This window comes from Heptranchias perlo, chromosome 2 (genome assembly GCF_035084215.1).
Source record: "Heptranchias perlo isolate sHepPer1 chromosome 2, sHepPer1.hap1, whole genome shotgun sequence".
Lineage (NCBI taxonomy): Eukaryota > Metazoa > Chordata > Chondrichthyes > Hexanchiformes > Hexanchidae > Heptranchias > Heptranchias perlo.
The window spans coordinates 8,503,059-8,575,147 of NC_090326.1; the positions used below are offsets into that span (position 1 = coordinate 8,503,059).

The following is a 72,089-nucleotide window of genomic DNA, read 5'->3' on the forward strand; positions in this document are numbered from 1 at the left end:
GTCCTCGAGGGTTTAATTTCAGTGGGAGTGTTCATGTACTCGAGGGTTTAATTTCAGTGGGACTGTTCATGTACTCGAGGGTTTAATTTCAGTGGGAGTGTTCATGTCCTCGAGGGTTTAATTTCAGTGGGAGTGTTCATGTACTCGAGGGTTTAATTTCAGTGGGAGTGTTCATGTACTCGAGGGTTTAATTTCAGTGGGAGTGTTCATGTACAGACTACACACATTCCTGAGGGGGAAAGGAAGGGCACCCAAAGCTAGAGCTCCCTGGATGACTAAAGATATTGAGAATAAAATCATTAGGCGCTAAATTGGGCCGTGTAGTGCCCATTATTTCGGCGCTACGCGGCCTCTCCGATATACAAGATGGCGTCTTGGATGTGCACGCACGTTTCCAGTGTGATGAGCGCCGGACGCCATCTTGGTATAGGAGTTAGCGCAGGCGGATATAGCGCACGCTGGAATCATGTAAAGTAGGGAGAAAATGGCTTCAATCAGTGTGCAATGCTGATTTAAAGTGATAGACACCATTTTGGGACGCACACACTGGCAGCTATTCAACCATGACAGGCACATCACCCAGACACACGACCCACTTTCTTGCAGGATAAGGTGGCGCATATCAAGAGGCAGCAAGTGCAGTGGCATTTAGCCTCTTGAGCCTGTTCCACCATTCAATGAGATCATGGTGGACCTGTGACCTAACTCCATATACCCACCTTAGCCCCATATCCCTTAATACCCTTGGTTCACAGAAATCCATCAATCTCAGGTTTAACATTCACAAGTGAGCTAGCATCAACTGCCGTCTGTAGAAGAGTGTTCCAAACGTCTCCCACCCTTTGCGTGTAGAAGCATTTTCTAACTTCACTCCTGCACGTCCTGGCTCTAAATGTTAGACTATGTCCCCGCGTCCTAGTATTGAAGTCCAGGAGACCTCCAAAAACAGTTACAAATGTCTTGGCAGCCAGAAGCAATAATCCAGCCACTAACCTGTAAATCCTGCATGGTCCCTTTAAATAGCGCTGGTGGGGGGCCCTCCAGGCACTCTAAGACACGTTCAGATGGTCAGGGTTAAGACTGTGCATTGAGTTGAGCGTTAAGCCCCAAAATGGTGTCTTATCACTTTAAATCAGCGTTGCACACTGATTGAAGCCATTTTCTCCCTACTTTACATGATTCCAGCGTTCGTTATCTGCGCCTGCGCAAACTCCTATACCAAGATGGCGTCTGGCGCAGATCATGCAGGAAACGTGCAGGCGGATCCAAGACGCCATCTTGGATGTCGGAGAGGCCGTGTCGCGCTGAAACAACGGGCGCTACACGGCCCAATTTAGCGCCCATCCTCCCTTTAAGAGATTGAGTGCCCCCTGGTGGTGGAAAGTGCGAATTGCATTGATTCCACCTGCACGGCCTGGAATGGAACACTGATCGCAGGTCAGTGCTCCGGTGGGCTGAAACTTGTGACCTGCCTGCGCAGGGGTCATTAGGCGTGGGGTAATAGCACATCACGCCATTAAAAAGCTCAGGAGTCTTGAGTCACTGCAACACCACACCGTCATACCCATGTTTAAGCGGAAGGCAATATCATCAGTCAACAATGGAGCCAGTGCTAAGAAGAAATCCTGTCTCGCATTCAAAGAACAGCGGCTAGATCAAATTGTAGAGGTGGAATCTCATGAATCAAGAAGCAAGATCGGTGTACACCTGAGGGAGATATTCCAATATAGTGCAGACGTGGGCTTGATCTGCAAAATGTGTGCAAGAATATCAGGTGATTTCCCCACTGGCAAGAAATGGGAAGACGGATGGAAGTTAGCCTAAAGGAAGAGACATTTGCCAAGCAAACCACACGAGTCTGCTGTGGTTGTCTTGGAAACAGAAATTCCCGCCCACTGGGATTCAGCTTGCAGAAAATGTCAATTGCTGCTGCTGACAGAGAGAATAGAACAGACCTGACGGAGAGACAGCGATCGAAGACAGATGAAATAAAGATTCTCATAGACAATGTGCTGCTTGGAGTAAAATGAACAACTCCATATACGACTATATGACTAAATATCTCCAGGTACCAGCGAGCTAGGGTGGCAAAAATGATGCCTTTGAATTTTTGGTATCAGTCAACAGTGTCGTCCATGCAGAAATTATGTCGGAGAGTCACCAGTCTTTATTTCATACCCTTATTATTGATGAGAGCACGGATATTTCAGTCAGCAAGATGCTTATCATTTATTTTAAGTTCAGGGAAGTGGCTTCTGCAGTGCACAAGACAGTGTTTGGTGGAATTGTTAAGTTAACTTCTTGCAATGCACCGGCTATTACAAGGCTATCAAAGGCTTCTGCACCCTGAATCAGCTGGACATGATGAGGATGGTGATGTTCACTTCAGATGGGGCTTCTGCTGGGGACAAACAGTGGCGTTGCCCCACGGCTTAAGCAGGTCATTCCACATTTAACACTGTGTGGCCCATCGAGAAGATTTGGGAATAGTTGATGCCTGGAACAAAGTACCAATGATAAAGGTAATAGCGACATTGCTGAGAACCATTTATACAGTCTTCTGCAGATCTACAGTTCAAAAAGGGCAATTTGAGGAAATTGCAAATGTCACAGAATGTGAAGCTGCGACCTTTCAACCTCTAAATGAAGTGAGGTGACCATCGAGACATTTTGCTCTTCGTGCTCTGATGTACAATTCCAAAGCTCTTCTTCAATACTTTGAGCATGAAGAAACAGACAACAATGGCCCAGTTGCCCAGTATTGCCTGAAGAAGCTCTCAAACTCTACTTACCGTATCACCATAGTGGCATTGAATGATACTCTGTGTGAGCTAGCAGAATTGTGCAAATGCTTACAGAAGAGCTGTTTAACAACAATCGAAGCTCTACAGTTAACGAGGGCCAAGATCCGTAGGATCAGAGGACAGTATCTCGGTGAGACACAGTATCTGGTGCAACACAGTGAAACATCTAATTACATCATGCACAAAAGACGAACCCTTCAAGGGAGATTCCACTCTGACACTCATACCCCTACTGTGTGATCATCTGGAAAAAAGGTTCCCAGAAAATGAACTCGACGAATGGTCTGCTTTCAATTTTGCTTCACTTGCACCACAACAAATCAGCTATGAGTTCGGCACTGAGAATATTGAAAAGCTAGTTGACAAATCCAGACAAATCCTGATCCTTGGTCAAGTAAGATCTCCTGGGCAAAACATCATGGATGAGAAGGAGCTCATTGTGAGCCAACACAATGACTACAAGTATTCAATTGTAGAGAAGATTGAAACAAAGTTATTGAGAACATTTCAGGACAGGGTGACTTTCACTCTACAAAATGCAGAACGGTACAATGTGGTTTCACAAGTAGTGGATATATGGGCATCGTTTCAAGCTTCAGGTGCTGATTGTGAGCGTGGCTTCAGCCTTCTGAATAATATAAAAACAAAATCACAAAACGGTTTGAAAGAAAATCACCTGATACGTTTATGCAGATTAAATCTCATCTGTGAAGTTGTAGAGAAGTAAACCTGGACAAAATATATAAACACTGGAACAGAGGGAGAGATAGAAGAGAAAAATATCCAAACCAGAGACAGTCACCCTCTTCTCCACCATCTGGCCTGTCATCTACAGGATGTCCCCTGTCTGGTGACAGTGTTTACTTCTGAAATTTCTATAACCAGTTTTGTTTATTTAAAAATCCTTGACGGTTTGCCTTGTTATAATTATCCATTATTTTGTACATTTGTTCTGTTTGTTATTTACCTTGAATAATGATTTCTATAAAGATGTTCTATTTAAAGTTGTGATTTTTTTACGGTGGTGCACACAGCCTTTATATCAGTGCACAAACCCAAATTCATTCCGCACATGATCCTAACCTCAAATCTAAATTCATGTCCAATTTCCTGCCCGCTCCCCGTAACCCCTAATTCCCTTTACTTCTAGGAAACTGTCTGTTTCTGTTTTAAATTTATTTATTTATATAAAAATTTTAGAGACAATAACCCAGGATAAAATTAATTGGCACTTGGAAAAGTATGGGCTAATAAATGAAAGTCAACACGGATTTGTTAAAGGAAAATAATGCTTGACTAACTTGATTGAGGGTAGTGCGGTTGATGTGGTGTATATGGACTTTCAAAAGGCGTTTGATAAAGTGCCACATAATAGACTTGTCAGCAAAATTGAAGCCCATGGAATAAAAGGGGCAGTGGCAGCATGGATAGGACAGGAAATAGAGAGTTGTGGTGAACGGTTGTTTTTCAGACTGGATGGAGGTGTACAGTAGTGTTCCCCAGGGGTCAGTACAGCCTCCTTAGAGCAGAGAAGGTTGCAAGGAGATTTGATAGAGGTGTTCAAAATCATGAAGGGTCTAGACAGAGTAGATAGAGAGAAACTGTTCCCATTGGCGGAAGGGACGAGAACCAAAGGACACAGGTTTAAGGTGATTGGCAAAAGAACCAAAGGCGACATGAGGAAAAACTTTTTTACGCAGCGAGTGGTTATGATCTGGAATGCACTGCCCGAGGGGGTGGTGGAGGCAGATTCAATCATGGCTTTCAAAAGAGATTTGGATAAGTACTCGAAGGGAAAAAATTTGCAGGGCCATGGGAAAAAGTGGGGGATGGGACTAACTAGATTGCTCTTACAAAGAGCCGACACGGGCTTGATGGGCCGAATGGCCGCCTTCTGAGCTGTAACCATTCTATGATTCTATGATTTGTTAAGGCAAATTGCGTCTGACAAACTTGATTGAGTTATTTGATGAACTCAATTAGGCCACAGCTGGAGTACTGTGTGCAGTTCTGGTCGCCACACTACAGGAAGGATGTGATCGCTTTGGAGAGGGTGCAGAGGAGATTCACCAGGATGTTACCAGGGCTGGAGCGCTTCAGCTATGAAGAGAGACTGGGAAGATTGGGTTTGTTTTCCTTGGAGCAGAGGAGGCTGAGGGGGGACATGATTGAGGTGTACAAAATTATGAGGGGCACAGATAGGATGGATACTAAGGAGCTTTTTCCCTTCGTTGAGGGTTCTATAACAAGGGGACATAGATTCAAGGTAAAAGGCGGGAGGTTTAGAGGGGATTTGAGAAAGAACTTTTTCACCCAGAGGGTGGTTGGAGTCTGGAACTCACTGCCTGAAAGGGTTGTGGAGGCAGGAACCCTCACAACATTCAAGAAGCATTTGGATGAGCACTTGAAATGCCATAGCATACAAGGCTACGGACCAAATGCTGGAATATGGGATTAGAGTAGACAGGGCTTGATGGCCGGTGTGGACACGATGGGCCGAAGGGCCTCTATCCGTGCTGTATAACTCTATGACTCTATGACTCTATAACAGAGTGGGTTGATGAGGGCAGTGTAGTTGATGTGTTTATGGACTTTCAAAAGCCGTTTTGTAAAGTACCACATGATAGACATGTTAGCAAAATTGAAACCCCTGGGCTTAAAGGGGCAGTGGTAGTGTGGATACAAAATTGGCTAAGAGACAGAAAGCAGAGAGTAGTGGTGAACGGTCATTTTTGAGACTGGAGAGAAGTATACAGGGGTCAGTACTGGGACCGCTACTTTTCTTGATATATATTAATGACTTGGATTTGGGTGTACAGGGCACAATTTCAAGATTTGCAGATGACACAAAACTTGGAAGTGTAGTGAACAGTGAGGAGGATAGTGATAGACTTCAAGAGGACATGACAGGCTGGTGGAACGGGCGGACACGTGGCAGGTGAAATTTAATACAGAGAAGTGATATATTTTGGAAGCAAGAATGAGGAGAGGCAATATAAACTAAATGGTACAATTCTAAAGGGAATGCAGGAACTGAGAGACCTGGGGGTATGTACACCAATCTTTGAAGGTGGCAGGACAAGTTGATAAAGCTGTTTAAAAAGCATACGGGATCCTGAGCTTTATAAATAGAGGCATGGGGGCCGATTTCCGGATGGCGGAGCGGGCGGGGGGAGCTCCTAAAGCCGGAGAAATCCGGAGCGGGTTCGGAGCCCGGCTCCAACCCGCTGACTTCCGGTTTCCACGCACTTTTCCCCCGTAGTCCTGCAAATCTTTTCCCTTCAAGTACTTATCCAGTTCCCTTTTGAAGGCCATGATTGAATCTGCCTCCAGCACCCAAATGCAGGACTCCCACCGGCAATTAAAGCTGGTGAGATGATACTCTATATACCTTGACAAATAGTTAAGGTACTTGAGATACCTGACTGAGTAGACATTTTGGCAAGGGTGCAATTTTGAAGGATCCTCAACGTGTTTCCCGTGCTGTGGGAAACACTCCCTGTTGCAACAGACATGTTTCACCCAGCAGCCAGTGGGAGATGCAAACGATTATTTGACAGGTGGGGAGAAAACCTCATTGATTGCAGCAGGGCACTCTGTCACTTCAGGCAAAGTTTTGGCTGCAACACCTTTGTCTTTCCACTCAAAATTCTTAATTTCCACCTGAAACTCTGCTGTGCAAACATATTTACCTACTTTGCGGTCCCCCTCAAACTCATACCGTCAGGATGGGAGGGCGCCTTGGCTGCATTCACCATTACGTCCGAGGACGAGCAACATCACCAGCCTCTCCAGGCACGCCGTCCACCTCCGCCACGTGGAGTTCCACAACACGGTGCTGCGCCACAGGCACCTGCACAACAGCACGGAGGGCAACAAAAGAGAGCAGGAGGCACTACCCTCGCAACAGGGTCTACAGACCGAGGCTCAGCTTCCTGGACCAACCTGAGGTGCAGTGCATACGGAGGCTCAGATTCAGTCGCCAGGTAGTCGCAGAAATCTACAGCCTTCTTCATGCCGAGCTGCTCCCGGATGGACCGAGAGGGCAGTGGGATTCCATGCTGTGGCTGGCTTCCCACGGGTGCAGGGTGTAATCGATTGCACCCATATAGCAATACGAGCACCTCCACACGGTCCAGGACTGTTCATCAACAGGAAGGGCTATCACTCCATCAACACTCAGCTCATCTATGACCACCACAAGAGATTCCTTCACGTGTGCACCAGATTCCCTGGCAGCTGCCATGATTCCTTCATCCTCCGGGAGTCCAACATCCCGCCCCTCTTCCACGCACCGAACACCCATAAGGACTGGCTCCTCGGGGACAAGGGATACCCCCTGCACACGTGGCCCATGACACCTCTGAGGAACCCCATCTCCGAGCAACAGCATCGATATAACGACAGCCACATCGCCACCAGGTCTACAATTGAGCATGTTATAGGGCTGCTCAAGATGCGATTTAGGTGCCCTGATCATTCTGGGGGAGCGCTTCAATACGCACCACACAGAGTGGGTCGCATTATAGTCGTGAGTTGTGTCCTGCACAACATGGCACAACAGAGAGGGGTGCCACTTGAGGAGGCCCCATCCACATCTGCCACCCACATGGAGGAGGAGGAGGAGGAGGAGCAATCCATGGGCAGAACAGCGGCTCATCTGGCTGCTCGTGAGGCCAGGGAGTCACTGATATGTAAACAGTTCTCCTAACATCAGACAGTGTGAAGAGTCCAGTCCTCACACTACCTGGATAGAGCAGCGCCCACACCAGCGGCCACACCAGGACCCCCCCCCCTTCTCCTTGCACATAACAGTCCTGCAACTACACATACACCCACTGTAGGGTGACCCAATGGGTGGCATCAAGTGTCGGTGTTCATGGTGAAGCTCATGGAAGGGACTTATTACAGAAGCCAGTCAAGCATGGCCAAGACGTGGCAGTAGTGGTGACAAAAATAATATTTAATGTGAGTTTAACAAAAAGCAAATATAAACAAAAAACACCCTTGTGCATCCCCTTCGTGCTCACAAAACCTTCACCTTTCTCTTCCTCCTACTCCTACCTGGTGCATCCCCTGTGGCTGCAGCAGAGGTAGTGGCAGGTTGCTCGCGTTCATGCCCTGACCGATTAGATGCTTTGGGCCTACGCCCTCTGGGTTTCGGTGCCCGTGAGGGCCCCTCCAAAGACTGCTCCACCTGCACCTGTGCAGGGACAGACTCGGCCACCTGGAGAGGAGGCAGCATTGCGGGTACTGGTTGAGAGGGGGGCAACGGGTGAGACGTGGGAGCGCTCTGAGTGGCGTCCCCACCTCCATGTCCCCTTTCGCCATCATCCCTCCCCTGGGCCAGGCCCGCATCACTCCTACCGCTCTGCTGGACGACAGTTTGGAGGACATGTGTGAAGCCTTGTAAGGCCAGTGCTAGTGTATCTGCCCGCCTGTTTAAAATGGCAGAATGTTGTTCACCCTGAGTCTGAACGGCCGTTGTCAGGGCCTGAATGGACTCATTTGTGAGCCATGCTTGAAGCTCCATGGAGGCTAGCCTTCCCTCCATCGCTGACATTCCCGCACTTACCCGCGACACTATCTCCTGTACGTGTGCCACCATTCCACTCATGCAGGAGTTGGACTCCTCCATCCTCTGCGCGATTGTTGAGAGTGCGCGAGGCACCTGTTCCAGCACCTCGCAAATGTGCTGCTGCCCCTCGATCATTCTCCTTTTAAAGGATGGTCCCCAGGGTTCAGCATCTGTATCCAGCTGAGCAGAGCCTGGAGAAGAGTGCTCCCACCGACGCAGACTCTACGCAGCTGCCCCTGCCACCAGTGTCTGCTCGTGCTCACGTGTGTGGTAACTCACCATGTGCGACCCCAACTAACTGAGGACGGGGACCCACCGAGGTGTGTGTATCTGTGGCCAGCAGGTCCTCTGAGGAATCGCCCTCCGCCGTCACAGTGGTCGCTGAAGGCCCTGTAAGAGAACAGAAGGCAATATCAAGCATGATCACAGATGTTGAGGTGCTGAAGATGGCAAGGATTGTTAATATCAATTCATATTGTGTGTGCTGAATGTTAAAGTTCTGTCACCAGACGTTTGTCGGGTGCCAGTCTCGGCGTCCCCGACAGACAGGCACTATTTTTTTATTCGTTCATGGGATGTGGGCGTCGCTGGCGAGGCTGGCATTTATTGCCCATCCCTAATTACCCTTGAGAAGGTGGTGGTGAGCCACCTTCTTGAACCGCTGCAGTCCGTGTGGTGAAGGTTCTCCCACAGTGCTGTTGGGAAGGGAGTTCCAGGATTTTGACCCAGCGACGATGAAGGAATGGCGAGATATTTCCAAGTCGGGATGGTGTCTGACTTGGAGGGGAACGTGCAGGTGGTGTTGTTCCCATGTGCCCTGCTGCTCTTGTCCTTCTAGGTGGTAGAGGTCGCGGGTTTGGAAGGTGCTGTCGAAGAAGCCTTGGCGAGTTGCTGCAGAGCATCCTGTGGATGGTGCACACTGCAGCCACTGTGCGTCGCTGGTGAAGGGAGTGAATGTTTAGGGTGGTGGATGGGGTGCCAATCAAGCGGGCTGCTTTGTCCTGGATGGTGTTGAGCTTCTTGAGTGTTGTTGGAGCTGCACTCATCCAGGCAAATGGAGAGTATTCCATCACACTCCTGACTTGTGCCTTGTAGATGGTGGAAAGGCTTTGGGGAGTCAGGAGGTGAGTCACTCGCCGCAGAATACCCAGCCTCTGACCTGCTCTTGTAGCCACAGTATTTATATGGCTGGTCCAGTTTAGTTTCTGGTCAATGGTGACCCCCAGGATGTTGATGGTGGGGGATTCGGCGATGGTAATGCCATTGAATGTCAAGGGGAGGTGGTTAGACTCTCTCTTGTTGGAGATGGTCATTGCCTGGCACTTGTCTGGCGCGAATGTTACTTGCCACTTATTAGCCCAAGCCTGGATGTTGTCCAGGTCTTGCTGCACGCGGGCACGGACTGCTTCATTATCTGAGGGGTTGCGAATGGAACTGAACACTGTGCAATCATCAGCGAACATCTCCATTTCTGACCTTATTATGGAGGGAAGGTCATTGATGAAGCAGCTGAAGATGGTTGGGCCTAGGACACTGCCCTGAAGAACTCCTGCAGCAATGCCCTGGGGCTGAGATGATTGGCCTGCAACAACAACTACCATCTTCCTTTGTGCTCGGTATGACTCCAGCCACTGGAGAGTTTTCCCCCTGATTCCCATTGACTTCAATTTTACTAGGGCTCCTTGGTGCCACACTCAGTCAAATGCTGCCTTGATGTCAAGGGCAGTCACTCTCACCTCACCTCTGGAATTCAGCTGTTTTGTCCATGTTTGGACCAAGGCTGTAATGAGGTCTGGAGCCGAGTGATCCTGGCGGAACCCAAACTGAGCATCGGTGAGCAGGTTATTGGTGAGTAAGTGCCGCTTGATAGCACTGTCGACGACACCTTCCATCACTTTGCTGATGATTGAGAGTAGACTGATGGGGCAGTAATTGGCCGGATTGGATTTGTCCTGCTTTTTGTGGACAGGACATACCTGGGCAATTTTCCACATTGTCGGGTAGATGCCAGTGTTGTAGCTGTACTGGAACAGCTTGGCTAGAGGCGCAGCTCGTTCTGGTGCATAAGTCTTCAGCTGGGATGTTGTTGGGGCCCATAGCCTTTGCTGTATCCAGTGCACTCAGCCGTTTCTTGATATCCTCATTGAACCAGGGTTGACCCCCTGGTTTGTTGGTAATTGTAGAGTGAGGAATATGCCGGGCCATGAGGTTACAGATTGTGCTGGAATACAATTCTGCTGCTGCTGATGGCCCACAGTGCCTCATGGATGCCCAGTTTTGAGCTGGTCGATCTGTTCTGAATCTATCCCATTAAGCACGATGGTAGTGCCACACAACACGTTGGATGGTGTCCTCAGTATGAAGACAGGACTTCGTCTCCACGAGGACTGTGCGGTGGTCACTCCTACCAATACTGTCATGGACAGATGCATTTGCAACAGGTAGATTGTGTGAGGACAAGGTCAAGTAAGTTTTTCCCTCGTGTTGGTTCGCTCACCACCTGCCGCAGGCCCAGTCTAGCAGCTATGTCCTTCAGGACTCGGCCAGCTCAGTCAGTAGTGGTGCTACCGAGCCACTCTTGGTGATGGACATTGAAATCCCCCACCCAGAGTACATTCTGTGCCCTTGCTACCCTCAGTGCTTCCTCCAAGTGGTGTTCAACATGGTGGAGGACTGATTCATCAGCTGAGGGAGGGTGGTAGGTGGTAATCAGCAGGAGGTTTCCTTGCCCATGTTTGACCTGATGCCATGAGATTTCATGGGGTCCAGAGTCAATGTTGAGGACTCCCAGGGCCACTCCCTCCTGACTGTATATCACTGTACCGCCACCTCTGGTCGGTCTGTCCTGCTGGTGGGACAGGACATACCCAGGGATGGTGATGGAAGAGTCTGGGTGTGGCTCAGCTTCAGCGCCTCCTAATCCCTGTCTGTGAGCACGACTATCTGTTGCGGCCCCCCCTCTGGTCGTCGCCCTCTCCCATGCATTCTGGGCTCTCTTCTCCTATAAGGGGAGAAAGTACAGACGTGTGAGCGAGTGATGGTGACATGGCCAACCAATGAATGCATTGCTTTGGGTGAGGCTGACCATGAAAGAGATGCATCAGGGAGTGAGTATGAGACAGAGCCATGACATTGTGTGATGATTGGGTTGAGTGGTAGTGGTGGGGTGAGTATTGGGGAGGTGAGGAAGTGCAGGTGAGTTGAGGATGAGCTTTGAGTGGGTGTGAGGAGTGATGTGATAGAGTAGTGTTGGCAGTGCAGAATGAGTTGGGGGGTGGGGGCGGTGATGTGGAAGATGGAATGTAGGAGAATCAGTAAGTGCACTCACTTTGACTGACCTAGTTAAGTCATTGAAGCGCTTCCTGCACTGGATCCAGGTGCGGGAGATGTTGCTGCTGCTGGTGACCTCATCTGCCATCTCGAGCCAGGCCTTCTTGGTGACAGAGGCAGGCCACTTCCTCCCTTCCATTGGGTAAAACACATCCCTCCTCCTCCTCACCCCATCCAGTAGCACCTGGAGTGAGGCATCGCTAAATCTAGGAGCAGCCTTTCCCCTGTGCTGCTCCATTGTGGTGTGTGGGTGTTTGCTCCAGGAGCAGCCATTGGAGGACTGCCCCCTTAAATAGGGCTCCTCCAGCTGACAGCCTGTGATGCGGGTGCGTAGCTTTCCGACGGCAAACCGGGAAGCCACATTAAGTAGCTCCAATTTAGGCGCGATTGCGTGGGGAACAGACAGATTTTATTGGGCGGGTTATCCACACGCTGCCATCCAGCCTCCCCGCTAATATCGGGGCCAAAGAGTGCAAAAGCAAGGAAGTTGTGGTAAAGTTTTAGAAAGCAGCGGTTAGGCCTCAGCTGGAATATTCTGGCCTCCACACTTTATGAAGGGTGTCCGGCCTTGAAGCAGGTGGAGAAGAGATTCACTAGAATGGTTCCAGGGATGAGGGACTTCAGTTATGTGGAGAGACTGGAGAATCTGGGGTTGTTCGCCTTAGAGCAGAGAAGGTTAAAGGGGAGATTTGATAGAGGTGTTCAAAATCATGAACAATTTTCATAGAGTAAATAAGGAGAAACTGTTTCCACTGGCAGGAGGGTGAATAACCAGAGGACACAGATTTAACATAATTGGTTAAATAACTGGAGGGGAGTTGAGGAGAATTTTTTTTTTACGCAGCGAGTTGTTATGATCTGGAATGCACGGCCTGAAAGGGTGATGGAAGCAGATTCAATAGTAACTTTCAAAAGAGAATTGGATAAATACTTGAAAAGCAAAAATTTGCAGGGCTATGGCGGAAGAGCAGGGGAATGGGTCTGATTGGATAGCTCTTTCGAAGTGCTAGCATAGGCACGATGGGCCGAGTGGCCTCCTCCTGTGCTGTATAATTCCAAGTTTCATTGTGAGTGTTCATGTATTGGAGGGTTCAGAGCATAAGAACATAAGAAATAGGAGCAGGAGTAGGCCATACGGCCCCTCGAGCCTGCTCCGCCATTCAATCAGATCATGGCGGATCTTTGACCTTAACTCCACTTTCCTGCCCGATCCACATATCCCTTGAATTCCCTAGAGTCCAAAAATCTATCGATCTCAGTCTTGAATACATTCAATGACTGAGCATTCACAGCCCTCTGGGGTAGAGAATTCCAAAGATTCACAACCCTCTGAGTGAAGAAATTCCTCCTCATCTCAGTCTTGAATGGCCGACCTCTTATCCTGAGACTATGCCCCCTGGTTCTAGACTCTCCAGCCAAGGGAAAAAACCTCTCAGCTTCTACCCTGTCAAGCCCCCTCAGAATCTTATATGTTTCAATGAGATTACCTCTCATTCTTCTAAACTCCAAAGAGTATAGGCCCATTCTACTCAATCTCTCCACATAGGACAACCCTCTCATCCCAGGAATCAATCTAGTGAACCTTCGTTGCACCCCCTCGAAGGCAAGTATATCCTTCCTTAGGTAAGGAGACCAAAATTGTACACAGTACTCCAGGTGAGGTCTCACCAAAGCCTGTACAACTGGAACAAGACTTCCTTACTCTTGTACTCTAACCCCCTTGCAATAAAAGCCAACATGCCATTTGCCTTCCTAATTGCTTGCTGTACCTGCATGCTAACTTTCTGTGTTTCTTGTATGAGGACACCCAAATCTCTCTGATCACCAACATTTAATAGTTTCTTACCATTTAAATAATAATGCTTTTCTATTCTTCCTACCAAAGTGAATAACCTCACATTTCCCCACATTATACTCCATCTGCCACCTTCTTGTCCACTCACTTAACTTGTCTATATCCCTTTGCAGACTCTTTGTGTCCTCCTCACAGCTTACTTTCCCACCTAGCTTTGTATCATCAGCAAACTTGGATACATTACACTCAGTCCCCTCATCTAAGTCATTAATATAGATTGTAAATAGCTGAGGCCCAAGCACTGATCCTTGCGGCACCCCACTAGTTACAGCCTGCCAACCTGAAAATGACCCGTTTATCCCTACTCTCTGTTTTCTGTCCGTTAACCAATCCTCTATCCATGCTAATATATTACCCCCAACCCAATGAGCCCTTTAATGGGCACCTTATCGAATGCCTTTTGGAAATCCAAATATACGACATCCACTGGTTCCCCTTTATCTACCCTGCTAGTTACATCCTCAAAAAACTCTAATAAATTTGTCAAACACGATTTCCCTTTCATAAAACCATGTTGACTCTGCCTAATCATATTATGATTCTCTAAGTGCCCTGTTGCCACTTCCTTAATAATGGATTCCAGCATTTTCCCGACAATGGATGTCAGACTAACTGGCCTGTAGTTCCCTGTTTTCTCTCTCCCTCCTTTCTTGAATAGCGGGGTTACATTTGCCACCTTCCAATCCGCTGGGAAAATTCTAGAATCTAGGGAATTCAGGAAGATCACAACCAATGCATCCACTATCTCTGCAGCCACCTCTTTTAGAACCCTCGGATGTAGGCCATCAGGTCCAGGGGATTTGTTAGCTTTTAGTCCCATTAATTTCTCCAGTACTTTTTCTTTACTAATATTAATTACTTTAAGTTCCTCACTCTCATTAGACCCTTGGTTCCCCACTATTTCTGGAATGCTTTTTGTGTCTTCTGCTGTGAAGACAGATACAAAATATTTGTTTAATGTCTCTGCCATTTCCTTATTCCCCATTATAATTTCTCCTGTCTCAGCCTCTAAGGGACCAACATTTACTTTTGCTACTCTCTTCCTTTTTACATACTTGTAAAATCTTTTATAATCTGTTTTTATATTTCTTGCTAGTTTACTCTCATATTCTATTTTCTCCCTTTTTATCAATTTCTTGGTCATCCTTTGCTGGTTTCTAAAACTCTCCCAATCCTCAGGCTTACTACTCTTCTTGGCAACATTATAGGCCTCTTCTTTTAATCTAATACTATCCTTAACTTCTTTAGTTAGCCATGGTTCGATCACTTTTCCCGTGGAGTTTTTATTCCTCAATAGAATATATATTTGTTAAGAATTCTGAAATACTTCTTTAAATGTTTGCCATTGCTTATCCACCATCATACCTTTTAATCTAATTTCCCAATCTTCCTTAGCCAACTTGTCCCTTATACCTATGTAATTGGCTTTATTTAAGTTTAAGACTCTAGTTTCGGATTTAAGTACGTCACTCTCAAACTCAAAGTGAAATTCTATTATATTATGATCACTCTTCCCCAGACGATCCTTTACTGTGAGATTACTAATTAACCCTGTCTCATTACACAATGGAAGATCTAAAATAGCCCGTTCCCTGGTTGGTTCCATGACATATTGTTCTAAGAAACTGTCTTGAATCCATTCCATGAACTCGTCCTCCAGACTACTTTTGCCAATTTGATTTGCTCAGTCTATATGAAGATTAAAGTCCCCCATCAATATTGCACTTCCTCTGTTACAAACTCCTCTTATTTCTTGATTAATACTCTGTCCAATGGTATAGTTACTGTTAGGGGGCCTATAAACTACTCCCATCAATGTTTTCTGCCCCTTGTTATTTCTTATCTCTGCCCATACCGATTCTCCTTTCTGATCTTCTGAGCCAAGATCCTTTCTCACTACTGTCCTTCTGTCATCCTTTATTATCAGGGCTACAGCCCCTTCCTTCTCCATTCTACCTGTCTTTTCTAGACGTCAAGTACCCAGGAATTACTCTGGTTGAATTTCATTGTGAGTGTTCGTGTACTAGTGGGTTCAACTTGAGTGGGAGTTTTCATGTATTAGAGGATTGAACAGTGTGAGATTTAATGTACCAGAGAGATGCGATTTAATGAAAATGTTGGGTATTTTCCAGTACATTCTTCTTCCTCTGCTCCATTATTTTCTAGCTGCGGGGCTCACTCCCACCCACTCTCTCCTATAATGCCGTGTTTTTCCAATTGTTTCTCAAGCTCAGTAATTTTAGCTTGAGAGAATCTACCTGGAGACATTTTTTACGCCTGTATTTATCATGGTTTCCACAAACTCCCACAACTTTCAAGTTCTATAAAACACAGGTTTACACTAAGCAGCTATAATAAATGCCCTCAAAGACTAATGGGGAGAGAGCAGGGGAGTATGTCTAATTGGATAACTCTACCAAAGAGATGGCACGGGCATGATTGGCTGAATGGCCTCCGTCTGTGCTGTAGGAAACTTTTTTTTATTCGTTCATGGGATGTGGGCGTCGCTGGCAAGGCCAGCATTTATTGCCCATCCCTAAATGCCCTTGAGAAGGTGGTGGTGAGCAGCCTTCTTGAACCCCTGAGGTCCATGTGGTGAATGTTCTCCCACAGTGCTGTTAGGAAGGGAGTTCCAGGATTTTGACCCAGCGACGATGAAGGAACGGCGATATATTTCCAAGTCGGGATGGTGTGTGACTTGGAGGGGAACGTGCAGGTGGTGTTGTTCCCATGCGTCCTTCTTGGTGGTAGAGGTCGCGGGTTTGGGAGGTGCTGTCGAAGAAGCCTTGGCGAGTTGCTGCAGTGCATCCTGTGGATGGTACACACTGCAGCCACTGTGCGCCGGTGGTGAAGGGAGTGAATGTTTAGGGTGGTGGATGGGGTGCCAATCAAGCGGGCTGGTTTGTCCTGGATGGTGTTGAATAATAACTCAAATAACTGAAAGGAGCTTCAAGTCAACACTTCAGTGCAAAACACTGGTCTGGCTGAACTCCCTCTACTCATTTAGCTGCTGTCTCACTCCTTTGACATCTTGCAACTTGATTGCCTCTTACTTGTACAGCCTACCTAAATCCATCAAAAGAGTAATCAGTGCGCACACACTTACTTACCTGGTCTTGCAGATTCAAGCTTTTGAATAGCCTTTTCTTATTTCTCATTTTTCTTGTGCGATTTTCATTTCACATTACAGTCCAATACTGAATTAATTTGCAGATAATTATTTTATTAAATTCTATTTCTACAAGTAGGACTTTCAGAAAAATGATTGACATTGATATAATCACTTAAATTTTCAGAGTCAGTGGCAGCAATGAGGTATCTCATCACCGCCAACATATATCAGAATCTTGTGGGCACTGCGCCCATAATTTTCTAAGACGTACTGGCAGCGGGAGAGGTGCCTTGCTGCTCAGAAAATTTAGCACAACATGTTATCATATAGCTTTCTATATTTTACGGTATTATTTTTGCTGAAATGCAGTAAACTCAGACCTCAATCTTTTATTCCAAGCATTGTACAATAATATGGTTTGACTTAAAGTGCATATAATAGAAACCCAAATCACACAATGGGCCAGAATTTGCTGTTAAAATAACGGTGAGGCTAATGGCACTCACCGTTATTTACTGGTAAATGGTACAGCAACTTCAGGCGCGGGGCTGATGCGCGGGTAAACAGGGAAGTCCAGAAGTTGCTGTCGGAGTTGTGTCACTCCACCATTAGCTTCGCGAAAACGGCATCTCGCTGTCTGCCTCACCATTAAAATCCACTGAATGGTGTGAAGTCGCTGTATTTGTAGATGCGGTAGATACGAACTAAACTCACCGCAGATATTACGGGCTAGTTGTAAAAAGCATAAGCACTCTTTTAACAACGTGATAAGTGTTAATTTCTGCCAATCAACCTCTCTGGAACTGAAAATTAACTATTACAAGTGTGGAGTCTCATTCCTTCAATTTTTTGGGGAGATTTTAAAAATGTCAGATTTTAAATTTTATATATTTTTTCTTACTTTTCCTCCCTGTCTCTTTTTGCTCTCGCTCCCAATCCAATCTTTCCTTCCCTCTCTTCATTTCTCTCTCTGTACCTGATTTGACATTGGATTCACCCACTCTAATTCACCCTCCTTCTCAGTCCTTGTGCTGTTTATTTCCCAATCCTTCAATCTGATTGATTAAGGAGATTCCCAATTGTTCGCCCTGTTCTCTCAGGTCCCAGATTCCCTGTTTTCCTTGACGTTATCGGCTCGCACTTTCAGAAACTCGCCACGCAAAACATTTCTTGAGTTGAAGCGTTTAGGGACACGTCTAACTAACGGCAGACCCCGTTAGATGCCCTGCTACAGCAAAATCTGGCCCGGTAAGTACAAAATTATAATCTGATAGTACTCAGTTATATGTTAGTAATAATTTGTTTTGTATGGTGGGGGCGGGAATGGGGGGGGCGAAGTATCAGGACCATCCCATCTGGTGGGGGGGAGGGGATGTATCAGGAACATCCCATCTGGTGGGGGGTGGGAGGATTGTCAGGACTATTCCATCTGGTGGGGGGTGGGGCAGTGCCAGGACCATCCCAACCGATGGGGGGGGGGGAACGTATCAGGATCATCCCATCTGGTGAGGTGGGGGAGGGAGGATTGTCAGGACCATCCCATCTGGGGAGAGGGGGGGAGTGTCAGGACCATCCCACCTGGGGAGAGGGGGGGGGAACTACCAGGACCATCCCATCTGGGGAGAGGGGGGAATTGTCAGGACCATCCCATCCAATGACAATGGGGTTGGAAATCCATGGGCTGGAAATCCATGGGCCACTTACCCTTGGATTGTTCTGCCGCTGACCCTGGCGAACCGTCTGGTTCCATAACTTGTCCACAAATGGTGGATGGACACACCATTAGGGCTGCTTCCTGGACAGCAGCCATTTTTGAGGCCCTGGAGAATTCAACGGAGGAATGCTGGGCTGAGGGGGGCTGCATCTGATGGCCATGTTTGGGGCAGCTGGAGGCTCTGCCTCCAACAGGCCACTTAGTTACGGCGGGAATCTGCCCTCGGATGTTTGGCCCTACATTTCAAGCCCTGATTGAAGGCGCAGCTCAATATCTGAACAATTCTGGGAGTTGTTTTGTTTGGTGCCGCTGCTGCCGGTTTCTTTGCAAACTTTGACACAGGGGGACCATTTACTCACTATCTGAATTAAATGTTTCCTGAACTTTGTACCCACAAAAGCATAAAAGAAGGGATTTAGACAGCAGTGGAAATAAGCTAAGTTCCGACAAATGTAAAACGCATAAAGCAGGTGCTTGTCTACCTCACAGGTTGAGAACGCTGGGACTTGGAGTTCAGACAAAGACAGCAGGAAGATAACGACATTGTAAGGTGCCCAACACACAAAGAACACCACCACAATACAGAAGATAACTTTCACTGTTTTGAGTTTCCTCCTTGCTTTACGCCTAATGACTGTGTTGAGAATTCTATAGTAACAGAACACGATAACAGCAAATGGAATTAAGAAGAACAAGAGATTTTGCTGATAATATCCCAACAGTTGCCATATATGCCCACTCTCACTTGGGTAGATACTTCCACAGGAGATGCTTCGCTCTCCATAATCTATAATACCAGAGAAGATCAACTCGGGGACTGTTGCTGAGATGCTAATTCCCCAAACCACAAAACTGGCTGCCACAGCATAACAGATCTTCCTGGTTCTGACAGCAAACAGAGCATGCACCACCGCAAAGTATCGGTCGGCAGTCATCAAGGTCAGCAGCATGATCCCGCTGTAGTAACCGACGAAGAACATCGAACTCATTATTTTGCACATGGCATTGCCAAAGATCCATCCATGGGTATGATCCACAGCCCAGAATGGGAGCGAGAAGGCAAAAAGTAAATCGGAGATGGCCAGATTCAGAATAAAGATGTCTGCTATACTTTTCAGCTTCTCGTATCTCACCAGGATCCACAAAACTAAAGTATTCCCAACCAGGCTGAAAATAAAGACCAGGCTGTACAAGACTGCTGTAAAAGTGGTTCCGAATAAGTTGGCATCAGAATTCTCACACAATATAACGTAACCGTTGTAATCCACCGACAAGTTTGAATCATTATAATCATAATCATCTGTCAGAGCCCAGGAGTGACCAGTTGTGTTCAACATGGTTGAGTGTCCAGCTGGTAGTATAGTGGTCTGTGTCGTAGAACTGTGGAGGAGAAAGAAACATCAATATCTAACGTACTTTTGGCAAAACCACTGAAGTAAAAATTCAGTTATCAGTTATTTCCTTATATCCCCAGCACTTTGCACAAAAGTTTGACAAAATGCAGAAGCTGCACTGGTGGGGACCAATGGCTTCTGTTATGCTCCAACCTTGGGTTTCAGTTCTACAAAAATAGCAAGTGGAAACTGTGACAAATCGTCTTTACTCAAGGAATTGTTTGGTCAAATGGGTGGTTGGCATTCATGGAAACTCCTGTTACATTTCTCGACATTTACGCTGCTCATACTCAGCAATAAAGGCCACTCCCATAAAGGAGCCCTTCCTCCCTATGAAGCAGAATGGGTGATAAATTGGGCGGTTTTGTAAGGTTTCACTATGACGTCCGAGATGCGCGCTCACACTTCCGACGGGAAATGCGTAGGACGCCATGTTAGTAAAGGGGTTTGTGCGTGTGCCTCCCGACCGCTGGCAGCATGTAGAGCAGGCGGATTATCACCTGGATCAGCGGGTAACGCTGGTTTGAAGCCACCGCTGCCATTTTGGAACTCCACTCTCCAGCCTACGCCCTGGCTTAACCTCGCACAGCTGAACACGGCGTTTGAAGAGATCATAAAGTACTTACAGGTTGGTTGCTGGATTGTTTCTTCTGGCTGGTGCAATTGTATGCGTTTTTGGAGGTTTCCTATACTCGGCTGAAGTTTCAGTGTTCCACAGGGAGTGGTCTGGCTGGTCCTGCAGTCCTTTTTGTGCCATTTAACATATTATGCTGAAAGGAGTTTCTTCCAGACATGGGTGGCCTGGTAGGGTTTCCTCTGGGAATTGGACATGACTGGGAGAATGGAGAGGGGCCACGCAGAGCAGGACAAGCTGCGAGAAGAGGGAGGAGGAGGAGCAGGGCACTCAGCAGGAGGCCATATCCGCAGAGCGTCTTCAAGGAGCAATTCTCTTACCTCAACTTCAGCGATGACCAGTGTATGAGGCGTCTTCACTTCACAAAGGAGGCAGTCACTGAAATCTGTCAGTTACTGCAGCCACAACTGCAGCCTCAGAGCAGGGCATGGACCGCACTGCCTGTGGCTGTCAAGGTCACCGTGGCTCTTGATTTTTATGCCTCGGGCTCCTTTCAGGCTGCTGCTGGAGATATAAGCAACATCTCACAGTTTGCAGTGCGCTGCAGTATAAGGGAGGTCACTGAGGCTCTCCATACAATGAGAAACACAATTCATCTCATTCCCTATTGCCAGAGACAAGCAGGAGGAGTGAGCACGATGTTTTGCATGGACTGCAGGCTTCCCCATGGTGCAGGGTGCCATTGGCTGTTCGCACATTGCCTTGCGTGCTCCTCATCTGAACGCAGCCATATTCATCAACAGAAAGGGATTTCACTCCCTCAACATGCAACTGGTGTGTGACCACAGACAGCGCATCATGCAGGTAAATGCCCGCTATCCTGGCAGCCGTCATGATTCATTCATTCTGCGGCAGTCCTCTGTTCCACTTTTATCTGAACCAGCACGGCAAGTCAAAGGCTGGCTACTGGGCGACAAGGGTTATCCCCTCATGACATGGCTCATGACTCTGATCAGGAACCCACACACACCTGCACAGCAGGTCTACAACGAGAGCCAGGTTGCCACACGGAACATCATAGAGCAGACCATCGGCGTCATCGAGTAACACTTCCGCTGCCTGGACCGCTCTGGAGGAGCCCTGCAGTACTCAGCTGAGTGAGTATTGAATGTTCCCAGTAGCCAGCCTTTGACTTGCCGTGCTGGATCATATACAGGTGGAACAGAGGACTGCCGCAGAATGAATGAATCATGACAGCTGCCAGGATAGCGGGCATTTACCTGCATGATGCGCTGTCTGTGGTCACACACCAGTTGCATGTTGCGGGAGTGAAATCCCTTTCTGTTGATGAAGATTGCAGAGTTGACATGAGGAGCACGCAAGGCAATGTTAATGTAGTCAATGGCACCCTGCACCATGGGGAAGCTGGCAATCTGAGCAAAACCTCGTGCTGCCTCCTCCTGTTTGTCTCTGGTAAGTGGGAATGAGATGTACATGTTCCTCATTGTATAGAAAGCCTCAGTGATCTCCCTTATACAGCAGTGCACTGCAAATTGCGAGATGTTACTTATATCTTCAGCTGCAACCTGAAATGAGCCAGCGGCATAAAATATTACAGCAGCGGTGACCTTGACCAGTGCGGTCCATGCCCTGCTCTGAGGCTGTAGTTGTGGCTGCAGCAGGTGACAGATTTCAGTGACCACCTCCTTGGTGAAGCGAAGATGCCTCATACACTGGTCATCGCTAAACTTGAGGTAAGCGAATTACTCCCTGAAGACCCTCTGCGGATATGGTCTCCTGCTGAGTGCTCTACTCCTCCCCCTCCCTGTTCTGGTAGTTTGTCCAGCTCCGTGTGGCCTCTCTTCATTCTCCCAGTTAGATTCAATTCCCTGAGGAAACCCCACCAGGCCACCCACCCCTGGAGGCAGCTTCTTTGTGCAGTATATTCCAAGAGGCACAAACAGGACTGTAAGAGAAGCCAGACCAATCCCTGTGGATTACTGAAAGTTTGAACAACTCCAGAAATCCTCCAAAAACAAGTCGACCAGCGGCCAGAAGAAATAATCCAGCAACCAACCTGTGAGTGCAGCATGATCCCTTTAAACAGCACTGAATGAGCTGAACAAAATATGTGAGTGGGCTGAACAATGGCAGAGGAAATTTAATGCAGACAAATGGGGAGTATTACACAGGGAAAGGAAAACTGAGGATCATATATACTTCATGGATGGCGTTGATATAGCTCAGGATGAAGTTGACAGAGACCCCAAGATTCTCAGCGGACTCAAAGCTCAGTGAGGTAATTTTAACTTTTGGCGGTGGTGTTAAGTGGATTAGCCGCCGGTTATAGATCCTCACTGATTTTCCTTTCCATTTACTCCAGTATCCCTATAACGACCAATCCGATATCACCTGTTTTACACCACGGCTGAATGTTAGTATTACCCCCAACATGTCCAACCAACGCAGGGCAGCATTGCCAGTGGAATGGTGAACTGCACAGCCAAAAGACGCAGTAAGTCACAATCAAAACTGTAGAGTACTCTGGTCAGATCACACCTTGAGTTCTGTGTACTGTTCTGTTTGCTGAGAAACAAGGGAGACATTCAAATGCTAGTAGCATTTTAGAGAAGGACCGTGAGTCTGCTCCATGTCTGAGTTACGAGGAGTGGCTGGAGACACTTGGGAGGCGTTTTTTACTGGGAGGGGGGATTGTTGCGTTGGTGGGGGCGTGGGCCGGGGAGAGTGGTAAACCCACATACCGGCACCACTCAAAGCCCAGAGAGATTTTGGCTCCGGGGCCTCATTTCCATAACGTGGATTGGACTCCTGCCCAAATCCGGCAGGAATCACTGCCTGGCTGGTGGGCGGGAGTGGGGTTTAGTGAGGCAGGAGGCCGCTGCTCGGGACACGACTGCACGGTCCCCGGCAGTCAGGTCAGTATATCGGGGCGGGGGGAGTCCTGAGGGAGGGGAGGCCCGAGGTTTCCTTGTGGGGCCCAGAGGATCAGACGAACAGGAGTAGGCCATTCAGCCCCTCGAGCCTGTTCCGCCATTCAATCAGATCATGGCTGCTCTGTATCTTAACTCTATTTACCCATCTTTGATCCCTATCCCTTGATACACTTACCCAATAAAAATCTGTCAATCTTGCCTTGAAATTTTCAATTGACCCAGGTCTCATGGCCTTTTGGGGGAGAGAGCACCAGATTTCCACCACCCTTTGTGTGAAAAATGCTTCCTGATTTCACTCCTGAACTGCCGAGCTCTAATTTTAGGATTTTGTCCCCGTGTCCTTGATTTTATCTACCAGATGGAATAGTTTCTCTGCATCAACCCTCTTATAATTTGAAACACCTCAATTAAATCACCCTTCAACATTTCTAACCTCAAGGGAAGACAAGCTAAGTTTATGCAACCTATCCTCATAACTTATCCCCTTAAGCCCAGGTATCATTCTGGTGAATCTGTGCTGTAAACTCACCGAGGCCAATATATCTGAAGAAAGATTCAGTGCCCAAAACTGAACATTTGTAGTCCAGGTGGGGTCTGACCAAGGCTCTGTGCAATTGAAGCATAACTTCCTCACGTTTATCAAATGCCTTCTTGAAGTACGTACAGACAACATCGATAGGATGCTACCGGGACTTGATGGTTTGACTTATAGGGAGAGGTTGGATAGACTGAGACTTTTTTCCCTGGAGAGTAGGAGGTTTAGGGGTGATCTTATAGAAGTCTATAAAATAATGAGGGGCATAGATAAGGTAGATAGTCAAAATCTTTTCCCAAATGTAGGGGAGTCTATAACGAGGGGGCATAGATTTAAGGGGAGAGGGGAGAGATACAAAAGGGTCCAGAGGGGCAATTTTTTCACTCAAAGGGTGGTGAGTGTCTGGAACGAGCTGCCAGAGGCAGTAGTAGAGGCGGGTACAATTTTGTCTTTTAAAAAGCATTTGGACAGTTACATGGGTAAGATGGGTATAGAGGGATATGGGCCAAGTGCAGGCAATTGGGACTAGCTTAGTGGTATAAACTGGGCGACATGGACATGTTGGGCCGAAGGGCCTGTTTCCATGTTGTAAACTTCTATGATTCTATGATTCTATAGACACTCTCCCATCTGCCATGCTAGTGCTCTCCTCAAAAAAATGTAACGAGATTAGTCAGACATGATCTGCCCGTCACAAATCCATGTTAACTCTCTCTAATCAGCTCATATTGGTCCAAGTGCTCAGCCACTCTGTCCCTGATGATAGATTCCAGTAACTTCCCACAACTGGTGTTAATCTGACAGGCCTGTAGTTTCCTGTTTTTTTCTCTCCCTCCTTTTTTAAACAATGGAGTGACATTTGCAATTTTCTAATCCAAAGACACAATTCCTGAATCTGGAGAACTTTGGAAAATTATGATTAAAGCACACGCAATTTCCCCACTTTTTTTTTTGATTACCTTGGGGTGGAAACCATCAGGTCCTGGAGATTTGTCTATCTTAAATCCCGTTATTTTATCCATTACCATTTTCTTACTTGTATTAAATAAATCCCAGAGGGCGATCGGGTGTTGAGGGGCTTGGAGATTGGGGCCGGGGTGAGGGGGGGGGGAGGGAGGTCAGGGGGCCTGGAGGTCAGGGCCGTGGGGGAGGGACATTGGAGTTTGGGGCCAGGGCCTGGAGATTGGAGGTTGAGGATCTCGGGATCGGTGGTGATTGTGGTAAGTATTTACCTGTTTTTTTTTGTGTAGGCCATGTTTAGGGTTCGTTTTACCTGAGGCCACCAGAACAAGTGGGGACCTGAAGCAGGCGTCAGGCCTCTTATGTATATATGCAAAGGGACTAATGCTTGCTTCAGGCGTAGGTAAAGGACATTTCCTGTTTGTCCTTACCCAATACGGGGGGGGGTGGGGGGGCGGCTCACTTCTGGTTGGAAGTGCGTGCATGCTTCCTTCCCGCCATTTTGGGGTCTTAGGAGTCTGTGTAGCGCCTGAAAAATGGGTGCTATGTGACTTAATTTAACCCCCTCATAGTTCCAGAAAACTGGACTAAATACATTCTAGAAATTCATTGCCTTTATTACTTGTGCTATTCTGTTTCTCCCAGTCCATGTAAAAATTAAAATCTCCCATTAATAACATCTACATGCCTTCCTGATCTCCGTATTTATGCATCCTCCCCATCATTACTGTCAGGAAGTTTGTAGACAACTCCCAGCAGAGTTTTACATCCTTTGCTGTTCCTTAATTCTACCCATACTGCTCCCACTGCCTGTTCACCTTTACTGAAATCCTTTATTTCCATTGCTGTAATATTGTCATTTGCTTTCATGTTGCTTCTCTTCCTCCTTTCCCAATTTCCCTGTCCTTTTTAACGATCCTATAGCCTGGAATATTTAGATCCCAGTCATGCCCAGGTTGCAGCCAGGTCTCTGTAACGGCTACTACAGCATACCCCTTAAGCTGAATTTGTGCTTCTAACTTATTTCTTATGCTACATGCATTTGTTATATGGAACTCTTATTTGAGTGACTGTCTCCACCCTGCCCTTACAGGGTGTATTTCTCACACTTTTTGATTTATCACACTATTTGTTGCTGATACTCTGTACGTTGTTAGACGGGCAATTCAATGGCCCAGAAATTGCACTGAGCAGCGGACGAACCTCGCCCACCGATCGTTAGTTATAAACTCACCCACAAACTATTCACGGGCTTTTGGGCGGCAACTTGCTTCAGTGGCTAGCTGCAAAAAGAGCAGCGTCCTTTCCCGGGGCTTCTGTCAGCTGTGAAATAAAGATGGCGTGAAAAATATCGAATTAAAAGACAGATAAAAGAGACAGACAGAAAAAGTAATTTTTTTGTCAATGTCCGACAACAATTAAAATCGCAAGCAATGATATGTAGGGGGTGTGTCAGCTTCACCTCTGACTTCTGAGCGGTTCGAATCGCTCCCACTCCCTGGGTTCTAGACCTTGGACTTATTTGGGGGTTGTGACAAAGTGCAGCAGACAACTGGTTTTGGTGCAAGAAACTTTGACCTTTATTCAAGAGAGGAAATACAACACGACAATCTTAACACTCTAATAAAATGGAGAACACTTCAGTACACACGAGGGAAATTACAGTGGAAAGATACCTCACCCCTCCCAATCCCACTGGACTAGCTAGGTTGGACTCTAAAGGGCCAGAGATAATGCTCACCAAACGAACCCTTGACCGTAATTCACCCAGAGGTAAGTCAGAAATAGATTGTAGAGTGGAAACTTTGCGGATCTTCGGTTTTCTCCCGAGTTGGTTTTCTTTGGTCGCGGTGGCCCAATATTACCCGGTTGGTTGGTGGTAATATTCGGTTGGTTGTTTCGTAAGGCCCTTGTTGCCGCGAGGTGTCTGACGGTCACTGGGGCTGTTGCTCTGGTTTCTTCTTGTGTGTCGGCCTGCTTCTAGAGCTGCTGACCTTCCCTGTAGAATTCCTTTCTGTGGCCCCCTCGCCTTGTTGAACTGTTGTCTCCCGAGCTGTTGAGCTCCTGTCTGAAACTGAACTCTTGAGAAAATGAGCCTTCAATTATACTAATTGAAGCCTCCCTATCTGTGCACCAAATCAGACCCGGTTTATTGTGAGATTTTGGCGGGCTCGTCAAGATTAACTTGTTTATCAAATGTGTGAAGTGGTTTCGGGATGGTTTCATCAGTTGTTGAGCTCTTGATTGATTGTAGTCATTGTGCTCAGGTTTCGAGTTTCCTGACTGAGCCTGAGATTTCTATGGAGTGGGGTGATTGGATTTGTTTGATGCATGTTTTGGCTGGGTCCTGTAATTTGGGTGGGGACTGCTCTTCCGTGGGTCTATTGTCTGAATGTAAATGTCTGGTAGGGGCTGAGTGAGGTCACACAGTTCCCCAGACAGTTTGATTAACTCCAATACTCCAACCGTCTATTACAGAGCTTGATCCCAACTCCTGTTGCAGCCTTTTCCTTTACAAGCCTAAACATGCCTTTTTAAAAAAATACCAAAATCTTGTTTTTTGACCTTGAATCACCCTTTGTTAGGCCCAAAATTTCATCACCCTGAAATGGTTAGAAAAGAGTCCTAAGTCCTTTTCCTTAGGGTTTTTCTCTGAATTTCGGGGGAATCTGTGAATTTTGAGAATCTTACAGACACTCCGCGGGGTTTAAATTCGATAACCCCCAAATCCGGGCGCGGGGGTTGCGGTGCATGATAAAACCGTGCCCGGTCATTGAGACGCAGGTAGCATGTGAGATTTGTGCTGCCTGGTCATTTACCTGCGAGCAGCCAGGCCTTGCTGCTCACCAGCAGGGGGCCCCAATATCACACGAGTGGCTAGGGCCATGTAAAGGCAGTCTGCACCTCTTATTTGCAAAATATAAGATAATAGTCCGCATGGAGATCAGACATCGCACACGTAAAACACAGATGCAGCTCCCATCCCTATGTTTACACACTGATGAGTTATGTTAAAACATTGAATAAAGGTTGCGCACTACTAAATCCCACATCCTCCAATCTGCACCCCAGACCTCACCAACCTGCCGATCTGAGTTGGTACCAGGCCTGTGAGAGAGCATGCACCAAGGTTCTCTGATGATGCACTAGAGACCCTGGTGCAAGAGGGGAACAGAAGGAGGGGCATCCTATATCCGTGGTGGGGGGGTCAAGAGGCCCTCCAGATATATGCTTCCGAGGCAGTGGGAGGGAGTAGGGGACAAAGTCAACGCCAGGCGCATAGCATCATGAACATGGATGCAGTGCAGGAAGAAGTTCAATGCTTTGGCATGAATGGTCAAGGTGAGTGAGGTCAACTGTCAAGTGGTGTCTCCCACCAACTGCACCACACACTACACCCCCATCACCCACATACCAATAAACTCTTTCCATCAGGACTCAACTCTTCCAATCAGATGATTCCCCTCACCCTCACACATTACCACTTTTGCAAGCCCCCACCCACAACTCACAGGTCACACACACTGGTAGCTATTCAACCATGACAGCCACATCACCCAAACATCTTGCAGGACACTCACCGACACAGGTCCCACTTTCTTGCAGGAGAAGGTGACGCATAACAGGAGGCAGCAAGTGGCAGTGGCTCTGTGGAACATGAACCTGCTGTCCCTCTCTCAGGATGACAGCATTCCTGTCCCATCCCTGCCACTCCACCAGTGCCCTTGCTATTGCCTGTCAGCTAGCCAGCCCACTCCCTGTAGAGTATTGAAACTTTATTATAGGAAATAGGAATATAGGAACAGGAGTAGGCCATTTAGACCCTCGAGCATGTTCCGCCATTCAATGAGATCATGGCTGATCTGTGACATAAAATCATAGATTCATAGAAAGGTTACAGCATGGAAGGAGGCTATTTGGCCCATCGATTCCATGCCAGCTCTATGCAACAGCAATCCAGCTAGTCCCACTCCCCTGCCCTATCCCCGTAACCCTGCACATTTTTTCCTTTCAAGTACTTATCCAGTTCCCTTTTGAAGGCCATGATTGAATCTGCCTCCACCATCCCCTCGGGCAGTGCATTCCAGATCCTAACCACTCACTGTGTAAAAAAGTTTCTCCTCATGTCACCTTTGATTCTTTTGCCAATCACCTTAAATCTATGTCCTCTGGTTCTTGACCCTTCCGCCAATGGGAACAGTTTCTCTCTATCTACTCTGTCTAGACCCTTCATGATTTTGAATACCTCTATCAAATCTCCTCACAACCTTCTCTGTTCCAAGGAGAACAATCTCAGCTTCTCCAGCCCGTCCACGTAACTAAAGACCCTCATCCCTGGAATCATTCTAGTAAATCTCTTCTGCACCCTCTCTAAGGCCTTCACATCCTTCGTATAGTGCAATGCCCAGAACTGGACACAATACTCCAGTTGTGACCGAACCAGTGTTTTATAAAGGTTCATCATGACTTCCTTATACCTAACTCCATATACCCGCCTGAGCCCCATATCCCTTACTGTCTTTAGTTAACAAAAATCTATCAATTTCAAATTTAAAATTAACAATTGAGCTGGCATCAATTGCCATTTGCAGAAGAGCGTTGCAAATTTCTACCACCCTTTGTGTGTAGAAGCGTTTCCTAACTTCACTCCTGTAAGTCCTGTCTCTAATTTTTAGGCTATGTCCCCTAGTCCGAGTATTCAAGTATAGGAGACCCCCAAAAACAGGTACAAATGCATCAGCAACCAGAAGGAATAACCCAGCTACGAACCTGGAACTCCTGCATGATCCCTTTAAATAGTGCTGGTGAGTGGTCCTCCATGCTGTTTACGACCTGTTCAGCTGCGCGAGGTTAAGACAGTGCGTTGGCTGGAGCGTTGTGTTCCAAAATCGTACCTGTCCCTTGAAATCTAAAGCATATTCTCCTTACTTTACGCTTGTTATCTGCGCAAACACCTTCACCAAGATGGCATCCAGCGCACGTCACGCTAGAAACGTGCACGTGCGTTCTGGACGCCATTTTGGGTCCTTAGGAGGGCCGCGTAACGCCTACAAAATTGTCCAATTTATAGCCCGCCTTTTTAAAAGTTAATTTTCTGTGCCAGAGAGGTTGTTTGGCAGTCATCGAGACTTAACACCCGGTCAAAAGTTAGTTTAGAACTAAAATATCCAGCGTACCTCTTTTATGGAGAGATTAGTTCGTTTCCAGCTGTGGAGGAGAGCAAGTTCGCGCTGGTCCGTTCATTTCACCGGCGAGACCTCCTTCCCGCGCAGCTTTCGGAGGAGCGGGGCAAATGGCCGAGCAGTTTCTGGGTTTCTGCGTTTGACTCTGCCTGTGTGCTCGCCAGAACTTGCTCTCCCATTTGCCTTTTATTTTATGAGCAATTTCCAGGGCCAATATGTTTTTATTTTTATCACTTCTGCTTTATTTGTAACAGTTATTTCGTTATTGCTTCCTATAACTTTCTTCTTGTTCCCAGAGTGTGGCTGGATTTTGCTGTGAAATGACGGGTAATGCTAACAGCGCTCACCGTTATTTAAGGACAAATTGGACAGTGACTTCCGACGACTGAACATGCTCAGTTAAAGACGGAAATCTGGAACTTGCTGTCCGACACGGGCCGCCCTCCTCCTTAAAACGGCGTCTCGCCGTCTGACTCACCGTTCAAATGTATTGAAAGGTGTAAAGTTCCTGCACTGACCTCAGATATGGACTAAACTCACTACAGAAAGTTAGGGCTGGCCCATTCCAGTCTAAGCATCCTTTTAACGCCGCGGTAAGTCTTAATTACTGCCAAACAAGCTCTCTGGCATTGACTATTAACTTTTACAAGTGTGGAGTCTCATTCCTTCAGCTTTTAATTATCGTCGGAGATTTAAATAAAATGTAAATAACATTGTGTTTTTACTTTTTCTTGCTGTCTCTTATTTTTCTCTCTCTCTCTCTTAATCCAATCTTTCTTTCATTCTCTCTTTATTTCCCTTTCTGTACCTGATTTGACATTGAATTCACTATTCTCACTTGCACTTCCTGGTTCGGACTCTGCGCGGCTCGTTAACGATTCTTCAATCTGATTGGTTAAGGGGATACCCAGTTGCTGGCCCTGTTCACACAGGTCCTAGATGCCCTGTAGAGGGCGCTGCGCTGTTTGGCTGCCCCATTGATAGCAAGCTGCCGCGCAAAACCCCATAGAAAGTCTGTGGGCTAGTATAAGTGTAATGAATGGCAGGGGCACTTCGTTCACCGCCTGCAGCAAAATCTGGCCCATTATCTTTATCTCTTTTTGTGCTCTGACCTTTGCTCTTATCCCTTCCTTTTCATATTTTTAGCTTATTATTATTGGTTTAAGGTAATTTCTACAGGCCCATTGATCCTTTCCACTTGGTCCCATTCCGATTCAGGCGGACCCCGACCCAATGGTGCGGCTCCTTCCTGTCCCAGTACTGGTGCCAGTGTCCCATGAGATAGAATCTTTCCTTCCCACCCCGGTCTTTCAGCCACACGTTCACCTTCCTGATCTGTTTGTCCCTGTGCCAATTAGCTGGCTCAGGTAGTAATCTGGAAATTACCACTCTCGAGGTCCTGCTTTTTAATTTAGCTCCTAGCTCCTGATACTCCCTCAGCAGGACGTTCTCCCTGTTCTTTCCTATAATGGTCTTGCTCATTGTCTTTGGTCCCCGCTGCAAACTCCATTCCCGAGCCACCGACTCCCTGGCCACTGTCTGAGGCTGAACCAGACTGTTCATAACCTATTTGACCCTGAGATGAGCTTCCAACCACATATCCACTCCATCACCATGACCGCCTACTTCCAGCTCCGTAACATCGCCCGTCTCCACCCTGCCTCAGCTCATCTGATGCTGAAACCCTCATCCATGCCTTTGTTACCTCCAGATTGGACTATTCCAATGGTCTCCTGGCTGGCCTCCCATCTTCCTCCTTCCATAAACTTGAGCTGTCCGTATCCTAACTCACACCGAGTCCTGTTCTCCCATCACCCCTGTGCTCACTGACCTACATTGGCTCCCAGTCCAGGAGTGCCTCGATTTTAAAATTCTCATCCTTGTTTTCAAATCCCTCCGTGGCCTCGCCCCTCCCTGTCTCTGTGACCTACTCCGGCCCTACAACCCTCCGAGATCTCTGCGCTCCTCCAATTCTTGCCTCTTGCGCATTCCCGATTTTAATCGCTCCACCATTGGCGGCCGTGCCTTCAGCTGCCTAGGGCTGAGCTCTGGAATTCCCTCCCTAAACCTCTCCTCCTCTCTCTCCTCCTATAAGACGCTCCTTAAAACCTACCTCTTTGACAAAGCATTTGATCACCTGTCCTAATATCTCCTTATGTGGCTCGGTGTGAAATTTTGTTTGATAATCGCTCCTGTGAAGCGCCTTGGGAGGTTTTACTACGTTAAAGGCGCTATATAAATGCAAATTGTTGTTGTTTCCAACATGGACCACGACAATTTGTTCTTCACCTTCCTTTTGCAAATTCTTTTCCAGCTCTTTCGAGATTATCCCTTACCCTGGCACCAGGTAAGCAACACACCCTCCTGGGCTCTCGATCGTGACCACAGAGGATACCCTCTATTCCCCTAATTATCAATTACCCAATAACTATAACTTTTCTATTCTTCTCCCCCCGTCCCCTGTCCCTCGGACTGCCTCCTGATCCACGGTGCCCTGGTTAACATTCTGGCCATCCTCCCCACAGCCTTCTTCCTCATCCCCACAGGTAGCAAATACATCATACCTATTGGACAGGCCCAGTTTCTGAGGTGGCTGCTTCCTTATCTGCACTAGGTTCCCCTTGCCCTGCTGACAGTGTCAGTCACACACTCCTCCTCCTGCACCTGTATCTCTCCATGTGGTGTGACTGTCTCAATTTGCTGTATTTTCGCGATAGATACGAACTAAACTCGCCACTGAAAGTTAAATCTTGTCCATTCCAATCTAAGTACCCTTTTAACGTCATGGTAAGTGTTAATTACTGCCAGTCAAACTCTCTGGCACCGAAAATTAATGATTACAAGTGTGGAGTCTCTTTCCTTCAGGTTTTAATTGTTGTTGGAGAGTTTATAAAAAATGTAATTAATTTTTTTTTGAACTTTTCCATTCTGTCTCTTATTTCTCTCTCTCTCTTAATCCAATCTTTCTTTCCCCCTCTTTATTTCTCTTTCTGTACCTGATTTAACATTGAATTCACCCACTCTAATTTACACTTCCCTCTCAGTCCTTGCGCTGTTCATTTCACAATCTGATTGGTCAAGGAGATACCCAGTTGCTTGCCCTGTTCACTCAGGTCCCAGATGCCCTGCAGAGGGCGCCGAGCCGTTTCCAGCTCACACCTCCAGCAACTTGCAGCGCAAAATATCATGGAGATTAAACAGGCCCGGGCAAGTCTAACTAACGGTGGGCGCCGCTCGTTGCCCTGATACAGCAAATTCTGGGCCCCATGTCTTACTGGTGTCAGTTGCTATTTATTTATTTTTTATTACTTACTTAAAGCTGCCAGTTAGGTTTATGCCCCTTGCCTCATTTATTAATTTCAATATTTTTAAGTTTAATAGCTGCTTAATCTACCAAATCATTTAATGTTAAGAGAAGAATAAATAAATGAACATTTAGCTTTTGATCCTTGGTTAATTTACTTAGCACCTTCTTGTACCCTCTGCACCTTGTTCCCAACTCACTCCCTTACCAGCTCACTCTGCTCTGCTCTCATAGGAACATAGGAACAGGAGTAGGCCATTCAGCCCCTCGTGCCTGCTCCGCCATTTGATAAGATCATGGCTGATCTGTGATCTAACTCCATATACCTGCCTTTGGCCCATATCCCTTAATACCTTTGGTTGCCAAAAAGCTACCGGTCTCAGATTTAAATTTAGCAATTGAGCTAGCATCAATTGCCGTTTGCGGAAGAGAGTTCCAAACTTCTACCACCCTTTGTGTGTAGAAATGTTTTCTAATCTCGCTCCTGAAAGGTCTGGCTCTAATTTTTAGACTGTGCCCCCTAGTCCTAGAATCCCCAACCAGTGGAAATAGTTTCTCTCTATCCACCCTATCTGTTTCCCTTAATATCTTATAAACTTCGATCAGATCACCCCTTAACCTTCTAAACTCTAGAGAATACAACCCCAATTTGTGTAATCTCTCCTCGTAACTTAACCCTTGAAGTCCGGGTATCATTCTAGTAAACCTACGCTGCACTCCCTCCAAGGTCAATATGTCCTTCCGAAGGTGCGGTGCCCAGAACTGCTCACAGTACTCAAGGTGCGGTCTAACCAGGGTTTTGTATAGCTGCAGCATAACTTCTGCCCCCTTGTACTCTAGTCCTCTAGATATAAAGGCCAGCATTCCATTTGCCTTCTTGATTATTTTCTGCACCTGTTCATGACACTTCAATGATCTATGTACCTGTACCCCTAGGTCCCTTTGGACATCCACTGTTTTTTAACTTTTTACCATTTAGAAAGTACCCTGTTCTATCCTTTTTTGATCCAAAGTGGATGACCTCACATTTGTCTACATTGAATTCCATCTGCCACAGTTTTGCCCATTCACCTAATCTGGCATACTTCCTATAAATACATTTCCTTTCAATAAATTTCAGACACACACCAGTCAGCTCCCCAGCCACACAGTGTCTAACTAACATTGACCAATGACCTACTGACAGTTGACTGACTCCTGCTCCTTATCTCCTGGCCCACAAGGAAACTTTAAAAAAAAATCAAAACTTACCTGGGCCTCTTCTGGCTCTCGATCCAGCTCCTTGTAGCTTTGTTCTGGCAGGGAAGCCACTATTGCTCCGCTGTTCAGGCCTCAGGTCAACAGTGTGGTTAGACATCATCAGAACCCAAGCTACATATTTAAAGAAGAACCCCGTTGGCTTCAGGGGACTGTCCTTGCCAGATCAGGGCAGGGACAGAATGGGTAAGTTCCCCTTTCCATTTTAACTGTCCCCTCCCCACGGATTTCTGCCAGGTGGGGGCGGTGGTGGTGGGGGTTTCAGCCTGGAAAGGAGGTCTCTGAGATGATTTGATGGAGATATATTGGAACAGTAGATGGTATGATAAAAGTTAATCTGGAATATCACTGGGAGTAGATGAGGCAATACAAGTTCAAACTAGTAAAAGGTAACTTTAGGACTGACCTCAGGAGGTTGTTCTTCACGCAGAGAGCGATCAAAACTTGATGGATGAATTAAGATGGGCCGATTGCCTTCCTCATCTGAAAGTGTTGTGGTCTTTTGACAGCTGTTGGGAATCGAGAAAGTGCATCATGCAGATAGATCACTGTCAGCTAGTTTAGGCATGAGTCATCACTCACAATGTGACTGGTGCAGCATGAGTGATGCTCATTTTGGGAAACTCAAATGGAGAAGTATATTGAGCAATAGTTACATTTAGAGAACCTGTGTTTGAAACCATAACTCATGCAGTTTCAGGACAATCTATTTTTGAGGTGTCAGCTTTTGTAAGAAACATAAGAAACATAAGGAATAGGAACAGGAGTCAGCCATAAGGCCCCTCGAGCCTGTTCCGCCATTCAATAAGATCATGGCTGATCTTCGACCTCAACTCCACTTTCCTGCCCGATCCCCATATCCCTTGATTCCTTAGAGTCCAAAAATCTATCCATCTCAGCCTTGAATACATTTAATGACTCAGCATCCACAGCCGTCTGGGGTAGAGAATTCCAAAGATTCACAACCCTCTGAGTGAAGAAATTCCTTCTCATCTCAGTCTTAAATGTCCGACCCCTTATCCTGAGACTATGCCCTCTAGTCCTAGACTCTCCAGCCAGGGGAAACATCCTCTCAGCATCTACCCTGTCAAGCCCTCTTAGAATCTTATATGTTTTAATGAGATCACCTCTCATTCTTCTAAACTCCAGAGAGTATAGACCCATTCTACTCAATCCCTCCTCATAGGAGTGTTCTCTCCTAAATCCGGCCCTACTGGCCTCGTACTTCCAAAGGCTGTGGAAGTTAATCCTGGAATTATCCATCACCTTGAAAGTTCTGGTTCCATCCACCAATGGCAGAATAGTTTCCAACATAGGTGCTCACTAATGATCTCCTTGCCCATATCACAGAAACTCTGCTCTTTAACACTTTGTTGATTCATTTCGTGATGCATTGGACATACCCAAAACCTGTGAAAGGGTCTGGTACTGTCGAACTTCTAAACAATTACATTAATTGGTCTTCCACATGAGCTATGTTCATAGCTATCTGGTTTCCTACCGTGGGGGAAGCCTTTCTTTATGCACAACATGAAGAAAGGTTTACAGTTTCACTCTACATGATACACGGAGGGATCCTTCCTGCAACTCACTCGATCTGTGATGTAGGTGATAGCATAACTCTGACTCTTTTCCATTGAGTCAGGAGTTGCTCACGGCTCTGTCCTCCCACATTCTCAACTCATCATTCAGCCTTATATATTTTCTTGGTGATGGTTTCACTCTACATTCATCAACTTTCTTCAGATTGTAGAGCTTCAAGACGTCTCATCTTCACACCTCTGTTTGGCCGGATCACCACCAACTTTATATTGTAAACAATTTTACAATACCAAGTTATAGTCCAACAATTTTATTTGAAAATCACAAGCTTTCGGAGGCTTCCTCCTTCCTCAGGTGAATGTCAAGAAACACTCGAACCTTTCGCATTTATAAATCACAGAACAATACCTGGTGATTGCAGATAGTCTTTCCAACTGCCCGTTGCTAAGGCAATCAAAGTGTTCAGACAGAGAGGTGTTACCTACAGGGCCACCGAATATACAAACAACCAAAAAAAAAACAGAGAGAGAGAGAAGCAGAAACATCTGGAAGGAAGAGAAAGACAGCAAATGACCCGTTATATTAAAAACAGATAACATTTGTTCGCTGGTGGGGTTACGTGTAGCGTGACATGAACCCAAGATCCCGGTTGAGGCCGTCCTCATGCATGCGGAACCTGGCTATCAATTTCTGCTCGACGATTTTGCGTTGTCGTGTGTCTCGAAGGCTGCCTTGGAGTACGCTTACCCGAAGGTCGGTGGCTGAATGTCCTTGACTGCTGAAGTGTTCCCGACTGGGAGGGAATCCTCCTGTCTGGCGATTGTTGCGCGGTGTCCGTTCATCCGTTGTCGCAGTGTCTGCATGGTCTCGCCAATGTACCATGCTCTGGGGCATCCTTTCCTGCAACGTATGAGGTAGACAACATTGGCCGAGTCACAGGAGTATGAACCATGCACCAGGTGGGTGGTGTCCTCTCGTGTGATGGTGGTATTGTGTCGATGATCTGGCATGTCTTGCAGAGGTTACCGTGGCAGGGTTGTGTGGTGTCGTGGATGCTGTTCTCCTGAAAGCTGGGTAATTTGCTGAAAACGATGGTCTGTTTGAGGTTGGGTGGCTGTTTAAAGGCGAGTAGTGGAGGTGTGGGGATGGCCATAGCGAGGTGTTCGTCGTCATTGATGACATGTTGAAGGCTGCGGAGAACATGGCGTAGTTTCTCCGCTCCGGGGAAGTACTGGACGACGAAGGGTACTCTGTTGGTTGCGTTCCATGTTAGTCTTCTGAGGAGGTCCATGCGATTTTTCGCTGTGGCCCGTCGGAACTGTCGATCGATGAGTCGAGCGTCATATCCCGTTCTTACTAGGGCGTCTTTCAGCGTCTGTAGGTGTCCATCGCGTTCCTCCTCGTCTGAGCAGACCCTGTGTATTCGCAGGGCCTGTCCATAGGGGATGGCCTCTTTGACGTGGTTAGGGTGGAAGCTGGAAAAGTGGAGCATCGTGAGGTTGTCCGTGGGCTTGCGGTAGAGTGAGGTGCTGAGGTGCCCGTCTTTGATGGAGATTCGTGTGTCCAAGAAAGAAACCGATTCTGAGGAGTAGTCCATGGTGAATTTGATGGTGGGATGGAACTTGTTGATGTTATCGTGTAGTCTCTTCAGTGATTCTTCGCCGTGGGTCCATAGAAAGAAAATGTCGTCGATGTATCTGGTGTATAGCGTTGGTTGGAGGTCCTGTGCAGTGAATAAGTCCTGCTCGAACTTGTGCATGAAAATGTTGGCGTATTGGGGTGCGAATTTGGTCCCCATGGCTGTTCCGTGTGTTTGGGTAAAGAACTGGTTATTGAAGGTGAAGACATTGTGATCCAGGATGAAGCGGATGAGTACTTCCCCGGAGCGGAGAAACTACGCCATGTTCTTCGCAGCCTTCAACATGTCATCAATGACGACGAACACCTCGCTAAGGCCATCCCCACACCTCCACTACTCGCCGTTAAACAGCCACTCAACCTCAAACAGACCATCATTCGCAGCAAATTATCCAGCTTTGAGGAGAACAGCGTCCACGACACCACACAACCCTGCCACGGTAACCTCTGCAAGACATGCCAGATCATCGACACAGATACCACCATCACACGAGAGGACACCACCCACCAGGTGCATGGTTCATACTCCTGTGACTCGGCCAACATTGTCTACCTCATACATTGCAGGAAAGGATGCCCCAGAGCATGGTACATTGGCGAGACCATGCAGACACTGCGACAACGGATGAACGGACACCGCGCAACAATCGCCAGACAGGAGGGTTCCCTCCCAGTCAGGGAACACTTCAGCAGTCAAGGACATTCAGCTACCGACCTTCGGGTAAGCGTACTCCAAGGCGGCCTTCGAGACACACGACAACGCAAAATCGTCGAGCAGAAATTGATAGCCAAGTTCCGCACCCATGAGGACGGCCTCAACCGGGATCTTGGGTTCATGTCACGCTACACGTAACCCCACCAGCGAACAAATGTTATCTGTTTTTAATATAACGGGTCATTTGCTGTCTTTCTCTTCCTTCCGGATGTTTCTATGTTTCTGCCTCTCTCTCTCTGTTTTTTTTTTTTTTGGTTGTTTGTATATTCGGTGGCCCAGTAGGTAACACCTCTCTGTCTGAACACTTTGATTGCCTTGGCAACGGGCAGTTGGAAAGACTATCTGTAATCACCAGGTATTGTTCTGTGATTTATAAATGCGAAAGGTTCGAGGATTTCTTGACATTCACCTGAGGAAGGAGGAAGCCTCCGAAAGCTTGTGATTTTCAAATAAAATTGTTGGACTATAACTTGGTGTTGTAAAATTGTTTACAATTGTCAACCCCAGTCCATCACCGGCATCTCCACATCACAACTTTATATCGGGCTGAGCATCGTGTAGGTCTCTGCCCACTATCCCCGGCAGCAGTCATAACTCTTTCATTCTGTGCTAGTCCTCTGTGCTGCCTTTATTCCAACCAGGCCGCCAAGTTACAGGCTGACTATTGGGCGGCAAGCGCTTTCACCTCTGGACATGGCCCATGACTCCAGTCTCCAGCAGCTTGTGATGCCATGGAAGCTGTCAGAGCTCTCATAACACACTCCATCATGGACTCTTCTGATGGACCTGACCACTCGGTCCATGTTGGACAGAACAGTCTCCCATGTTCTGTGAGAAGCCTTGAGACAAGTTGGTGCTAGTCTCCTCCACACTCTGTGACATTGTGCACAAGCTCTCCGGCAGGCTGCCCAGTGCACCGAGTGTGTCCTGGTGTATGTCCATGAGCTTTCTTTGGTAGTCTGGGCCCTCGAAGTCAGTATCTGAGTCCTCTGCAGCGGAACTAGTTTGTAATCTCACCTCAAGATCTGGCACCTGTAGCGTTCTATCCCCTGCCCCAGCTCCTGTGCACTTGTGCCCAGTGAGTCACCACATCCTCTAACCTAAACTCAAGTCCACGTGGTATCGGTATCTGAGCTGGTTCTTGCGAGGGTCAGATCAAGTGACGGTGCATCTTCAGGAATACTGGGCTCCTCTCCCTCCACTGGCTGAGGGGCATTGACATTCTCAGCAACTGAAGTGAAAGAAAGGGACAAGGACTAGAGAGCGAGAGAGAGAGAAGTGAGTGTTGAAAGCATCTGTAGCTTAGACCCTTCCCATAATGCTAGCATGCTCTCTTCAAGGGGGGAGAGGATGTGGGGGTGGGATCTTCCTCCTGTTGCCTGGTGTTGTGTGCACCTTTCTCCTGTTAGTGAGAACTTTGTGAGGTGTTTGGAGAATGTGGCTATTACGGTAGACAGTCTGTGTGTGAGTTGTGAGTTGTGGGTAAGTCAGAGATGTAATAGTGTTGAGTGTGTGAGCATGAGGAGAAGGTGGTTTAGTGAAGTGTGGTTACTGATTATAGGAGAGTGCAGGGTAGTGGGGAAGGGCAGTATTGTGAGTACTGCCCGTGTTGTGAGTAATGAGTCTGTGAGTGGTGCGGTGTGATCAGAAAGTATGAGCAGTCTTCTTACCTCAACAACTCTGGTTAGATCATTGAATTTTTTCCAGCACTGCAGCCATGTTCTTGGTGCAATGCTCCACGCATTGATGTCCTCAGCAATCTCCTCCCACAGCATCCTCAGTAGATGCTTGGGAGGCTTCCTGCCCCTTCAGGGAAAAACGTGGCCCTCCTCCTCTCCACTGCCTACACCAAGGCCTCCAGTGCGGCCTCAAAGAACCTCAGTGCCCGCTCTCTCCCTCCTTCAGCCATTTCTTCCTCAAGGATCGGCAGATGAGGAAGGTGAATGCATGGTGAAAGAGTGATGTGGGAAGGAGGGGTTCCATTTCATGGGACACTGGCACCAGTACTGGGACAGGAGGGAGCTGTACCACTGGGACGGGCTCCACCTGAACCGGAATGGGACCAGAGTCGGAACGGAATGGATAAATAGGGCTGTGGATAAGACTTTAAACTTGTAAGATGGGGGGAGTGATTTGATGAAAGTAACATAATCCTAAAGATAAAAGAAATCACCGATGAGAGTAAAGGTCAGACCAAGGTAAGGAATAAAGGTAACATAAAGAGTCAAGGAACAGATACAGTTATGGAACATCAGTATAAAATGACTGTTAAAAATCAAGTGAGTGGAACAATTAATAAAAACAAATTAAATTGCCTGTACAGCAATGTGCACAACATCCGAAACAATACAGGGGAACTGGAGGCAATAATTTGCAGCGAGGTGCCAGATGTAATAGGGATAACTGAAATATAGCTTAACAAAGAACAGGACGGGCAGTTTAATATTGCAGGTTATAACGTATTTGGAAAGGAAGGGAAGGAAGAAGGGAATGGGGTAGCTGCACTAATTAGAGACAACATAAAGGCAGTAGAAAAAATGGACATAATTAACATTAAAATAGAAACAGAATCCAAATGGATTAGAGTCATAGAGTCATAGAGTTATACGGCACGGATAGAGGCCCTTCGGCCCATCGTGTCCGCGCCGGCCATCAAGCCCTGTCTACTCTAATCCCATATTCCAGCATTTGGTCCGTAGCCTTGTATGCTATGGCATTTCAAGTGCTCATCCAAATGCTTCTTGAATGTTGTGAGGGTTCCTGCCTCCACAACCCTTTCAGGCAATGAGTTCCAGACTCCAACCACCCTCTGGGTGAAAAAGTTCTTTCTCAAATCCCCTCTAAACCTCCCGCCTTTTACCTTGAATCGATGTCCCCTTGTTATAGAACCCTCAACGAAGGGAAAAAGCTCCTTAGTATCCATCCTATCTGTGCCCCTCATAATTTTGTACACCTCAATCATGTCCCCCCTCAGCCTCCTCTGCTCCAAGGAAAACAAACCCAATCTTCCCAGTCTCTCTTCATAGCTGAAGCTCTCCAGCCCTGGTAACATCCTGGTGAATCTCCTCTGCACTCTCTCCAAAGCGATCACATCCTTCCTGTAGTGTGGCGACCAGAACTGCACACAGTACTCCAGCTGTGGCCTAACCAGTGTTTTATACAGCTCCATCATAACCTCCTTGCTCTTATATTCTATGCCTCGGCTAATAAAGGCAAGTATCCCATATGCCTTCTTTACCACCTTATCTACCTGTTCTGCCGCCTTCAGGGATCTGTGAACTTGCACACCAAGATCCCTCTGACCATCTGTCTTGCCTAGGGTCCTCCCATTCATTGTGTATTCCCTTGCCTTGTTAGTCCCTCCAAAGTGCATCACCTCGCACTTTTCCGGGTTAAATTCCATTTGCCACTGTTCCGCCCATCTGACCAACCCATCTATATCGTCCTGCAGACTGAGGCTATCCTCCTCGCTATTTACCACCCTACCAATTTTTGTATCATCAGCGAACTTACTGATCATACCTTTTACATTCATATCCAAGTCATTAATGTAGACCACAAACAGCAAGGGCCCCAGCACCGATCCCTGTGGTACCCCACTGGCCACAGGCTTCCAGTCACAAAAACAACCTTCGACCATCACCCTCTGCCTTCTGCCACTAAGCCAGTTTTGTATCCAAAGTGCCAAGGCACCCTGGATTCCATGGGCTCGTACCTTCTTGACCAGTCTCCTGTGGGGGACTTTATCGAAGGCCTTACTGAAATCCATGTATACCACATCCACTGCGTTACCCTCATCCACACGCCTAGTCACCCCCTCAAAAAATTCAATCAAATTAGTCAGACATGATCTTCCCTTGACAAAGCCATGTTGACTATCCCTGATTAATCCTTGCTTCTCCAAGTGGAGACTAATTTTGTCCTTCAGAATTTTTTCCAATAATTTTCCTACCACTGATGTTAGGCTCACTGGCCTGTAGTTCCCCGGTTTTTCCCTACTCCCCTTCTTGAATAATGGTATTACATTAGCGGTTCTCCAGTCCTCTGGCACATCCCCTGTGGCCAGAGAGGTTCTGAATATATGTGTCAGAGCCCCCGCAATCTCCTCCTTTGCCTCACACAGTAGCCTGGGATACATTTCGTCCGGGCCTGGGGATTTATCCATTTTTAGGCCTGCTAAAACCGCCAATACCTCCTCCCGCTCGATGTTAATATGTTCGAGTATATCACAGTCCCCCTGCCGTATTTCTATGTCTACATCGTCCTTCTCCATAGTGAAAACGGATGCAAAAAATTCATTTAGAACCCCTCCTACATCTGCCGGCTCCACACACAGATTGCCATTTTTGTCCCTAATGGGCCCTATTTTTTCCCTAGTCATCCTCTTACCCTTAATATACTTATAAAACATCTTAGGATTTTCCTTTATTTTGCTCGCCAGTGTTATTTCATGGCCCCTCCTTGATCTCCTAATTTCTTTTTTAAGTATCCCCCTGCACTTTTTGTACTCCTCTAGGGCTTCCTCCGTCTTTAGCCTTTTGTATCTGCCAAAAGCCCTCCTTTTTTTCCTAATCCATTCTCGTATATCCCCTGACATCCAAGGTTCCCTGGAGTTCTTGGAACCACCCTTGACCTTTACGGGAACATGTTGCCATTGTATGGTCTCAATCTCCCTTCTGAAATACTCCCATTGCTCCGATGCGGATTTTCCTACAAGCAGCTGATCCCAGTCCATTTTGGCCAGATCCTGCCTTATCCTATTAAAATCGGCCTTCCCCCAATTTAGAACCTTTATTTCCGGCCCCTCCCTATCCTTTTCCATGACCACCTTAAATCTCACCGAATTATGGTCACTGTCACCAAAGTGCTCACCTACTAGCACTTCTTCCACTTGGCCGGCCACATTCCCTAGAATTAGGTCCAGTACCGCCCCCTCTCTTGTAGGACTTTCTACATGCTGGCTCAAAAAGCTCTCCTGGATGCACGTTAAGAATTTTGTACCCTCTAAGCCTTTTACACTCTGAGTATCCCAGTTAATATTGGGGAAGTTGAAATCCCCCACTATTATTACCCTATTATTTGCACAATTTTCTGAGATTTGCCTACATATCTGTTCCTCTATCTCCCCCTGACTGTTTGGGGGCCTATAGTACACTCCCATCAAAGTGCTTGCCCCCTTTTTGTTTTTAAGCTCCACCCATATGGCCTCATTAGAGGAACCTGCTAATATATCATCCCTCCTTATGACAGTAATTGATTCTTTAATTAATATTGCGACCCCCCCCTCCTCTGATACCTCCCCCTCTGTCTCGCCTGAAGATTCTGTACCCCGGAATATTGAGCTGCCAGTCTTGCCCCTCCCTCACCCATGTCTCTGTGACAGCAACAATATCATACTCCCATGTGTTTATCAACACCTTCAGTTCATCCACCTTATTCGCAAGACTCCTTGCATTAAAATAGATGCCATCCAGCCTTGCCCTCACATATTTGCCCTGTCTTCCAAGCTGACTTGTTTTTTTCTCTATATTTGGCTGCACATCACCCCCTATTGTAGCTCCACTCTGTATCCCATCCCCCTGCCAAGTTAGTTTAAACCACCCCCCAACAGTGCTAGCAAACCTCCCCGCAAGGATATTTGTCCCGCTCTGGTTCAGGTGCAACCCGTCCGACTTGTACAAGTCCCACCTTCCCCAGAAGCAGGCCCAGTGATCCAGGAAACTGAAACCTTCCCTCCTGCACCAACTCTTTAGCCACGCATTCATCTGTTCTATCCTTCTATTTCTATACTCACTAGCCCGTGGCACTGGGAGTAATCCAGAGATTACAACCTTTGAGGTCCTGCTCATTAATCTGCTACCTAGCTCCCTAAATTCTTGATGCAGGACCTCATCTCCCTTCCTACCTATGTCGTTGGTCCCAATGTGGACCACGACCTCTGCCTGCTCACCCTCCCCCTTGAGAATGCCCTGTAGCCGCTCAGTGACATTGAGACAAAGGATAAGAAGGGATCGATCAGGCTAATGGGGGGATTCTACAGTCTACCTAATAGTGGAAGGGAAGTGGAGGGAGAAATATGTAGGCAAATCTATGAAATGAGTAAAAGACATAGAATAATAATCGTAGGAGATTTCAACTATCCGCAAATAAACTGGCAATAAGAGGAAGGGAAAGGGGAAAAGGGAATGGAGTTTTTACAGTGTGTACAGGACTCCTTTCTTACCTAAGAAGCCCAACAAGAGAGGAATCACTGCTGGATCTATTAATGGGAAATGAATCAGAACAGATAAGAGAAGAAGCATTGGTGAACATCGAGGCAATAGCGATCATAACATAATAAGGTTTAAAATAATGATTGAGAAAGACATGAATAAGACAAAGAAAAAAGTAATAGATTGGAATAAAAGCTAATTTTGAGGGGGGATGAGAATGGAACTAGGGAAGGTAAACTGGAAAAAAATGTTGACAGATAAAGAAATAGAACAGGAGTGGGAAATGTTTAAAATAATGACCAATAAAGTTCAAGAGATATATATTCCACCAAAAAACAAGAACAAACTAGCCAATAATTAAACACTGTGGATGAATAAAGAGAGACAAGGGTAAAATTGAAACTAAACAAAAAGGCATCCTCTAAGTACATAAACAATAAAGGAGAGGATGAGAAAAGGGAATGCAAAGAGGATTAGGAAAGAAGTCAAAAAAACAATTAGGAAAGCAAAGAGGAATTACGAGATTAAATTATCAAGGAATATAAAAAGAAATTGTGAACACACATAAATAACAAAAGAAAAATCAGAATAGGGATAGGGACAGGGCCACTAAGGGATACACAAGATAAACTCACAGGTAAACACAGTGAAATGGCAGAAATATTGAATGGTTATGTTGCCTCGGTATTTACCAGGGAGACTAACAAGGTGGGCATTACATTAGAAGAAAGAGATCAAAAAAGATCCAACAACATTTAAGATAGAAAGGGGGGAGGTAATTGAAAAAGTAGTCAAACTTAGAGAGGATAAAACCCCTGGTCCGGATGGATTGCATCTGCGAATATTAAAAGAAATTAGGGAGGAGATAGCAGAGACACGATTACATCGATATAAAAATTCATTAGAATCGGAAATAGTGCCAGAGGACTGACTGACAGCTAATGTGATTCCTGTATTTAAAAAGGGAGATAGAACAAGTCCAGGGAACCAAAGACACGTTAGCTTTATGTTGATGGTAGGAAAGATAATGGAATCTTTACTCAACGATGTAATAGAAAAACATCTAGAAACCGAAAATGTAATAAAGAATAATCAGCACGGATTTCAAAAAGGGAAGTCGTGCTTGACCAACCTTATTGAATTTTTTAAAGAAGTAACAGAAAGAATAAACATGGGTAATGCAGTAGGTGTAATATATTTGGATTTTCAAAGGACCTTTGATTGTAAATTCATGACTAAGGTCAGAGCATGTGGAGTCAGGGGACAAGTAGCAGAATGGATAGCAAGCTGGTTACAAAACAGAAAACAGAGCAGGGGGTTAAGGGCAGCTACTCAGACTGGGTGGGGAGTGGTGTTCCACAAAGATCAGTGCTGTGACCACTGTTGTTCACCATTTACATAAACAATTTGGACTCGGGAATCAGAAGTATAATTTCAAAATTTGCGGATGACACCAAATTGGGGGGTATAGTTAATACTGAGGAGGATTGTGACAAAATACAGGGAGGCATTAATAAACTTGCAGAATGGGTGTGTAATTGGCAAATGAATCTCAATATAGATAAGTGTGAGATGGTACATTTTGGTAGGAAGAATAAGGAGGCCACAGACTGCTTGGAAAATAAGAGTCTAAATGGGGTAGAGGAGCAGAGGGATCTGGGGGTACAGATACACAAATCACTAAAAGTAGAGATGCAAGTTAATAAGACCATAAAAAGCAAGCCAGGCACTGGGGTTAATTTCGAGAGGGATAGGATTGAAAAGCAGAGAAGTTATGTTAAACGTGTATAGAATCTTGGTTAGACCACACTTGGAGTATTGGAGTACTGTGCACAGTTCTGATCTCCATGTTATAAAAAGGATTGAAGAAGGTGCAAAAAACATTTAGAAGGATGATACCAGAATGGAAAGATTGAACAGGCTGGAGCTCTTTTCTTTCGAAAAGAGAAGGCTGAAGGGTGACCTGATAGAGGTCTTTAATATTACGATAGGGTAAATGTAGAAAAGATGTTTCCACTTGTGGGGGAATCTAAAACAAGGGGCCGCAAATATAAGATAGTCACTAATAAATCCAATCGGGAATTCTGGAGAAACTTCTTTACCCAGAGAGTGGTGAGAATGTGGAACTCGCTCCCACAAGGAGTAGTTGAGGTGAAAAGCACAGATACATTTAAGGGGAGCTAGATAAACACATGAGGGAGAAAGAAATAGAAGGGTATGTTGATGGGGTTAGATGAAGTAGGGAGGGAGGAGGCTCGTGTGCATCATAAACACTGGTACGGACCTGTTGGGCCGAATGGCCTGTTTCTGTGCTGTAAATTCTATGTAACATGTAAGTTGTTACACAATCTGCAGCAAGAATGCACCTCTCTTCAAGAAATGCTGGCTGTCTTTAAGTAGCGTCATAGAATCATAGAACAATAGAAATTTCCAGCATAGAAGGAGGCCATTCGGCCCATCGTGTCTGTGCCAGCTGAAATACAGCCACCTAGCCTAATCCCACTTTCCAGCACTTGGTCCATAGGCCTGTAGATTACGGCACTTCAAGTGAACGTCCAAGCCCCAGTAAAATTGAAGTCCATGGGAATCAGGGGGAAAACTCTCCAGTGGCTGGAGTCATACCGAGCACAAAGGAAGATGGTAGTGGTTGTTGGAGGCCAATCATCTCAGCCCCAGGGCATTGCTGCAGGAGTTCCTCAGGGCAGTGTCCTAGGCCCAACCATCTTCAGCTGCTTCATCAATGACCTTCCCTCCATCATAAGGTCAGAAATGGGGATGTTCGCTGATGAGTGCACAGTGTTCAGTTCCATTCGCAACCCCTCAGATAATGAAGTAGTCCGAGCCTGCATACAGCAAGACCTGGACAACATCCAGGCTTGGGCTCATGAGTGGCAAGTAACATTTGCACCAGATAAGTGCCAGGCAATGACCATCTCCAACAAGAGAGAGTCTAACCACCTCCCCTTGACATTCAACGGCATTACCATCGCCGAATCCCCCACCATCAACATCCTGGGGGTCACCATTGACCAGAAACTTAACTGGACCAGCCACATAAATACTGTGGCTACGAGAGCAGGTCAGAGGCTGGGTATTCTGCGGCGAGTGACTCACCTCCTGACTCCCCAAAGCCTTACCACCATCTACAAGGCACAAGTCAAGAGTGTGATGGAATACTCTCCACTTGCCTGGATGAGTGCAGCTCCAACAACACTCAAGAAGCTCGACACCATCCAGGACAAAGCAGCCCGCTTGATTGGCACCCCATCCACCACCTTAAACATTCACTCCCTTCACCACTGGCGCACAGTGGCTGCAGTGTGTACCGTCCACAAGATGCACGGCAGCAACTCGCCAAGGCTTCTTCGACAGCACCTCCCAAACCTCTACCACCTAGAAGGACAAGAGCAGCAGGCACATGGGAACAACACCACCTGCACGTTCCCCTCCAAGTCACACACCATCCCGACTTGAAAATATATCGCCGCTCCTTCATCGTCGCTGGGTCAAAATCCTGGAACTCCCTTCCTAACAGCACTGTGGGAGAACCTTCACCACACGGACTGCAGCGGTTCAAGAAGGCGGCTCACCACCACCTTCTCGAGGGCAATTAGGGATGGGCAATAAATGCTGGCCTTGCCAGCGACGCCCACATCCCATGAACGAATAAAAAAAAAGTACTTTTTAAATGAGTTGAGGGTTTCTGCCTCTACCACCCTTTCAGGCAGTGAGTTCCAGACCCCCAGTACGCCTAGTGAAAACATTTCTCCTCAACTCCCCTCTAATCCTTCAACCAATTACATTAAATCTATGCCCCCTGGTCACTGACCCCTCTGCTAAGGGAAATAGGTCCTTCCCATCCACTCTATCTAGGCCCCTCATAATTTTATATACCTCAATTAAATCACCCCTCGGCCTCCTCTGTTCCAAAGAAAATAACCCCAACCTATCCAATCTTTCCTAATAGCTAAAATTCTCCAGTCCTGGCAACATCCTCGTAAATCTCCTCTGTGCCCTCTCTATGCAATCACATCTTTCCTGTAATGTGGTGACCAGAACTGTACGCAGTACTCAAGCTGTGGCCTAACTAGTGTTTTATACAGTTCTAGCATAGCCTCCCTGCTCTTATATTCTATGCCTTGGTTAATAAAGGAAATTATTCCATATGCCTTCTTAACCACTTTATCTACCTGTCCTGCTACCTTCAGCGATCTGTGGACATGCACTCCAAGGTCCCTCACTTCCTCTACACTACTCAGTATCCTCCCATTTATTGTTTACTCCCTTGCCTTGTTTGCTCTCCCCAAATGCATTACCTCACACTTCTCTGGATTGAATTCCATTTGCCACTTTTCTGCCCACCTGACCAGTCCATTGATATCTTCCTGCAGTCTACAGCTTTCTTCCTCACTATCAATCACACGGCCAACTTTTGTACCATCTACAAACTTCTTAATCATGCCCCCTACATTTAAGTCTAAATTATTGATATATATCACAAAAAGCAATGGACCTAATACTGAGCCTTGCAGAACCCCACTGGAAACAGCCTTCCAGTCGCAAAAACACCCGTCGACCATTACCCTTTGCTTCCTGCCACTGAACCAGTTCTGGATCCAACTTGCCACTTTCCCTTGGATCCCATGGGCTTTTATTTTTCCATTCACCTGACGAAGGAGGAAGCCTCCGAAAGCTTGTGGAATTTAAAATAAATTTGTTGGACTATAACTTGGTGTTGTAAAATTGTTTACAAATTTTTTTTTTAAGTCATTAAGTTTATTTTTGTTAAGTTTCGTTAATAATATAATAAATAGAAGCATGGCAGGGCACTTCAATCCCGTCGAGTGCACATCCTGTACCATGTGGGAACTCCAGGACGCTTCCCGTGTCCTGGACAACCACAGGTGCAGGAAGTGTCATCAGCTGGAGGAGCTCGAGCTCCGGGTTTCGGACCTTGAGCAGCAGCTGGCGTCACTGCAGTGCATCCGCGAGGCTGAGAGCTACGTGGAGAGCACGTTTCAGGAGGTGGTCACCCCGCAGCTTCAGAGAGTGCAGGCAGAGAGGGACTGGGTGACCGCCAGACAGACAAGGAGGACCAGGCAGGTAGTGCAGGATTCCCCTGAAGGCATCTCGCTCTCTAACCAGTAGGTGGGGGAAAGGGTTCCACAGAGGAGTGCAGCCAGAGTGGAGACATCATTCACTCGAGTCAATCTGCGATTTTCAGAGGCATCAGCCCCCACATGGCCCTGCCCAAACTGAATACGGCATTGATACATCCCAAAAGAAGTTTGGGGCCAACATTGCTTCACTTGTATTTGAGGAAAAAATAATTACATCAAAGCTTGAAGGGGAAATCCAAGTATAGAATTGTGGTGTGTTTCTGGGGACTCCGGAAACAGCCTTCCCTGAAAAATTAACAACGATGTGTACGGGCTAATTTTAAACACTTCACCGCCGATTTTAACTTGGGGCGGGAATCGGACAGGCGGGGGTCAAGGTGGTTGGCGAACCGTCCCGGCCATGGCAGTGTGAGGTCTAAGAGATTGTAACATAGCCTCAGTCAATCTGCCGTCCGAAACCGGTGGGAAGCGGCTGCTGGCCAGCGGGCAAGGGCACAACGTCAGGCAGCAAGAGGCCTCAGCCCGGGACCAAAGGATCAGTCCCCAGCTCTCAGGTGAGTTGAAGGGAACAGAGTTTGGGAGGGCCGGGGCGGGTGGGGTGAAGCCTGGGGCCGATAAGGGCAAGGAAGGCACAAACATTCCTTGTCGGGTGCTGGATAGCCAGCCATGACTTTTTTGCCATTTGTTCCTTTAATCTCATCCATTCTCTCCTTAATGCCATCCGTCTCCTCCTTCAAAGCCATCCATTCTCCCTTACATTATCACCCATTGGCCCTTCATTGTGGTGTATTCCCCCTTCATTGCTCTCCATTCCCCCTTCAATGATGTCCATTGGCCCATTCATTGCCACCCATTTCCCTTATTGCCATCTATTCCCACTCTCCCACTTCTCCCCGAGTCCAGCTTCCAATAGACCAGACTAGGGCTTCTCTCTCCTCAGTGCCACTAATGTCAGTGATCCCAGCTACTGTATACCTCAGGCAGGAACTCCTGTTCTTGCAAGAGTACCTGCCAACAATTTACAGAACCTGGGATTACTGCCAAGAGCGGTTTTGATTAGGATGGGGTTCAGTCTGGTCCATTAGTAGCTGGACGTGAGTACGATTGGAGGAGAGGAGAAGGTTCGGGAAGTGTAAGGAAGGGTAAATGGGAAAGAGGAGAGGAGAAGATGGGGAAGTGTAAGGAAGGGTAAATGGGAAAGAGGAGAGGAGAAGGTTCGGGAAGTGTAAGGAAGGGTAAATGGGAAAGAGGAGAGCAGAAGATGGGGGAAATGTAAGGAAGGGTAAATGGGAAAGAGGAGAGGAGAAGATGGGGGAAATGTAAGGAAAGGTAAATGGGAAAGAGGAGAGGAGAAGATGGGGGAAATGTAAGAAAGGGTAAATGGGAAAGAGGAGAGGAGAAGGTTCGGGAAGTGTAAGGAAGGGTAAATGGGAAAGAGGAGAGGAGAAGGTTCGGGAAGTGTAAGGAAGGGTAAATGGGAAAGAGGAGAGGAGAAGCCATGGAAGTGTAAGGAAGGGTAAATGGGAAAGAGGAGAGGAGAAGGTTCGGGAAGTGTAAGGAAGGGTAAATGGGAAAGAGGAGAGGAGAAGGTGGGGGAAATGTAAGGGAGGGTAAATGGGAAAGAGGAGAGGAGAAGGTTCGGGAAGTGTAAGGAAGGGTAAATGGGAAAGAGGAGAGGAGAAGCCATGGAAGTGTAAGGAAGGGTAAATGGGAAAGAGGAGAGGAGAAGGTTCGGGAAGTGTAAGGAAGGGTAAATGGGAAAGAGGAGAGGAGAAGCCATGGAAGTGTAAGGAAGGGTAAATGGGAAAGAGGAGAGGAGAAGCCATGGAAGTGTAAGGAAGGGTAAATGGGAAAGAGGAAAGGAGAAGATGGTGAAGTGTAAGGAAGGGTAAATGGGAAAGACCAAGTGACAATGCTGAGGGAGAGAGCCTAGTTTTTGCTGATATTTGTCATCAAATGCTGACCTGGCTCCCAAAAGACTGCCAGGGTGGAATGGCATGTATGATTAGAGGCCGTCGTCCTGTGGGTATTGTCTTTCTTTTGTTATGGGCTGTCTTCTCCTGCCAGCAAAGTTGAACAAATGATTATATTTGGAAATCCCCAAGTCTCCGTTGGTGTGATGACACGTCCTGGCTATGTTAGATGGAGAATAACCTTGGGCTGACTGTATGCAAGGTAGGAGTGAAAAAATAGTTCCAGGGAGAGGTAATGGTTCTAAGTGAACCCTGTAGCATAATGAGTATTCATACCAGTGTTATAAGTACTTTGAAGGCAAAGTGGGAGGAGTTCATTGTAATTACCCCAGATGTTTAATACATTGAATTAATGAAAGGTTACAGTGGATTTTCCTACCTTGATTGAGCAGGTAAGCTCATTAAACATCTGGCATTGCATCCAGGTACAGAGTATGGTGTGGAGGTCGCGAGTTTGGGATCCTTAGACGGTACTAATAATTACAAGGTGATAGAGAGATGGAGGTGCTGCCAAAGAAGCCTTGGTGAGTTGCTGCAGTGCATCTTGTAGATGGTACACACTGCAGCCATGGGGCACCGGTGGTGAAGGGAGTGGGTGTTTAAGGTGGCAATCAAGCGGACATTTTTTATTCATTCATGGGACGTGGGCATCGCTGGTGAGGCCAGCATTTATTGCCCATCCCTAATTGCCCTTGAGAAGGTGGTGGTGAGCCGCCTTCTTGACCCGCTGCAGTCCGTGTGGTGAAGGTTCTCCCACAGTGCTGTTAGGTAGGGAGTTCCAGGATTTTGACCCAGCGACGATGAAGGAACGGCGATATATTTCCAATTCGGGATGGTGTGTGACTTGGAGGGGAACGTACAGGTGGTGTTGTTCCCATGTGCCTGCTGCCCTTGTCCTTCTAGGTGGTAGAGGTTGTGAGTTTGGGAGATGCTGTCGAAGAAGCCTTGGCGAGTTGCTGCAGTGCATCCTGTGGATGGTACACACTGCAGCCACAGTGGGCCAGTGGTGAAGGGAGTGAATGTTTAGGGTGGTGGATGGGGTGCCAATCAAGCGGGCTGCTTTGTCCTGGATGGTGTCGAGCTTCTTGAGTGTTGTTGGAGCTGCACTCATCCAGGCAAGTGGAGAGTATTCCATCACACTCCTGACTTGTGCCTTGCAGATCGTGGAGAGGAGGGGTGGGGCCGATAAGGAGATCTACGCATGGAAGCAAAGGGCATGGTTGAGGTACTAAATGAATACTTTGCATCTGTCTTTCCAAAGGAAGAAGATGCTGCTAAAGTCACAGTGAAAGGAGAGATAGTTGAGATACTGGACAGTGAGAAAATTGATAAAGAAGAGGTACTAGAAAGGCTAGCTATGCATAAAGTAGATAAGTCGCCCGGTCTGGATGGGATGCATCCTAGGTTGCTGAAGGAAGTAAGGGTGGAAATTGCGGAGGTACTGGCCATAATCTTCCAATCCTCATTAGATACAGGGGTGGTGCCAGAGGACTGGTGAATTGCAAATGTTACACCCTTGTTCAAAAAAAGGTGTAAGGATAAACCCAGCAACTACAGGCCAGTCAGTTTAACCTCAGTGGTGGGAAAGCTTTTAGAAACAATAACCTGGGACAAAATTAATAGTAACTTGGATGAGGGTCAATTAATAAAGGAAAGCCAGCACAGATTTGTTCGAGGCAAATTGTGTTCAACTAACTTGATAGAGTTTTTTGATGAGGTAACAGAGAGGGTTGATGAGGGCAATGCAGTTGATGTGATGTATATGGACTTTCAAAAGGTGTTTGTTAAAGTGCCGCATAATAGGCATGACATTAAGATTGAAGTCCATGAAATAAAAAGGGCAGTGGCAGCATGGATTGGCTAAGTGACAGAAAACAGAGTGTAGTGGTGAACGGTTGTTTTTCGGACTGGAGGCAGGTGTACAGTGGTGTTCCCCAGGGGCCGGTGCTGGGGCCACTGCTCTTTTTGATCTAGATTAATGACTTGGACTCGGGTGTACAGGAAACACTTTCAAAATTTGCTGATGACACAAAACTTGGAAGTGTAGTAAACAGTGAGGAGGATAGTGATAGACTTCAAGAGGGCATAGGCAGGCTGGTCACATGGCAGATGAAACTTAATGCGAAGTGATACATTTATCAGGTAGAACGAGGAGAGGCAATATAAACTAAATGGTACAATTCTAAAGGGGGTGCAGAAGCAGAGAGACCTGGGGATATATGTGCACAAATCGTTGAAGGTGGCAGGACGTGTTGAGAAAGCAGTTAAAAAAGCATAAGGGATCCTGAGCTTTATAATAGAGGCATAGAGTACAAAAGCAAGGAGCTTATGATGAACCTTTATAAAACACTTGTTCGACTGCAACTGGAGTATTGTGTCCAGTTCTGGGCACCGCACTTTAGGAAAGATGTGAAGGCCTCAGAGAGGGTGCAGAAAAGATTTACTAGAATGGTTCTAGGGATGAGGGACTTCAGTTACGTGGATAGACTGGAGAAGCTAGGGTTGTTCTCCTTCGAGCAGAAAAGGTTAAGAGGAGATTTGATTGACATGTTTAAAATCATGAAGGGTTTAGATAACATAAATAAAGAGAAACTGTTCCCATTTGTGGAAGGGTCAAGAACCAGAGGACACAGATTTAAGGTGATTGGCAAAAGAACCAAAGGCGACATGAGGAAAAACTCTTTTACACAGCGAGTGGTTATGATCTGGAATGCACTGTCTGAAAGGGTGGTGGAAGCAGCGTCAATTGTGGCTTTCAAAAAACAATTGAATAAATATTTGAATAGAAAAAATTTGCATGGCTATGGGGAAAGTGCAGGGGAATGGGACTAACTGGATTGCTCTTGCAATGGGCCAAATGACCTCCTTCTGTGCTGTAACGATTCTATGATTCTACGATTCTATGAAAGGCTTTGGGCAGTCAGGAGGTGAGTCACTCGCCGTGGACTGCTGTGTCTTGGAAAGTGTCAAGTTTCTTGAGTGTTGTTGCAGCTGCACCAATCCAAGCAAGTGGAGAGTATTCCATCACACTCCTAACTTGTGCCTTGTAGGTGGTAGAGAGGCTTTGGGGAGTTACGTGAGTCTCTCGCCATGGAATACCTAGCCCCTGACCTGCTCTGTTAGCCACAGCATTTATGTGGCTGGGCCAGTTGGTGGCTGGTCCAGTCAATGGTGATCTCAGGATGTTGATGGTGGGGGATTTGGCGATAGTAATGCCATTGAATGTCAAGGAGAGGTGGTTGGACTCTCCCTTGTTGGAGGTGGTCATTGCCTGGCACATGTGTGGCGTGACTATTACTTAGAGTCATACGGTTACAGCAGGGAATTCAGCTCTTGTGTTCATGTTTGGACTAAGGCTGTAATGACATCTGGAGCCGAGTGGTCCTGGTGGAACCCAAACTGAGCATCGGTGAGCAGGTTATTGGTGAGTGAGTGCCGCTTGATAGCACTGTTGACGACACCTTCCATCACTTTGCTAATGATTGAGAGTAGGCCGATAGGGTGGTAATTGACTGGGTTGGATTTGTCCTGCTTTTTGTGGACATGACATAATTGGACAATTTTCTACATTGTCAGATAGATGCCAGTGTTATAACTGCTCTGGAACAGCTTGGATAGAGGCTAGTTCTGGAGCACAGGTGTTGTTGTGCTGCTGAACTAGGGGCCCAGAACAGACTAACCCTCTTGTGTTTCATCTCTTACAGCAGGATTTCTATGGTCTGGCCTGAAATGTGGGCTGTCCTTTGCACTGCAGAACTCTTTATAAATGTTGGGAACAGCCAGCAAAGCTTGCAGCCTTGAAAAGTCGGAAACAATGATGCCTGTCCTTTTAATTTGCTGCGAGCCTTTAAATGCTGCAGCAGCACCTGATTTTCCACCTTCCAATGACAGGTGTTTTTCAATTTGAAGCTCCCCTCCATTATACAAATGATGTTGACCCCAGAAATAAACACAGACTTAGTGTACTACAGCTGATGTGAGGTAACTCTTTGTGAGGTAATTTTTAAAGAAGGGTATATTGTAGGGTTTTCTAATTCATGCAAGTTGTTTCTTAAAGCAGCTCTGCTTATCCACTGTTTCAGAGAAAGTAACAGAGAGGCAGAGAGTCGTATAAGAACGTAAGAATATAAGAAATAGGAGCAGGAAGAGGCCATACGGCCCCTCGCGCCTGCTCCACCATTCAATAAGATCATGGCTGATCTTCGACCTCAACTCCACTTTCCTGCCTGATCCCCATATCCCTTGATTCCCTTAGAGTCCAAAAATCCGTTGATCTCAGTCTTGAATATATTCAACGACTGAACATCCACAGCCCTCTGGGGTAGAGAATTCCAAAGATTCACAACCCTATGAGTGAAGATATTCCTCCTCATCTCAGTCCTAAATGTCTGACCCCTTTTCTTGAGACTACGCCCCCTGGTTCTAGCTCCAGGGGAAACAGCTTCTCAGCATCTACCCTGTCAAGCCCCCTCAGAATCTCATCTGTTTCAACAGGACTACCTCTCATTCTTCTAAACTCCAGAGAGTATAGGACATTCTATTCAATCTCTCCTCATAGGACAACCCTCTGGGACAACCCAGGAATCAATCTAGTGAACCTTCGTTGCACTGCCTCTAAGGCAAGTATATCCTTCCTTAGGTAAGGAGACCAAAACTGTACACAGTACTCCAGGTGAGGTCTCACTAAAGCCCTGAACAATTGTAGTAAGACTTCCTTATTCTTGTACTCCAACCCCCTTGCAATAAAGGCCAACATTCCATTTGCCTTCCTAATTGCCTGCTGTACCTGCATACTAACTTTCTGTGTTTTATGTACCAGGACACCCAAATCTCTCTGGACACCAACATTTAATAGTTTCTCACCATTTAAAAAATATTCAGTTTTTCTATTCTTCCTACCAAAGTGAATAACCTCACATTTCCCCACATTATACTCCATCTGCCACCTTCTTGTCCACTTACTTAACCTGTCTAAATCCCTTTGCAGAAACGTTGTGTCCTCCTCACAGCTTACTTTCCCACCTAGCTTTGTATCATCAGCAAATTTGGATACATTACACTCAGTCCCTTCATCTAAGTCATTAATATAGATTGTAAATAGTTGAGGCCCAAGCACTGATCCTTGCAGCACCCACTAGTTAGAGCCTGCCAACCTGAGAATGACCCGTTTATTCCTACTCTCTGTTTTCTGTCCGTTAACCAATCCTCTATCCATGCTAATATATTACCCCCAATCCCATGAGCCCATACCTTGTGAAACAACCTCTTGTGTGGCACCTTATCAAATGCCTTTTGAAAATCCAAATGTACTACATTTATCCATTCCCCTTTATCCACCCTGCGAGTTATACCTTCAGAAAATCTCCAGTAGATTTGTCAAACACAATTTCCCTTTCATAAAACCGTGTTGACTCGGCCTAATCATATTATGATCTACTAAGTGCCCCACGTCCTTAATAATGGATTCCAGCAGTTTCCTGGCTACTGATGTCAGGCTAACTGGCCTGTAGTTCCCTGTTTTCTCTCTCCCTCCTTTCTTGAATAGCGAGATTACACTTCCACTTGCTTCCACTTGATACATTTGCTACCTTCCAATCCACTGGGACCATTCTAGAATCTAGGGAATTCTGGAAGATCACAAGCAATGCATCCACTATCTCTGCAGCCCCCTCTTTTAGAGCCCTTGGATGTTGTAGACTATTTGGTAGAGATTGATTGCTATGACTAGCAATTATGCTCCATTATCATTGCAATTACAGGATAGTAGAAGGCAAACTAGATGGGCCATGGTCTTTTCTCATCTTGTAATTCCTATGTTCCTATTTGCATTTCGTGAGATATTCTCATCCTTGTGTTCAAATCCATCCATGGCCTCGCCCCTCCCTATCTCTGTAACCTGCTCCAGCCCTAGAACCCTATGAGATCTCTGCATTCCTCCAACTCTGGGCTCTTGTGCATCCCTGACTTCCTTCGCCCCACCATTGGCGGCCGTGCCCTCAGCTGCCTGGGCCCCTAAGCTCTGGAATTCCCTCCCTAAGCCTCTCCACCTCTCCACCTCTCTCTCCTCCTTTAAGACGCTCCTTAAAACCTACCTCTTTGACCAAGTCACCTGTTCCAATGTCTCCTCCTTTGGCTTGGTGTCAATTTTTGTTTGATTACGCTCCTGTGAAGTTGCTTGGGACATTTTACTACGTTATAGATGCTATATAAATGCAAGTTGTTGTTATTGTTGTTAATGAGATAATGTAAAGATAATGAGATAAGTAAAAGGTGTGATGTGCAGGTGAATGAGGTAAGGTGCAGGTAAAGAGACAATGTATAATGAATGAAAAAACATACAATTAATGAGATAACATGTGGTTTAATGAGATATTGGGCCAAATTTTGCTGCAGCAGGGGATCTAACCTGCCTGCTGTTAGTTAGGCCTGCCCCTACAGCTTTCAGCTCAAAACATCTTTGCCCACAAAGTTGCTGACAGTGTGAGCTGATAACGTCGCAGTGAGTGAAACAGGGTATCTGGGACCTGAGTGAACAGAGCAAACAACTGGGTATCTCCTTAATCAATCAGATTGAAGGATTGGGAGATTAACAGTGCAAGGCCTGAGAAGGAAGCATAAATTAGAGTGGGTGAATTCAATGTCAAATCAGGTACAGAAACAGAAATAAAGAAAGAGAGGGAAGGAAAGATTGAATTAAGAGAGAGAAAAAAGAGAAAGAAAGGAAAAGTAAAAAAAAATGTTTAATTTAAAATTTGACATTTTTAAAATCTCCCTGAAAAATTCAAAACCTGAAGGAATGAGACTCCATACTTGTAATAGTTAAATTTCGGTGCCAGAGAGTTTGACTGGCAGCAATTAACATTTATCACGTTGTTAAAAGGATACTTAGACTGAAATGGACAAGACTTCGCTTTCTGTGGCGAGTTTAGTTCATATCCACTGCGCAAATACAGCAACTTCCCACCATTCATTGCGTTTCAATGGTAAGGCAGACAGCGAGATGCCATTTACCCGAAGCTAACGGCGGAACGGCACATCTCGGACAGCAACTTATGGATATTTGAGTTTAACAGCGCATCTGCCCCTCGCCTGAAGTTGCTGCACCATTTACCCATAAATAATGGCGAGTGCCATTCGCCTCACCGTTATTTTGACAGCAAAATCTGGCTCAATGTCTAAATAATGAGGTAATGAAAAGTTAATGGTGTAATTTGCTGTTGAAATGATAATATACAATTATCATATCCTGGAACTCCCTCCCTAACAGCACTGTGGGAGAACCTTCACCACACGGACTGCAGCGGTTCAAGAAGGCGGCTCACCACCACCTTCTCAAGGGCAATTAGGGATGGGCAATAAATGCTGGCCTCGCCAGCGACGCCCACATCCCATGAACGAATTTTAAAAAATTAATGAGCAAATGTTCATTTTAATAAGATAATATAGTTAATGAGATAACAAAAAGTTAGTCAAATAAAGAGGTACTGTATAATTTAATGAGATAGTGCAAGTATGAGATGGGTTAATAAGATAACGTATGGTTCAATCAAATAACATACAATTTAATGAGATAATGTACAATTAATGAAATAACAAAAAGTCAATGTGATAATGTAATTGATAATGTACATTTTAATGACAAGTTAATGAGATAATGCACAGTTAGTGAGATAGTTAACAGTTAATGAGATAACATGAAGTTTAATAAAAGAATTTACCAATATAAAGATAATGTACAATTTAATGAAATAAAGTATAGTTGAAATAGTTACCATACAGTTAATGAGATGATGTGTAATTTAATGAGAAAATTAATGGTTAATAAAATACCATACAGTTAAGAAAACATGCAGGCGAATGACATAACGTGCAGGTAATGCGACAACAAAAAGTTAATGAGTTAACCTGCAGTTTAATGAGATAACAGTGCAGCTTAATAAGATAACAGTGCAGTTTAATGAGATAACAGTGCAGCACTCCTTCAGTGCTGCACTAACGTGTCAGTCTAAATTACACTCTCAAGTCTGTAGATTGGGTTTGAACCCACAACCATTCTGACACCATTTGGACCTTGTTAAAATTGTACTATTGAGATAAACTTAGCTTTCAAAAGACTAAATTGATAGGACAGCAGGGCTGGAACATATGGATTAGAATTCAGATGGGGCAACTGAACCAGTGTGTTGTGGACAATGAAAGATAGTTTAGCATTCCAGTGATCTTTTGCACCCATTGCTGCTATGACAACTCTATTCATTTGAACTCAGCAGGGATCTTCGCTATGTTAGACTGGTAGATTCTGCTCTTCGGTGTAGTCAGTTTTACTAAAACCCCCTGTCACTAGAGTCAGGTTGGGGGACGTAAAAGGCAGGAGGCTGCAGCAGAGCAGGTTCTGCCAGAGTGAGATGACAGAATGCAAGGAGTTATTCTGTTTAAATGAAGTACGATATGGGAAAGCATAGAGTGTTCATTCTCTTGTATTATTCCATGAAGACAGGTAGTATTGATTGAAATAAGTGTGGCTCTGTATAGTTCCTGACTGTGAAGTGATGCACCGTAATGATCTATATCGACTCGTCTCACCAAGCATTTGCTCAGGCCACGTGGGGGGAGATTGATGAAGCACACATGTGAACGACACAAAAATCCTGTTCATGGAATGCTACTGTTAGATCCCTTGATTGCGCTATTGTACATGGATTGGAAGGGAGGCTAATGTAGTACCTGTATTTAAAAAGGGCAGCAAGTCAGAACTGGGAAATTATGGGTCCATTAGCATCTCCTCAGTTGTTGGGAAGTTGTTAGAAGGGATCATTCAAGGTACCCTGGTATGACCACCTGGTCAGAGTAGGCGTTCTTATAGACTCGCAACATGGCTCCTGGAAAGGAAAGTTATGTCACACCAACCTAGTTGAACTTTCTGAGGAGGTAACTAGGTTGGTGGATGAAGGTAGCCTTGCCGATATTGTATATTTGGACCTTCAGAAATTGTTAGACAAGGTGCCGCACAAAAATGTTACTTCAAAAGATGGAGTCCTGTGGGATAGAAGGGCAAACCCTGGATTAGGGAGAACATTGGTTGAGTTCTCACTGTAATTAATGGAAGTGGTTCTGTGTGGAGACCGGTCACTAGTGGAGTCCAGCAAGGTTATGACTGCTGCTCTTCACAATCTATATTAATAATTTAGATGAAGGTGTCGTGGATACTATCTGCAAGTTTGTGAATGGCATGAAGGTATGTGGCAGTGTTAGGAACTTCGATGAGAAAAAGAGATAACAATCTGATATAGATGCCATTGGACAATGGGCCCATAACTGGCAGATGTCATTTAATGTAGATAAATGTACTGTCATGCATGTGGGTAGGGTACTAGGGTGTATTGCAAAGACCATCCGGTATCGAGTTACATCAAGTCTACAGCACAGAAACAGGCCATTCGGCCCAACTGGTCCATGCCGGCGTTTATGCTCCACACGAGCTTCCTCCCTTCCTACTTCATCTAACCCTATCTGGATACCCCTCTATACCTTTCTCCCTCATGTGCTTATCTAACTTCCCCTTAAATGCCTCTCTGCTATTCACCTCAACTACTCCTTGTGGTAGCACGTTCCACATTCTTACCACTCTTTGGGTTTCTCCTGAATTCCCTATTGGATTTATTAGTGACTATTTTAGGTCATCAGGTCACCCCTCAGCCTTCTCTTTTCCTAGAGAGAAGAGTCCCAGCCTGTTCAGCCTTTCCTGATAAGTATATCCACTCAGTTCTGGTATCATCCTTATGAATCTTTTTTGCAACTTCTCCAATGCCTCTATATCCTTTTTATAATATGGAGACCAGAACTGTGCACAAGATTCCAAGTGTGGTTTAACCAAGGTTCTATACAAGCTTAACATAACTTCTCTGCTTTTCAATTCTATCCCTCTAGAAATGAACCGCAGTGCTTGGTTTGCTTTTTTTAATGGCCTTATTAACCTACGTTGCTACTTTTAAAACAAAAATAGCCATAGTGTCCTTGTACAAAACTCTGGTTAGTCTTCATTTGGAATACTGTATCCAGTTTTGGTCCCTCACATGGTCGGTGATATAGAAACCCTGGGAAAGGTTCAAAGGAGGGCTACTAAAATGATCTTTAGTTAAAAAGCCCTTAGTTAACATGATAGGCTTAAAGAGCTGGGTATTTTACACTAGAAAAGCATAGACTTCGGGTGATTTTATTTCAGCATTTAAAATGATGAAGGAACTAGACTGTGTCTGTGTGAACAGACTATTTGAACTAGATAGTTTAGGGAAAATAAGGAGTCATGGATAGACGCTATCTAAACGAGGTTAATGTCAGGAGGTTTTAGATTACATAGAGAGTTATTGGGTCCTTGGAATGAGTTTCAGGCTCATGTTGTGAGCGCAAATTCACTGATACAGCTCAAAAGGAGCTGGATGAGTTCCTTGTGGTGGCTAATATCATTGCGTAATAAAAGTAGGTGGGATATTGGGTCCATACCTCATGGTCAATACGGTCTCCTGAACTAATTTTGATTGCTTTAGAGAGTCAGAGAGGAGTTTCCCAGATTACTTTCCCCTTGAATTGGCCTAACGTTTTTTTATTTGGTTTTTTGCCTCTCCCAGAAGTTTACATGACTGGTGGAGGGAAGGAACACGAGGGGTCATGATGCTTAGTTGCACCATGACTGTTTGGGGCCAGTCTGTCTTTAGATTCTCCTACATTACAACAGTGACTACACTTCAAGAATGTCTTTCTTTCTCTCTCTCTTTTCTTCCTTTTCTTTCCTTCCACTTACAGGAGTCACTGACACTACTGGACCCAAAGGAAGGGACTTGCATTTTGATAGCCCACGGCCGTCCCCAAGCGTTTTACTGTCAAATAAGTACTGTTATATTGTAGCTGAATGCAGCAGCCAATTTGCGCATGGCTAGTTCCCACAAACAACAATGAGATATGTGACCAGATCATTCGTTTTGGTGATGTTGGTGGAGGGATAAGTATTGGCCAGGACACCAGCAAACTTTCCTGCTGTTCTTCAAAATTGTGTTGCAGGATCTTTTACATACACCTGAGAGAGCAGACCAGCCTTGGTTTAACATCTCATGCAAAGAACGGCGCCTCAGACAGTGCGACACTCCCTCAGTACTGCACTGGAGAATCATCTTAGATTATGTGCTCAAGTCCCTGGAGTGCGACTTGAACCCATGACCTTCTGACTCAGATGCGAGAGTGCTAAGAACTGAGCCAAGGCTGACCCTGAACCCCAGAGGTTATCTATGGCAGTCCTCAATTTGTAATAGTTGGATTGGGTGCACCTCACGCTGTAAATGGATTAATTTGAAGTATCTCGCACTGTAAATGGTTGGATGGGAAACTACACTGCCGGGAGTAGATTTAGCTCACACTGTAATTCGCTGGATAGATGTTCACTGCAGTATAAAGGGCAGGACTGGTCCTCACATTGTAAAAAGCTGGATTTGATCTCTCTCAAATGTAAATGGCTGGGTGGAAATTATCTCAAGTTATGAAAATCTAGATTGAACATTTAATGGCTGGATATAACTCATTTAGTAAATAGATGAATAGGATCTATATCTATATGGCATTAAATCATGGCCTTCAGAAGGGAACTGGATAAGTAATGAAACGAAAAATTGTGCAGGGCTATGGGGATAGGGCGGGGCAGTGCAACTAGCGAGATTGCTCTGGCATAGAGCCGAAACGGACTCGATGGGCCGAACGGCCTCCTTCCGTGCTGTAACGTTTCTATGATTCTATGATTCAATGAGCCCACTGTTAATAACTGGATTGGAGCTAGCTTACACTGTAAATCATTGGATTGGATCTATCTCACACTGTAAATCATTGGATTGGATCTATCTCACTGTAAATAATTGGATTGGATCTATCTCACACTGTAAATCATTGGATTGGATCTATCTCACACTGTAAATCATTGGATTGGATCTATCTCACACTGAAAATAATTGGATTGGATCTATCCCGCACTGTAAATAATTGGACTGGATCTATCTCACACTGTAAATAATTGGACTGGATCTATCACACACTGTAAATAATTGGACTGCATTTATCCCACACTGTAAATAATTGGATTGGATCTATCACACACTGTAAAAAATTGGATTGGATCTATCCCACACTGTAAATAATTGGATTGGATCTATCTCACACTGTAAATAATTGGATTGGATCTATCCCACACTGTAAAAAATTGGATTGGATCTATCCCACACTGTAAATAGTTGGATTGGATCTATCACACATGGTAAAAAATTGGATTGGATCTATCCCACAATGTAAATAATTGGATTGGATCTATCTCACACTGTAAATAATTGGACTGGATGTATCCAACACTGTAAATAATTGGATTGGATCCATCCCACACTGTAAATAATTGGATTGGATCTATCTCACTGTAAATAATTGGATTGGATATATCACACACTGAAAAAAAGTTAGATTGGATCTATCCCACACTGTAAATAATTGGATTCGATCTATCTCACACTGTAAATAATTGGATTCGATCTATCTCACACTGTAAATAATTGGATTGGATCGATCTCACACTGTAAATAATTGGATTGGATCAATCCCATACTGTAAATTATTGGATTGGATCTATCTCACACTGTAAATAATTGGATTGGATCTATCTCACACTGTAAATAATTGGATTGGATCTATCTCACACTGTAAATAATTGGATTGGATCTATCTCACAGTGTAAATAATTGGATTGGATCCATCTCACAGTGTAAATAACAGGATTGGATCTATCTCACACTGTAAATAATTGGATTGGATCGATCTCACACTGTAAATAATTGGATTGGATCTCTCACATTGTAAATAATTGGATTGGATCTGTCTCCCACTGTAAATAATTGGATGGATCTCTCACACTGTAAATAATTGGATTGGATCTAATCCCCAATGGACAGATTTGGTTTGGATCTATCTCCACTGTAAATAATTGGACTGGATTTATCTCACACTGTAAAGAATTGGATTGGATCAAGCTCACACTGTAAATAATTGGATTGGATCTATCTCATTGTAAATAATTGGATTGGATCTGTCTCACACTGTAAATAATTGGATTGGATCTGTCACAGTGTAAATAATTGGATTGGATCTATCACCCACAGGACAAAATTGGTTTGGATCTATCTCACACTTTAAATAATTGGACTGAATCGATCTCACACTGTAAATAATTGGATTGGATCCAACTCATTGTAAATAATTGGATTAGACCTATCTCGTTGTAAATAATTGGATTGGATCTATCTCACATTGTAAATAATTGGATTGGATCTATCTCATTGTAAATAATTGGATTGGATCTGTCTCACACTGTAAATAATTGGATTGGATCTCTCACAGTGTAAATAATTGGATTGGATCTATAGCCCACTGGACATAATTGGTTTGGATCTATCCCACACTGTAAATAATTGGATTGGATCAATCTCACATTGTAAATAATTGGATTGAATCGATCTCACACTGTAAATAATTGGATTGGATCTCTCACATTGTAAATAATTGGTTTGGATCTATCTCACACTGTAAATAATTGGATTGGATCTGTCTCAAACTGTAAATAATTGGATGGATCTCTCACACTGTAAATAATTGGATTGGATCTATCACCCAATGGACATATTTGGTTTGGATCGATCTACACTGTAAATAATTGGACTGGATCTATCTCACACTGTAAATAATTGGATTGGATCAAACTCACACTGTAAATAATTGGATTGGATCTCTCTCACACTGTAAATAATTGGATTGGATCTCTCACAGTGTAAATAATTGGATTGGATCTATCGCCCACTGGGCATAATTGGTTTGGATCTATCTCACATGGTAAATAAATGGACTGGATCTATCTCACACTGTAAATAATTGGATTGGATCTATCTCGCACTGTAAATAACTGGATTGGATCTATCTCACACTGTAAATAATTGGATTGGATATAACTCATTGTAAATAATTGGATGAGATCTTTCTCATTGTAAATAATTGGATTGGATCTCTATCACACTGTAAAAAATTGGATTGAATCCATCTCATAGTAAATACTTGGATTGATCCATCTCATTGTAAATAATTGGATTGGATCTACCTCACTATAAATAATTAGATTGGATCTCTCTCACACTGTAAATAATTGGATTTGATCGATCTCACACTGTAAAGAATTGGATTGGATCTCTCACACTGTAAATAATTGGATTGGATATATCTCACACTGCAAGTAATTGGATTGGATCTAACTCACACTGTAAACAATTGTATTGGATATATCTCACAGTGCAAATAATTGGATTGGATCTATATCACACTGTAAAAAATTGGATTGAATCTATCTCATAGTAAGTACTTGGATTGATCCATCTCATTGTAAATAATTGGATTGGATCTACCTCAATATAAATAATTAGATTGGATATCTCACATTCTGAATAATTGGATTGGATCTATCTCACACTGTAAATAATTGGATTGGATCTAACCCACACTGTAAATAATTGGATTTGATCTATCCCACACTGTAAATAATTGGATTGGATCTATCCCACACTGTAAATAATTGGATTGGATCTATCTCACACTGTAAATAACTGGATTGGAACTATCTCACAGTGTAAATAACTGGATTGGATCTATTTCACACTGTAAATAATTGGATTGGATCTATCTCACACTGTAAACAATTGTATTGGATATATCTCACAGTGTAAATAACTGGATTGGATATATATCACACTGCAAATAATTGGGTTGGATCTATCTCAAACTGTAAATGATTGGATTGGATCTATCCCACACTGTAAATAATTAGATTGGATCTATCCTGCACTGTAAATAATTGGACTGGATCTATCTCACACTGTAAATAATTGGACTGGATCTATCACACACTGTAAATAATTGGATTGGATCTATCCCACACTGTAAATAGTTGGATTGGATCTAGCACACACGGTAAAAAATTGGATTGGATCTATCCCACAATGTAAATAATTGGATTGGATCTATCTCACACTGTAAATAATTGGACTGGATGTATCCGACACTGTAAATAATTGGATTGGATCTATCCCACACTGTAAATAATTGGATTGGATCTATCTCACTGTAAATAATTGGATTGGATATATCACACACTGAAAAAAATTAGATTGGATCTATCCCACACTGTAAATAATTGGATTGGATCTATCTCACATTGCAAATAATTGGATTGGATCTATCCCACACTGTAAATAATTGGATTGGATCTATCTCACACTGGAAATAATTGGATTGGATCTATCTCAACACTGCAAATAATTGGATTGGCTCTCTCACACTGTAAATAATTGGATTGGATCTATCTCACAGTGTAAATAATTGGATTGCATCCATCTCACAGTGTAAATAACAGGATTGGATCTATCCCACACTGTAAATAATGGGATTGGATCGATCTCACACTGTAAATAATTGGATTGGATCGATCTCACACTGTAAATAATTGGATTGGATCAATCTCACACTGTAACTACATAGATTGGATCTAACTCATACTTTGAATAAGTAGTTTTGATCTATCTCACACTTAAAGATGGAGTATGTCAATCTCACACAGCAAATCATTGGATTGGATTTATCTCACACTGTAAGTAATTGGATTGTATCTATCTCTCTGTAAATAATTGGATTCGATCTATCTCACACTGTACGTAATTGGATTGTATCTATCTCACACTGTAAATGATTGGATAGGATCTATCTCACACTGTAAGTAATTAGATTGGATCTATCTCACACTGTAAATAATTGGATTGGATCTAGCTTACTGTAAATAATTGAATTGGATCTATCTCACACTGGAAAAGATTGGGTTGGATCTATCTCACACTGTAAATAATTAGATAGGATATCTGACACTGTAAATATTTGGATTGGATCTATCTCACACTGTAAATATTTGGATTGGATCTATCTCACACTGCAAATAATTGGATTGGAACAATCTCACACTGTAAACAATTGGATTGGATCTATCTCACAGTGCAAATAATTGGATTGGAACAATCTCACACTGTAAATAATTGGATTGGATCTATCTCACACTGTAAATATTTGGATTGGATTTATCTCACACTGTAAATAATTGGATTGGATCTATCTCAACACTGCAAATAATTGGATTGGCTCTCTCACACTGTAAATAATTGGATTGGATCTATCTCACAGTGTAAATAATTGGATTGGATCCATCTCACAGTGTAAATAACAGGATTGGATCTATGCCACACTGTAAATAATTGGATTGGATCGATCTCACACTGTAAATAATTGGATTTGATCTATCTTACACTGTAAATAATTGCATTGGATCTCACACTGTAAATAATTGGATTGGATCTATCTCACACTTTAAATAATTGGATTGGATCTCTCACACTGTAAGTAATTTGATTGGACCTATCTCACACTGTAAATGAATGGATAGGATCTATCTCACACTGTAAGTAATTAGATTGGATCTATCTCACACTGTAAATAATTGGATTGGATCTAGCTTACTGTAAATAATTGAATTGGATCTATCTCACACTGGAAAAATTTGGGTTGGATCTGTCTCACACTGTAAATAATTAGATAGGATATCTGACACTGTAAATATTTGGATTGGATCTATCTCACACTGTAAATATTTCGATTGGATATATCTCAACATTGCAAATAATTGGTTTGGATCTATCTCACACTGTAAATAATTGGATTGGATCTATCTCACTGTAAATATTTGGATTGGATCTACCTCTCACTGTAAATAATTGGATTGGATCTATCGCATAATGTAAATAATTGGATTGGATCTATCTCACACTGTAAATAATTGGATTGGATCTCCCTCACATTGTAAATAATTGGATTGGATCTAACACACACTGTAAATAATTGGATTCGATCTATCTCATTGTAAATAATTGGATTGGATCTATCTCACTGTAAATAATTGGATTGGATCAATCTCACACTGTAAATAAATGGATTGGATCCAAATCATACTTTGAATAATTAGTTTGGATCTATCTCACACTAAAAGTTGGAGTAGATCTATCTCACACATCAAATCATTGGATTGGATTTATCTCACACTGTAAGTAATTGGATTGTATCTATCTCTCTGTAAATAATTGGATTGGATCTATCTCACACTGGTAGGAATTGGATTGTATCTATCTCACACTGTAAATGATTGGATAGGATCTATCTCACACTGGAAAAAATTGGGTTGGATCTGTCTCACACTGTAAACAATTAGATTGGATCTCTGACACTGTAAATAATTGGATTGGATCTATCTCACACTGTAAATATTTGGATTGGATATATCTCACACTGCAAATAATTGGATTGGAACAATCTCACACTGTAAATAATTGGATTGGATCTATCTCACACTGTAAATAATTGGATTGGATCAATCTCACACTGTAAGTAATTGGATTGGATCGATCTCACACTGTAAAAAATTGGATTGGATCTATCTCACATTGTAAATATTCAGATTGGATCTATCTCATTGTAAATAATTGGACTGGATCTGTCTCAAATTGTAAATAATTGGATTGGATCTAACTCACATAGTAAATAATTGGATTCGTTCTATCTCATTGTAAATAATTGGATTGGATCTATCTCACTGTAAATAATTGGATTGGATCAATCTCACACTGCAAATTAATGGATTGGATCTAACTCATACTTTGAATAAGTAGTTTGGATCTATCTCAAACTAAATAATTGGAGTATGTCAATCTCACACAGCAAATCATTGGATTGGATTTGTCTCACACTGTAAGTTAATGGATTGTATCTATCTCTCTGTAAATAATTGGATTGGATCTATCTCGCACTGGTAGTAATTGGATTGGATCTATCTCACACTGTAAATAATTGGATAGGATCTATCTCACACTGTAAGTAATTAGATTGGATCTATCTCACACTGTAAATAATTGGATTGCATCTAGCTCACTGTAAATAATTGGATTTGTTCCATCTCTCACTTGAAAAAGTTGGGTTGGATCTGCCACACACTGTAAATAATTAGATTGGATCTCTGACACTGTAAATAATTGGATTGGATATATCTCAAACTGTAAATCATTGGATTGGATCTGTCTCACATTGCAAATTGGATTGGATCTAAGTTACACTGTAAATAATTGGATTGGATCTATCTCACACTGTAAATAATTGGATTGGATCAATCTCACACTGTAAGTAATTGGATTGGATCTATCTCACATTGTAAATAATTAGATTGGATCTATCTCATTGTAAATAATTGAACTGGATCTGTCTCAAATTGTAAATAATTGGATTGGATCTATCTCACTGTAAATAATTGGATTGGATCAATCTCACACTGCAAATAAATGGATTGGATCTAACTCATACTTTGAATAAGTAGTTTGGATCTATCTCAAACTAAATAATTGGAGTATGTCAATCTCACACAGCAAATCATTGGATTGGATTTGTCTCACACTGTAAGTTAATGGATTGTATCTATCTCTCTGTAAATAATTGGATTGGATCTATCTCACACTGGTAGTAATTGGATTGGATCTATCTCACACTGTAAATGATTGGATAGGATCTATCTCACACTGTAAGTAATTTGATTGGATCTATCTCACACTGTAAATAATTGGATTGGATCTCTCACACTGCAACTAATTTGATTGGATTTATCTCTCACAGTAGATATTTGGATTGGATCTATCTCACACTGTAAATAATTGGATTGGATCCACCTCACACTGTAAATAATAGGATTGGATCAATTTCACAATGTAAATCATTGGATTGGGTGCACATCACTCTGTAAATAATTGGATTGGATCTATCTCACACTGCAAATAATTGGATTGGATCTCTCTCACACTGTAAGTAATTGGATTATATCTATCTCACATTGTAAATAATTGGATTGGATCGAACTCACACTGTAAATAATTGGATTGGACCTCTCACACTATAAATAATTGGATTGGATCTATCTCACACTGTAAATAATTGCATTGGATCTCTCACACTGTAAATAATTGATTTGGATCTATCGCACACTATAAATAATTGGATTGCACCTCTCACACTAAAAATAATTGGATTGGATCTATCTCACACTGTAAATAATTGGATTGGATCCATCTCACAACATAAATAATTGGATTGGATCTATCTCATTGTAAAAAGCTGGATTGGATCTATCTCACACTTTAAATAATTGGATCGGAACCACCTCAAACTGTAAATAATTGGATTGGATCCAGCTCACAACATAAATAATTGGATTCGATCTATCTCATTGTAAAAAGCTGGATTGGATCTATCTCACACTGTAAATAATTGGTTTGGATCTATCTCACACTGTAAATAATTGGATTGGATCTATCTCATTGTAAATAATTGGATTGGATCTATCTCACACTGCAAATAATAGGATTGGATCTATCTCACTGTAAATAATTGGATTGGATCTATCTCACACTGTTTGTAATTGGATTGGATCGATCTCACAGTGTATATAATAGGATTGGATCTATCTCACACTGTTAGTAATTGGATTGGATCTATCTCACACTGGAAATATTTGGATTGGATCTCTCACACTGCAAATAATTGGATTGGATCTATCTCACTGTAAATAACTGGATTGGATCACTCACACTGTAAATATTTGGATTGGATCTCTCACACTGTAAATAATTGGATTGGATCTCTCACACTGTAAAAATTTGGATTGGATCTATATCACATTAAAAGATTGAATTGGATCTTTCTCATTGTAAATAATTGGATTGGATCTCTCGCACTATACTAATGGGATTGGATCTCTCACATTGTAAAAAACTGAATTGGATCTTTCCCATTGAAAATAACTGGATTTGATTTATCTCACACTGAAAATAATTGGATTTGATTTATCTCGCACTGTAAATAATTGGATTGGATCTCTCACACTGCAAATAATTTGATTGGATTTATCTCTCACAGTCGATATTTGGATTGGATCCATCTCACACTGTAAATAATAGGATTGGATCAATTTCACAATGTAAATCATTGGATTGGGTGCACCTCACTCTGTAAATAATTGGATTGGATCTATCTCACACTGCAAATAATTGGATTGGATCAATCTCACACTGTACGTAATTGGATTGGATCTATCTCACACCGTAAATAATTGGATTGGATCTCTCACATTGTAAATGAT

At 44.6% G+C, this 72,089-nt stretch overlaps 1 protein-coding gene across 4 annotated transcripts; it reads right to left on the bottom strand.

The window, feature by feature from the left end:
- Positions 1-16,769: 16,769 nt before the first annotated feature.
- LOC137334953 (chemokine XC receptor 1-like) lies at positions 16,770-35,039 on the bottom strand. Of its 4 annotated transcripts, none has more exons than XM_068000066.1 (4): positions 34,961-35,032; positions 29,581-29,719; positions 26,045-26,133; positions 16,770-19,773 (listed from the first exon to the last, which is right to left on the bottom strand). In XM_068000066.1, exon 4 carries the CDS (start codon positions 19,728-19,730, stop codon positions 18,630-18,632), a length of 1,101 nt encoding a protein of 366 aa, XP_067856167.1. In that variant the 5' UTR covers positions 19,731-19,773; positions 26,045-26,133; positions 29,581-29,719; positions 34,961-35,032; the 3' UTR covers positions 16,770-18,629. The 4 variants fall into 4 exon arrangements, with proteins under 4 accessions (XP_067856167.1, XP_067856156.1, XP_067856150.1 ...); XM_068000055.1 differs by having other exon boundaries at positions 34,549-35,026; XM_068000049.1 differs by lacking the exon at positions 29,581-29,719 and having other exon boundaries at positions 34,961-35,039.
- Between the last annotated feature and the right edge of the window lie 37,050 nt (positions 35,040-72,089).

Bases quoted from the DNA above. Each gene is read 5' to 3' on its own strand.
- LOC137334953 (XM_068000049.1), bottom strand. From the start codon at position 19,730: ATGTTGAACACAACTGGTCACTCCTGGGCTCTGACAGATGATTATGAT.